At 41.9% G+C, this 72,089-nt stretch overlaps 2 protein-coding genes across 6 annotated transcripts; one reads left to right on the forward strand and one right to left on the reverse strand.

The window, feature by feature from the left end:
• Positions 1 to 15,660: 15,660 nt before the first annotated feature.
• LOC124009282 (TLC domain-containing protein 4-B-like) lies at positions 15,661 to 32,928 on the reverse strand. Of its 5 annotated transcripts, none has more exons than XM_046320917.1 (7): positions 32,798 to 32,928; positions 25,188 to 25,354; positions 24,860 to 24,949; positions 24,681 to 24,739; positions 24,482 to 24,576; positions 18,373 to 18,446; positions 15,661 to 17,389 (listed from the first exon to the last, which is right to left on the reverse strand). In XM_046320917.1, exons 2-7 carry the CDS (start codon positions 25,340 to 25,342, stop codon positions 17,074 to 17,076), a joined length of 789 nt encoding a protein of 262 aa, XP_046176873.1. In that variant the 5' UTR covers positions 25,343 to 25,354; positions 32,798 to 32,928; the 3' UTR covers positions 15,661 to 17,073. The 5 variants fall into 5 exon arrangements, with proteins under 5 accessions (XP_046176873.1, XP_046176874.1, XP_046176871.1 ...); XM_046320918.1 differs by lacking the exon at positions 32,798 to 32,928 and adding an exon at positions 32,517 to 32,573; XM_046320915.1 differs by lacking the exon at positions 32,798 to 32,928 and adding an exon at positions 31,427 to 31,554.
• Positions 32,929 to 41,287: 8,359 nt separating this feature from the next.
• On the forward strand, positions 41,288 to 59,324 carry LOC124009776 (calponin-3-like). The gene is made up of 7 exons (XM_046321931.1): positions 41,288 to 41,591; positions 55,182 to 55,303; positions 55,819 to 55,885; positions 56,024 to 56,161; positions 56,966 to 57,082; positions 57,349 to 57,495; positions 57,762 to 59,324. The coding sequence occupies exons 1-7, from the start codon at positions 41,535 to 41,537 to the stop codon at positions 58,149 to 58,151; spliced, it is 1,038 nt and encodes a 345-aa protein (XP_046177887.1). The 5' UTR covers positions 41,288 to 41,534; the 3' UTR covers positions 58,152 to 59,324.
• Positions 59,325 to 72,089: the final 12,765 nt, after the last annotated feature.

The following is a 72,089-nucleotide window of genomic DNA, read 5'->3' on the forward strand; positions in this document are numbered from 1 at the left end:
TCGATTCGAGGCAAGTATCACTGAAACATGCAATGAGAGCATCAGCTGTTCCGGACGACTGTGTGATCACGCTCTCTGCAGCCAATGTGAGTAAGACCTTTAAACAGGTTCATATTCACAAGGCCGCTGGGCCAGACAGATTACCAGGATGTGTACTCCGAGCATGCGCTGACCAACTGGCAAGTGTCTTCACTGACATTTTCAACCTCTCCCTGTCTGTCTGTAATACCAACATGTTTCAAGCAGACCACCATAGTCCCTGTTCCCAAGAACACTAAGATAACCTGCCTAAATTACTACCAAAACATAACACTCACATTTGTAGCCATGACGTGCTTTGAAAGGCTGGTCATGGCTCTCATCAACACCATTGTCCCAGAAACCCACCCAATTTGCATAGCGCACCAACAGATCCACAGATGATGCAAACTCTATTGCACTCCACACTGCCCTTTCCCACCTGGACAAAAGGAACACCTATGTGAGAATGCTATTCATTGACTACAGCTCAGCGTTCAACACCATAGTGCCCTCAAAGCGCATCACTAAGCTAAGGACTCTGGGACTAAACACCTCCCTCTGCAACTGGATCTTGGACTTCCTGACGGGCCGCTCCCAGGTGGTAAGGGTAGGTAACAATACATCCGCCACGCTGATCCTCAACACGAGGGCCCCTCAGGGGTGCGTTCTCAGTCCCCTCCTGTACACCCTGTTCACTCATGACTGCACAGCCAGGCACAACTCCAACACCATCATTAACTTTGCTGACAACACAACAGCGGTAGGCCTGATCACGACAACGATGAGACAGCCTATAGGGAGGTCGTCAGAGACCTGACCGTGTGGTGCAAGGTCAACAACCTCTCCCTCAACGTGATCAAGACAAAGGAGATGATTGTGGACTACAGGAAAAAGAGGACTGAGCACACCCCCATTCTCATCAACAAGGCTGTAGTGGAGCAGGTTTAGAGCTTCAAGTTCCTTGGCATCCACATCAACAAACTAACATGGTCCAAGCACACCAAGACAGTCGTGAAGAGAGCACGACAAAATCTATTCCCCCTCAAGAGAATCGACTGAAACAGGGAGGACTTATGAACACTAAACTCTTTTTTTTGTTTTGTTTGAACACAATCAATGTACTGAAAATATTTGGCATAGGTCCTCAGATCTTCAAAAGGTTTTACAGCTGCACCATCAAGAGCATCCTGACGGGTTGCATCACTGCCTGGTATGGCAACTGCTCGGCCTCCAATCGCAAGGCACTAAAGAGGGTAGTGCGTACTGCCCAATACATCACCGGGGCCAAACTTCCTGCCATCCAGGACCTCTATACCAGGCGGTGTCAGAGGAAGGCCCTAAAAATTGTCAAATACTCCAGCCACCCTAGTCATAGAGTGTTCTCTCTGCCACCACACGGCAAGCGGTACCGGAGCACCAAGTCTAGACTCAAGCGGCTTCTAAACAGCTTCTACCCCAAAGTCATAAGACTCCTGAACAGCAAATCAAATGGCTACCCGGACTATTTCCATTGACCCCCCTTCTACGCTGCTGCTACTCTGTTATTATCTATGCATAGTCACTTTAATAACTCTATCTACATGCACATAATTACCTCGACACCGGTGCACCCCACACATTGACACATTGACTCTGTACCGGTACCCACTTCAATAGCCCTTCTATTGTTGTTATTTACTGCTGCTCTTTAATAATTTGTTCATCTTATCTTAATTTTGGGGGGGGATTTCCTTAAAACTGCATTGTTGCACGCATTCTAGAAACTATATCTCACTGGACACCCCCAAAGCCAATTCCTCCTTTGGATGCCTTTCCTTCCAGTTCTCTGCTGCCAATGACTTGAACGAACTGCAAAAATCACTGAAGCTGGAGACTCATATCTCCCTCACTAGTTTTAAGCACCAGCTGTCAGAGCAGCTCACAGATCACTGCACCTGTACATAGCCCATCTGTAAACAGCCCATCTATCTACCTCATCCCCATAATGGATTTATTTATTTATCTTGCTCCTTTGCAACCCAGTATCTCTACTTGCACATTCATCTTCTGCACATCTACCATTCCAGTGTTTAATTGCTATCTTGTAATTACTTCGCCACCATGGCCTATTTATTGCCTTACCTACCTTATCTTACCTCATTTGCACTCACTGCATATAGACTTTTTTTTCCTACTGTATTATTGACTGTATGTTTGTTTATTCCATGTGTAACTCTGTGTTGTTAAATGTGTTGAACTGCCGTGCTTTATCTTGGCCAGGTCGCAGTTGCAAATGAGAACTTGTTCTCAACTAGCCTATCAGGTTAAATAAAGGTGAAATATATATATATATATATATATATATATATATATATATATATATATATATATATATATATATATATATATATATATATATATAAATGTAAGTACTTGTTACACTTCAAATGCTTAGCAGGACAAATGGTCCAATTCACACTTATCAAGTGAACATCCCTGGTCATCCCTACTGCCTCTGATCTTGCAGACTCAGTTAACACAAATGCTTTGTTTGTAAATAATGTCAGTGTTGGAGTGTGCCCCTGGCTATCCTTTGATTTAAAAAAAACAAGAAAATCATTCTTATGCAAGGAATGTGATTTTTGTATTTTTATGTTTTACTTTTGATACTTCACTTTAGTCATTTTCTATTAAGGTATCTTTACTTACAAGTATGACAATTGGGTACTTTTTCCACCACTAACCATAACAGGGATGGTCCATAGGGACAGTCCCTAGAAAGAAATCAATAAAATACATTTCACATATCATGACAAGTACTGGTCATTCAGAGGTTATTTGAAGTTTCAGTTAAAAGTACATTGATTGTGTTCAAACAAAACAAAAAAAGAGTTTAGTGTTCATAAGTCCTCCCTGTTTCAGTCCATTTTCAGTGCCAAACAAACACGAGCCTGGCTATACCCATTTACATGGTGCACTAAAACCCTTTCCTCCTCTAGCAGTGTTGTGATTGGTCCACTCACCCTTTCCTCACCATGTCATTCCAGAACTGTTCCGAGGGGTAGACCCAGTTCTGACCTGTACCGCCCAGGGGATCTGGGACCCTGACAGATCAAAGGGCTGACCTAGGACGTGTTGCTGGTTGTCCACCCCAAAGTGCTGCATGTCAAGAGTGTGACACAGAAATTAAGCATTGCTTTGAACGACATACACCTGATGTAACTGGAAACTCTGTAGGCTGTAGAATTTCCAGTTACATCAGGTGTATGTCATTCAAAGCAATGCTTAATTTCTGTGTCACGCTCATGACATGCAGCACTTTGGGGTGGACACCCCACCTGTCTTGACCAATGGACAAGAAACAGACAAAATGGCAGCCTATGCATTATTGGATTACTTCATGAAGCAAAAATGTATTTAATTTAATAACTGAATATTTTATAAATTCCAACGTTCCACCTGCAACATGAAAAGGGAGAGACACTGGTGCCTTCCAAGTTGAGAACTAAGGAAGTATTGACCATGTAAAGGTTTGTTGAAAATGAGCTGTCTGACTTTCCATTACCACCGCTGTAACGGTGTATGGAAGCATTGCATATCATGTAACAATTCTGTATTTATTGCTGTAGTAGCTCCTATCTTGTAACTGACTGGTTTTAAATACATTTTAGCCATTAGCCAACAACTTCCTGTATAAAAAAAGAGGAAGTACACCAAATGCCAATATTCAGCACCTCAGTTTTTTAAATGTGTTTTATGTCTATAACACGTTAGTGTTCTTATTACCGAGTTATTATACTTATAGGAGTAACAAGTACTGTATTATACAGTATTAAGAACAATACACAGTGCATCTAAAAAAAAACATTTATCTGCTTTGCATATTATGTTTGCCATTTCAATGTCAGACACACATTTTTCTGTCTTCATGGGGCACTCCACAAACTCATAGGCCCGGTTCTGATGTGTCGATCCTGCTGCTGGAGCTGCTGGGGGGTTGTGGTGGTCTCGACTTGGGACGGGGCGGACCCCTTGTGCACAGGGAATTCTGGTGGTGGTGCTATTGCACCTGAGATGACAGGCCAAAATACATTACAACAAACAAATGAAAGCACTGATGTCATACAGTGTGTCGATGGTGGAACCTATTTTGTACAATCAGAAGCATTCACCCCTGAAAGTGGAAACTGTTGAATCAGATGTTGAACAACTAATGGTGCTAGGGGGTAGGCCTATAAGTAGCTTTGTCTCGCATCGCAACATAAGGGATTCTAAGGGACAAAGACAGCCTATAAACAGACAACAGAGAACAGATAGACAAATGCAAACACCATCAACAATAGCCTTGTAAACTGACCCTCCGTGGCAGAGCTAAAGCTTGTGTCTGAGGTTGTGCATAAACTGCTGTTTAGCCGTAATCAGAAGAATTTCGACTGAACTTTACTTGGAGATACTTTCTTTGTTCTCGATTTGGAAGGCATTGTTGTCTTGTAAACTTTTGTTTTTTTTAAACACACAAAATCCATGTTTTGTACTGAGGGACAAATGTCATCTTGTGTGTGTGTGTGTGGAAAATATTTGTTTGTGTTGTTTGGTCGCACTGTGTCCTCTTCTTCATGTGACCGCGACCCTGGCGCTTAGAAATGACTAGTTCCTGCAAAGATGTTTGGAAATGCGAGAAATACGGCAGCTAAGATTACCTCGTACCGTGCAAAAAGTAGAATATTCTAAATATGTTTTGGGGAGTACCACTTGCAACTAGAACCACGTTTATAAAACGGTGTCTTCCGAAAATGTAAAATCGGTAAATAAAGGTTGGTCAAAAATGTTCTGATTAGCAGCGTCGTATCAATGGCAGTCCGCAAGCTGTAACACTTAACGTCGGACTAGTTGTATGATTTATTGGCTACACACAGTATCAACGTGATTCAGCTGTGTTTCCCCTATATATGTTGTATTCTTTAATGTCTGCTGAAACAAGCTTTTAAGATCAGAGTGACAAGTGGCAACAAATGACATATCTTTCTCAGATTCTTATCAAATCATCTGAGAAACCTCCAAGGTAACTAGCTAGCCATCTTGTAATCCTGGAAGCCAACCCTATTAATAAGATGTGTGTAATAATTGTTAGCTAAGATACAGTAATGTTACACTAGCTAAATTATTTTGGGGGTTAACATATAATTGGCTGGTGATGAAATTGAGATCAGGAGATAAAATTAAACTGTCCTCGATTCAAAGGAAGAGAACATAATTTAATGTTCATGCATTTTGGAGTAGATTGTCCTTTAAATAAATCAGCAGAAGTGACCTCACAGTAGTACAATAAATCCCTGGGCCATGCCAACAGACCCCCACAGGGAGACCCGAATAACAAAGCTTGATTTGCCCTCATGTTGGTAATAGCAAGCAGGATAGGTAGTGCTAGGTATCAACAACTAATCCAGTAGGGGCTGCAAACTAGTGAGCTTCAATTATTCAATAGCAACGCGATGTTGCAGAGTATGTGACAAAAGTAATCATTCTCTATGATTTGATATCGAAGTGGTGTGTCACTACATCAAAGACAGTAAACTCTGTGGTTACGTTTGTCTACTTTGGTTTGGTAGAGGTCTTTCAAATTATGTCATTAACGACCCCGACTGAAAATCCGAATTCCGGTTTCAAAATAAATGGGATCATACAGGGAATGTATTTATTTTTATTTAACTAGGAAAGTAAAATTCTTATTGACAATGACGGCCTATGAACAGTGGATTAACTGCCTTGTTCAGGGGCAGAACAACAGATGTTTACCTCTTCAGCTCAGGAATTCGTTGCTTTCAGTTACTGGCCCAACGCTCTAACCACTAAACTACCCGGCTCCAATGCTCGTCGGATGTGGCAGAGCTTGCAAACTATTACAGACTACAAAGGGAAGTACAGCTGAGAGCTGACCAGTGACACGAGCCTACCAGATGGGCAAAATAATGTATATGCTCGCTTCGAGGCAAGTATCACTGAAACATGCAATGAGAGCATCAGCTGTTCCGGACAACTGTGTGATCACGCTCTCTGCAGCCAATGTGAGTAAGACCTTTAAACAGGTTCATATTCACAAGGCCGCTGGGCCAGACAGATTACCAGGATGTGTACTCCGAGCATGCGCTGACCAACTGGCAAGTGTCTTCACTGACATTTTCAACCTCTCCCTGTCTGTCTGTAATACCAACATGTTTCAAACAGACCACCATAGTCCCTGTTCCCAAGAACACTAAGATAACCTGCCTAAATTACTACCAAAACATAACACTCACATTTGTAGCCATGACGTGCTTTGAAAGGCTGGTCATGGCTCTCATCAACACCATTGTCCCAGAAACCCACCCAATTTGCATAGCGCACCAACAGATCCACAGATGATGCAAACTCTATTGCACTCCACACTGCCCTTTCCCACCTGGACAAAAGGAACACCTATGTGAGAATGCTATTCATTGACTACAGCTCAGCGTTCAACACCATAGTGCCCTCAAAGCGCATCACTAAGCTAAGGACTCTGGGACTAAACACCTCCCTCTGCAACTGGATCTTGGACTTCCTGACGGGCCGCTCCCAGGTGGTAAGGGTAGGTAACAATACATCCGCCACGCTGATCCTCAACACGAGGGCCCCTCAGGGGTGCGTTCTCAGTCCCCTCCTGTACACCCTGTTCACTCATGACTGCACAGCCAGGCACAACTCCAACACCATCATTAACTTTGCTGACAACACAACAGCGGTAGGCCTGATCACGACAACGATGAGACAGCCTATAGGGAGGTCGTCAGAGACCTGACCGTGTGGTGCAAGGTCAACAACCTCTCCCTCAACGTGATCAAGACAAAGGAGATGATTGTGGACTACAGGAAAAAGAGGACTGAGCACACCCCCATTCTCATCAACAAGGCTGTAGTGGAGCAGGTTTAGAGCTTCAAGTTCCTTGGCATCCACATCAACAAACTAACATGGTCCAAGCACACCAAGACAGTCGTGAAGAGAGCACGACAAAATCTATTCCCCCCTCAAGAGAATCGACTGAAACAGGGAGGACTTATGAACACTAAACTCTTTTTTTTGTTTTGTTTGAACACAATCAATGTACTGAAAATATTTGGCATAGGTCCTCAGATCTTCAAAAGGTTTTACAGCTGCACCATCAAGAGCATCCTGACGGGTTGCATCACTGCCTGGTATGGCAACTGCTCGGCCTCCAATCGCAAGGCACTAAAGAGGGTAGTGCGTACTGCCCAATACATCACCGGGGCCAAACTTTCTGCCATCCAGGACCTCTATACCAGGCGGTGTCAGAGGAAGGCCCTAAAAATTGTCAAAGACTCCAGCCACCCTAGTCATAGAGTGTTCTCTCTGCCACTGTTATGCAGGTGAATGAGGACCCAAAAGCGACTTGGCGAAAACAGAGTCTTTATTCCAGTAAAGGAAAATAGGCAATACTCCTAGACAAATCGGAGCAGAAAACAAAACATAAAAAACTAATTCCACTCGTAGTGACGAGGACAGACTGGAGACTCGACCATAAACTGTAGGTTGCCTCGGGAAGGCACCGACCGTAGCAGACTCAGACACCTGCTCACACGCAGCATCTGAGGGAAACAAGACACAGCACGGCGAACAATATACAAGGATCCGACAGGACAGAAACGGAAGACAAGGGAAGAAATAGGGACTCTAATCAGAGGGCAAGATACGGAACAGGTGTGAAAAGATTAGATGATTGAGTAGGGGAATAGGAACAGCTGGGAGCAGGGACGGAACGATAGAGAGAAGAGAGAGAGGGAGGGAGAGAGAAAAAAGGGAACGAACCTAAAAGACCAGCAGGGGGAAACGAACAGAAGGGAAAGCATAATGACAAGACAATATAAGACAAAACATGACAGTACCCCCCCACTCACCGAGCGCCTCCTGGCGCTCTCGAGGAGGAACACTGGCGGCAACGGAGGAAATCATAGATCACAAACGGTCCAGCACGTCCCGAGAAAGAACCCAACTCCTCTCCTCAGGACCGTAACGGAAAACGATAAAAAGGGAAACTAGGGTACTACTCTAAAAAAAAAAAATGAGACACGGGTAGAGAACTGAAAGCTTTAGAGCAAACAGGACCAAACAGGCCAGGAGAGTAACAACTAGGGACAGACTGAGACACAGCAAGGGCAGGAACAAGACCAGGAGAGATGCGGTGGCAGGGAACAGACTGAGACCCAGCAAGACTAGGAGCAGAAGCAGAAAAAAATTACCAGACTTATTCTGCGCGCAGTCCGAACACGCAGCCACGAAACGGCGCGTGTCACGCTCCTGAGTAGGCCACCAAAAGCGCTGGCGAATAGAAGCAAGAGTACCTCGAACGCCGGGATGGCCAGCTAACTTGGCAGAGTGAGCCCACTGAAGAACAGCCAGACGAGTAGAAACAGGAACGAAAAGAAGGTTACTAGGACAAGCGCGCGGCGACGCAGTGTGCGTGAGTGCTTGCTTAACCTGTCTTTCAATTCCCCAGACTGTCAACCCGACAACACGCCCAACAGGAAGGATCCCCTCGGGATCGGTAGAAGCCACAGAAGAACTAAAGAGACGGGATAAAGCATGAGGCTTGGTGTTCTTAGTACCCGGGCAATAAGAAATAACGAACTCGAAACGAGCGAAAAACAACGCCCAACGAGCATGACGCGCATTCAGTCGTTTGGCAGAACGGATGTACTCAAGGTTCCTTTGGTCAGTCCAAACGACAAAAGGAACAGTCGCCCCCTCCAACCACTGTCGCCATTTGCCTAGGGCTAAACGGATGGCGAGCAGTTCGCGGTTAGCCACATCATAGTTACGTTCCGACAGTGACAGGCGATGAGAAAATACGCACAAGGGTGGACCCCATCGTCAGTATCGGAGCGCTGGGACAGAATGGCTCCCACGCCCACCCCCGACGCGTCAACCTCAACAATAAACTGTTTAGTGACGTCAGGTGCAACAAGGATAGGAGCGGATGCAAAACGCTTCTTGAGGAGATCAGAACAACAATCATACGACCGGTGAGGAGGAAGGGAGTTGGTTCTGGACCGACTGAAGACCGTGCGCAGACCATGATATTCCTCCGGCACTCCTGTCAAATCACCAGGTTCCTCCTGAGAAGAGGGGACAGAACAAACACGAGAAATAGCAGACATTAAACACTTCACATGACAAGAAACGTTCCAGGAAAGGATAGAATTACTAGACCAATCAAAAGAAGGATTATGACACACTAGCCAGGGATGACCCAAAACAACAGGTGTAAAAGGTGAACAAAAATCAAAAAGAAATGGTCTCACTATGGTTACCAGATACAGTGAGGGTTAAAGGTAGTGTTTCACATAATATACTGGGGAGAGGACTACCATCCAAGGCGAACATGACCGTGGGCACCCCTAACTGTCTGAGAGGAATGTCATGTTCCCGAGCCCAGGCTTCGTCCATAAAACAGCCCTCCGCCCCAGAGTCTATTAATGCACTGCAGGAAGCTGCCGATCCGGTCCAGCGTAGATGGACTGGTAAGGTAGTACAGGTACTTGACGGAGAGGACCGTCTAGTAGCGCTTATCAGTCGCCCTCCGCTTACTGATGAGCTCTGGCCTTTAACTGGACATGAAATGACAAAATGACCAGCGGAACCGCAATAGAGACAGAGGCGGTTGGTGATTCTCCGTTCCCTCTCCTTAGTCGAAATGTGAATACCCCCCAGCTGCATGGGCTCAACACCAGAGTCAGTGGGGAAAGATGGTAGTGTCGGAGAGAGGGGAGACACAGTTAACGCGAGCTCTCTTCTATGAGCTCGGTGACGAAGGTCTACCCGTCGTTCAATGCGAATAGCGAGTTCAATCAAAGAATCCACGCTGGATGGAACCTCCCGAGAGAGAATCTCATCCTTAACCTTAGCGTGGAGTCCCTCCAGAAAACGAGCGAGCAACGCCTGCTCGTTCCAGTTACTGGAGGCAGCAAGAGTGCGAAACTCTATAGAGTAATCCGTTATGGATCGATTACCTTGACATAGGGAAGACAGGGACCAGGAAGCTTCTTTCCCAAAAACTGAACGATCAAAAACCCTTATCATCTCCTCTTTAAAGTTCAGATAATCGTTAGTGCACTCAGCGCTTGCCTCCCAGATAGCTGTGCCCCACTGCCGAGCCCGACCAGTAAGGAGTGATATGACGTAGGCAATCGGAGCTCTCTCTCTTGAGTATGTGTTGGGTTGGAGAGAGAACACTATATCACACTGGGTGAGAAAGGAGCGGCACTCAGTGGGCTGCCCAGAATAACATGGTGGGTTATTAACCCTAGGTTCCGGAGGCTCGGAAGACCCGGAAGTAGCTGGTGGCACGAGACGAAGACTCTGATACTGTCCTGAGAGGTCGGAGACCTGAGCGGCCAGGGTCTCAACGGCATGCCGAGCAGCTGACAATTCCTGCTCGTGTCTGCCGAGCATCGCTCCCTGGAACTCGAGAGTAGAGTAGAGAGAATCCATAGTCGCTGGGTCCATTCTTGGTCGGATCCTTCTGTTATGCAGGTGAATGAGGACCCAAAAGCGACTTGGCGAAAACAGAGTCTTTATTCCAGTAAAGGAAAATAGGCAATACTCCTAGACAAATCGGAGCAGAAAACAAAACATAAAAACTAATTCCACTCGTAGTGACGAGGACAGACTGGAGACTCGACCATAAACTGTAGGTTGCCTCGGGAAGGCACCGACCGTAGCAGACTCAGACACCTGCTCACACGCAGCATCTGAGGGAAACAAGACACAGCACGGCGAACAATATACAAGGATCCGACAGGACAGAAACGGAAGACAAGGGAAGAAATAGGGACTCTAATCAGAGGGCAAGATACGGAACAGGTGTGAAAAGATTAGATGATTGAGTAGGGGAATAGGAACAGCTGGGAGCAGGGACGGAACGATAGAGAGAAGAGAGAGAGGGAGGGAGAAAAAAAGGGAACGAACCTAAAAAGACCAGCAGGGGGAAACGAACAGAAGGGAAAGCATAATGACAAGACAATATAAGACAAAACATGACAGCCACCACACGGCAAGCGGTACCGGAGCACCAAGTCTAGGCTCAAGCTGCTTCTAAACAGCTTCTACCCCAAAGTCATAAGACTCCTGAACAGCAAATCAAATGGCTACCCGGACTATTTCCATTGACCCCCCCCCCCTTCTACGCTGCTGCTACTCTGTTATTATCTATGCATAGTCACTTTAATAACTCTATCTACATGCACATAATTACCTCGACACCGGTGCACCCCACACATTGACACATTGACTCTGTACCGGTACCCACTTCAATAGCCCTTCTATTGTTGTTATTTACTGCTGCTCTTTAATAATTTGTTCATCTTATCTTAATTTTGGGGGGGGATTTCCTTAAAACTGCATTGTTGCACGCATTCTAGAAACTATATCTCACTGGACACCCCCAAAGCCAATTCCTCCTTTGGATGCCTTTCCTTCCAGTTCTCTGCTGCCAATGACTTGAACGAACTGCAAAAATCACTGAAGCTGGAGACTCATATCTCCCTCACTAGTTTTAAGCACCAGCTGTCAGAGCAGCTCACAGATCACTGCACCTGTACATAGCCCATCTGTAAACAGCCCATCTATCTACCTCATCCCCATAATGGATTTATTTATTTATCTTGCTCCTTTGCAACCCAGTATCTCTACTTGCACATTCATCTTCTGCACATCTACCATTCCAGTGTTTAATTGCTATCTTGTAATTACTTCGCCACCATGGCCTATTTATTGCCTTACCTACCTTATCTTACCTCATTTGCACTCACTGCATATAGACTTTTTTTTCCTACTGTATTATTGACTGTATGTTTGTTTATTCCATGTGTAACTCTGTGTTGTTAAATGTGTTGAACTGCCGTGCTTTATCTTGGCCAGGTCGCAGTTGCAAATGAGAACTTGTTCTCAACTAGCCTATCAGGTTAAATAAAGGTGAAAATATATATATATATATATATATATATATATAAAAATGTAAGTACTTGTTACACTTCAAATGCTTAGCAGGACAAATGGTCCAATTCACACTTATCAAGTGAACATCCCTGGTCATCCCTACTGCCTCTGATCTTGCAGACTCAGTTAACACAAATGCTTTGTTTGTAAATAATGTCAGTGTTGGAGTGTGCCCCTGGCTATCCTTTGATTTAAAAAAAAACAAGAAAATCATTCTTATGCAAGGAATGTGATTTTTGTATTTTTATGTTTTACTTTTGATACTTCACTTTAGTCATTTTCTATTAAGGTATCTTTACTTACAAGTATGACAATTGGGTACTTTTTCCACCACTAACCATAACAGGGATGGTCCATAGGGACAGTCCCTAGAAAGAAATCAATAAAATACATTTCACATATCATGACAAGTACTGGTCATTCAGAGGTTATTTGAAGTTTCAGTTAAAAGTACATTGATTGTGTTCAAACAAAACAAAAAAAGAGTTTAGTGTTCATAAGTCCTCCCTGTTTCAGTCCATTTTCAGTGCCAAACAAACACGAGCCTGGCTATACCCATTTACATGGTGCACTAAAACCCTTTTCCTCCTCTAGCAGTGTTGTGATTGGTCCACTCACCCTTTCCTCACCATGTCATTCCAGAACTGTTCCGAGGGGTAGACCCAGTTCTGACCTGTACCGCCCAGGGGATCTGGGACCCTGACAGATCAAAGGGCTGACCTAGGACGTGTTGCTGGTTGTCCACCCCAAAGTGCTGCATGTCAAGAGTGTGACACAGAAATTAAGCATTGCTTTGAACGACATACACCTGATGTAACTGGAAAATCTGTAGGCTGTAGAATTTCCAGTTACATCAGGTGTATGTCATTCAAAGCAATGCTTAATTTCTGTGTCACGCTCATGACATGCAGCACTTTGGGGTGGACACCCCACCTGTCTTGACCAATAGACAAGAAACAGACAAAATGGCAGCCTATGCATTATTGGATTACTTCATGAAGCAAAAATGTATTTAATTTAATAACTGAATATTTTATAAATTCCAACGTTCCACCTGCAACATGAAAAGGGAGAGACACTGGTGCCTTCCAAGTTGAGAACTAAGGAAGTATTGACCATGTAAAGGTTTGTTGAAAATGAGCTGTCTGACTTTCCATTACCACCGCTGTAACGGTGTATGGAAGCATTGCATATCATGTAACAATTCTGTATTTATTGCTGTAGTAGCTCCTATCTTGTAACTGACTGGTTTTAAATACATTTTAGCCATTAGCCAACAACTTCCTGTATAAAAAAGAGGAAGTACACCAAATGCCAATATTCAGCACCTCAGTTTTTTAAATGTGTTTTATGTCTATAACACGTTAGTGTTCTTATTACCGAGTTATTATACTTATAGGAGTAACAAGTACTGTATTATACAGTATTAAGAACAATACACAGTGCATCTAAAAAAAAACATTTATCTGCTTTGCATATTATGTTTGCCATTTCAATGTCAGACACACATTTTTCTGTCTTCATGGGGCACTCCACAAACTCATAGGCCCGGTTCTGATGTGTCGATCCTGCTGCTGGAGCTGCTGGGGGGTTGTGGTGGTCTCGACTTGGGACGGGGCGGACCCCTTGTGCACAGGGAATTCTGGTGGTGGTGCTATTGCACCTGAGATGACAGGCCAAAATACATTACAACAAACAAATGAAAGCACTGATGTCATACAGTGTGTCGATGGTGGAACCTATTTTGTACAATCAGAAGCATTCACCCCTGAAAGTGGAAACTGTTGAATCAGATGTTGAACAACTAATGGTGCTAGGGGGTAGGCCTATAAGTAGCTTTGTCTCGCATCGCAACATAAGGGATTCTAAGGGACAAAGACAGCCTATAAACAGACAACAGAGAACAGATAGACAAATGCAAACACCATCAACAATAGCCTTGTAAACTGACCCTCCGTGGCAGAGCTAAAGCTTGTGTCTGAGGTTGTGCATAAACTGCTGTTTATCCGTAATCAGAAGAATTTCGACTGAACTTTACTTGGAGATACTTTCTTTGTTCTCGATTTGGAAGGCATTGTTGTCTTGTAAACTTTTGTTTTTTTTAAACACACAAAATCCATGTTTTGTACTGAGGGACAAATGTCATCTTGTGTGTGTGTGTGTGGAAAATATTTGTTTGTGTTGTTTGGTCGCACTGTGTCCTCTTCTTCATGTGACCGCGACCCTGGCGCTTAGAAATGACTAGTTCCTGCAAAGATGTTTGGAAATGCGAGAAATACGGCAGCTAAGATTACCTCGTACCGTGCAAAAAGTAGAATATTCTAAATATGTTTTGGGGAGTACCACTTGCAACTAGAACCACGTTTATAAAACGGTGTCTTCCGAAAATGTAAAATCGGTAAATAAAGGTTGGTCAAAAATGTTCTGATTAGCAGCGTCGTATCAATGGCAGTCCGCAAGCTGTAACACTTAACGTCGGACTAGTTGTATGATTTATTGGCTACACACAGTATCAACGTGATTCAGCTGTGTTTCCCCTATATATGTTGTATTCTTTAATGTCTGCTGAAACAAGCTTTTAAGATCAGAGTGACAAGTGGCAACAAATGACATATCTTTCTCAGATTCTTATCAAATCATCTGAGAAACCTCCAAGGTAACTAGCTAGCCATCTTGTAATCCTGGAAGCCAACCCTATTAATAAGATGTGTGTAATAATTGTTAGCTAAGATACAGTAATGTTACACTAGCTAAATTATTTTGGGGGTTAACATATAATTGGCTGGTGATGAAATTGAGATCAGGAGATAAAATTAAACTGTCCTCGATTCAAAGGAAGAGAACATAATTTAATGTTCATGCATTTTGGAGTAGATTGTCCTTTAAATAAATCAGCAGAAGTGACCTCACAGTAGTACAATAAATCCCTGGGCCATGCCAACAGACCCCCACAGGGAGACCCGAATAACAAAGCTTGATTTGCCCTCATGTTGGTAATAGCAAGCAGGATAGGTAGTGCTAGGTATCAACAACTAATCCAGTAGGGGCTGCAAACTAGTGAGCTTCAATTATTCAATAGCAACGCGATGTTGCAGAGTATGTGACAAAAGTAATCATTCTCTATGATTTGATATCGAAGTGGTGTGTCACTACATCAAAGACAGTAAACTCTGTGGTTACGTTTGTCTACTTTGGTTTGGTAGAGGTCTTTCAAATTATGTCATTAACGACCCCGACTGAAAATCCGAATTCCGGTTTCAAAATAAATGGGATCATACAGGGAATGTATTTATTTTTATTTAACTAGGAAAGTAAAATTCTTATTGACAATGACGGCCTATGAACAGTGGATTAACTGCCTTGTTCAGGGGCAGAACAACAGATGTTTACCTCTTCAGCTCAGGAATTCGTTGCTTTCAGTTACTGGCCCAACGCTCTAACCACTAAACTACCCCCCTTGTCTCCTTCTCAAAACCCATTGGATGAGAAAGCCAGAGGTCCCACCCCTCTGACCTTCTAACTCAAATGGGTTTCGAGAAGGAGGGTACGCGACGAGTATGCAATTGAGATTCTCCCAGTGAGAAAAACGTGCCAACATCCCCTGCAGTAAATAAACATATGTTTTCTGGATAACTTTTTTAAATGATTGTGAGTGAATCAAAGTATTTAATGTCATTCAAATTCCCCCCAAAATACACGCATGCATAATAGCACGTTTTTATTTTTTACAACAGATGGAGGTAATAATGGTGGGCAAAGTAGCCATAAGTATAGACAAAACAATGTGATGCCCGAATTACACCAAACCAAGGTTAACATCAATCATTTGTTTATGAATATTGCTCAATGCGCCTTGCCCACTGTACTCTCTCTCCCTTCGAGTACATTCAGTCTTGACAAAATGGGAAATACAATGTTTGCAGTCCCGCATTGTCTCCACAAGAGAGCAGGACATCTCAACATCAGACACAAGCAAAGAGTATTGAAGTCTGAAGACTATTTAAAGCAGCTATGGACATTTAGTTATCACTTACTCAAAGAGTACATTACTAAAATGTGTTTTAAAAAAATGAAATATTAAAACTACCATGGCTGTAAATGTCACGATAAATAACATATTCTCATCCAGAAATCCAACAGGGATTTCACATTACAAAACTCTGTTTCAACAGTTAATAATGAAGTATGATCAATCATTTGTTAACTCTGCAAAGTTGCTTGTGTGAAGTTCTACTGTGTGTGTTGGTTAGACATAAGTGCACTTTCATGGCTGTTATCATAAATCACTCAGTAAGGTCACTTCTAGAGATAAAATGACACAATCTGGCATGTTTGCTATGGTTTGTCTTAATCTACCCTGATAATTTATGCACATGACTAATAATTCCTATGCCTACTGTATGTTACAAACATGAGCAGGCTCCTGAGCAGAGAGACTTCAGTAGGAGTCTGATTAATATACATCTTTTACATTCTAATGCTGGTGAAAACACAGATTTAATGAGTAATTAGGTAAGTAAATATGTTATTTTTGTTCACATATATATATATATCTCATGATATTTGTGCAAGAGCCATCTTTACAGCTTCATAAACATTAGAAAAATATGTGAGCTCCTCTTCCATTCTCGTCCATGTCCGTTCATATCATTTTGGCAATATGCACAAGACACCTTTGAGTGGACGTAAACAAATTTAGAAACAAAAGGGTCCAGCAGACAAGAGTATTTGTCTGTCTGTTTCCATCCATGATATCACACCGTCCATTCACTTACTCTCTAACTGTAATGACCAAGAGGAGACATAGTCCAATGGCTTTTACAATGTCCCCTCCCATCACGGTGGAGGAGTTTAGCGCTTGTTTAATTGTAAGTATTCTGGGCAGATAAGTGTAGTGGTAGGCAATTTACCTAGGGCTGGTCACGGGATAATAGGGACTCTCATGACATTTCCAGTCCATGAACCATTTGATCCAAAAACGTCCATGAACCATTTGAAGCAGACATACAATAAAATAACACCACCATTGCCTTTTTCTATCCCTCAGTGCACTTTCCCATTCTGCAGCTTTTCCACATTCACCTTTCCAGGAGAACGCAGGACACCAATGCAGCCACGGGCCATTTTATGCATCCACATCACGTTCATAATGTCTAGACAGAAACTGGGGCCCATCCAGGCACAGCGGCCACCAAAGGTCACCCGGTAGAAGGGTTCCGTCCCGTACACGGCATACATCCGGCTGTAATACAGCGGCATGACCGCTATCCTCACCAGGAAGAAGGATGCCGTCATGGCAATGCCGTTGACCATATTTGGTAATGATCTTTTTGGATAACCAAGCACTTCAAAGAACCAGCTGAAAGATAGATAGTTAGTACAGTTATGGATGGCGACAGAGTTAGATAAGAGTTGAAGATAAACTCACTTTGTAATGGAGTCATGGATATCAACTGGCATTGTTCCAGAAAGGTCACCTACATTACACATATATACAGTGCCTTCGGAAAGAGTCCCCAGTATTCAATGACCAGCACTATGTAAAATGTGTATCACTACACTACAATCCTCCACCATGATGGGAGGGGACATGGTAAAAGTAATTGTACTACTGTCTTGACTTATTCTACATTTTGTGGGTTACAGCCGGAATTCAACATGATTTCAAATAGATCCCAGGCCCCCCATCTACACACAATATCCTATAATGACAAAGTGAAAACATATTTAGACATTTTATGCAATACTTATGTAAATGAGATTTGTATTTAATTTTCAATACATTCGCAAACATTTCTAAAAATATATGTTTTGACATTGTTATTATGGGGTATTGTGTGTGTATATGGGTGATTCTTTTTTGTTTGAATTAAAAATGGATTAATTTTTTTTTATTTAACACAACAAAATGTGGAAAAAGTCAAGGGGTGTGAACACTTTCTGAAGGCACATATACCCAGCACTTGAAAGATTTTAAATACAATTCTTTAACATTGCATCTGTATTTTGTCTTTGTTGGATTCAAATCAGGATAATAGTGTACAATTAGAAATGTGACTCAAATGTGTTTAAGTATGAAACATGGGTCTCTAATAATGCTGTCAGATACAAGCTTTTGGCTGGGTGTGTCTGGACTGACTTATTATAAGTAGTTAAACATTAAGGGTCAATAGGGTTTCTGAAATGGTTAAAAATGCACTACTACCAACGGCAAAAGCCCTTCTGCAAATACATTCAGGGCACCAAATGGTTACTTTACAAGGTTCCCTCCACTTCCCAGGTAATGTTGTGCGTGCGAGTTTGCGCACGTGCATGAGTCTATTTGGCATTGAAGTTACCTACCGCTGATTCACACAAGGAGTGGAAAGCTCTGCGACCAGACGGAAGTTAGCAAAATAAGGCAACATTCCTATGCTCTAAAAGAGAAAGAACAAAGTGCAAAGAAAATAATGGCAAGAGAAGTACTCGCAATAATATTTGAGTTCAGGATAAATCATGATCGTAAACTTACTGTACGATCTCTAAGAAGGAAAAATTGAGGTGCACTTACTGGGGTTATGACACAGTTAATAAACTTGGGTCACAGACATTTTCAAAATGTGTACAAAAAGTGGTGGTGAACATTCCAGCAGTGCATGCTCATACCTCTAAGTACTGGTAAGTCCATACTGTTATTAGGCAACATGTGCTCAATGTACCACAACAGAATCCACTACAGACAAGATAGGAAGGGCCCCCTTTCTGTACCTAGCCAATTGACACAGGCCTGTTCTTTGTTTAGGCCCTTTTTTGCATGTACTGTATACTTAGCATGTTAGAGACACAAGACTAGGTTAATTGATCACACATTAGGGATGCACGATATGTCGGTGAACATATCGGAATCGGCCGATATTAGCTATTAAAAAAAATGCCAACATCAGTATCGGCCCAACGTCTAGTTTAACGCCGATGTGAAAAACTAACGTCAAGGCTGATGTGTATACCTATATAACGTAGGTACATGATGTAATGATGCCGAGTAATATTTTGTGCTACACGTGCAACACAGAATTCCTAACCTAGCCCACAATGTCTGCTGTGTGGATTGAGCAGTCAACAAGTCGAGCAGTCATTTGAAAGAGTAAGAAAATGAGTGAGACAACTCAAAGGCGAAATCCATTAATGCTAAGATAATGGAATTCATTGCCCTTGATAATCAACCGTTCTCTGTCTTGGGTGATGTTGGCTTTCGCGACTGGTCGAGCACCGGTACACACTAACGTTACCAAGTATGTTATTGTTCAGATGCTGCTCTACCGGAGTTAAACACTGCTATTAGCTTCACGACATACTATGGAATGCCGTTTGGGTCTTTGCGTGTCAAAAAATACACACGCCAAATAACACTATTTGACAATAACACTATTTGATGCGGTTAATAAGCTTAAAATCGACACGTCAAATAACACAGTTCTATTAGAGAATGTTGTGTGTTTTGAATATGCACATGCAAGCCATGTGCCACCAATACTATCAGTAGCACTGTCAAAGCTGTACAAAAAAGTCTGCAAACGAGCAAACACCGGCCACAAACGATGTGTTTACAATACCACGTTGGTAATAAAGCATTATTTGTTTGACCGCAACTTCTGGGGTAGCTAGCTAGCTTTAGGTTGGTACCTAGCTAGCACCAATACAACCAGCCTGAAAACAACGACCAATAGAAACTGCAGTCATTTTCACTATTCTTAGCAATTATTTAGGAATCCTTGTGAGTAAGTATTAGCTAGGTAGCCAGTTGTTGTTCGCCTACTGAAATTGAACTTCAGTTCATGAAAATAAATAGCTACTTAATAACTCTGTTGCCCAAAGCTAACGTTATAAGCAGCCAGCTAGCTTCATCTAACTAGTGAGGGTCGACCGGACTGGGTTATGTGTTGTGAAGCTAGCCACATTAAGGATTCGGCACAATCGTGGAATTTGCGGTTTGCCTTCAAAATAAAAGTGACCCTTTGAAAGTGATGCAGGTCACAATTGGTGGAATCATGCCATATTTAAACTAGGTAATGTTAAACAAGGTTGGATTGTGAAGCAATGGAATGGGGTATCAGTCTACTCGGTGACACCCACAGAACACAACTGTGAAGAGTTTATACAAATATTAGCATTGCAGCTCTTATCATGGGACTGTGACTGTGGGAAATCACCTCCCCAGTCAGCATATTGTGTATTGACATTCATATTGCACTGTACAGCTTTATCTAAGGATTGGGGATCAATGAAATGGGGTAACAGTCTACTCAATACCCAAGATATTTCTTCCCAACGTCCTCCTCAGAGTTATCAGACTCCAAAAACATCCACGCAGTATTGTTTTTCGTCTTGAATATTGTTCAATACACATAGGTTGACAATAAATGTGTCTCAATTCAGTTGTTTCAGAGTCCCGCAATAAGAGCCACGATGCTAATGTTCTCTGGGTGTCACTGAGTAGACTCATACCTCATGTCATTGATCCACAATCCATAGGTAAGGCTGTACAGTGAAATAAGTATGCCCCCAATGCAAATCTAAAAAATAATAATACATCCAGTGTGATTTCAACAGATTTTTGTCAAATTAACAAAAACAATCATCATATTACTCCCGTGCTAGCCTCTCTACACTGGCTTCCTGTTAAGAATAGGGCTGATTTCAAGGTTTTACTACTAATCTACAAAGCATTACAATGGCTTGCTCCTACCTTTCTTTCTGATTTGGTCCTGCCGTACATACCTACATGTACGCTACGGTCACAAGACACGCCTCCTTATTGTCCCTAGAACATATAAGTAAACAGCTGGAGGCAGGGCTTTCTCCTCTAGAGCTCAATTTTTAGAGAATGATCTGCCTATCCATGTGACTGACGTAGACTCGGTCTCGACCTTTAAGTCTTTATTGAAGACTCATCTCTTCAGTAAGTCCTATGATTGAGTGTAGTCTGGCCCAGGAGTGTGAAGGTGAACGAAAGGCACTGGAGCAACGAACCGCCCTTACTGTCTCTTCCTGGCCGGTTCCCCTCTCTCCACTGGAATTCTCTGCCTCTAACCCTATTACAGGGCCTGAGTCACTTGCTTATTGGTGCTCTTCCGTGCCGTCCCTAGGAGGGGTGGGTCACTTGAGTCACTGACGTGATCTTCCTGTCCGGGTTGGCGACCCCCCCACCCCATGGGTTCGTGCCGTGGGGGAGATCTTTGTGGGCTATACTCGGCCTTGTCTCAAGATAGTAAGTTGGTGGTTGAAGATATCCCTCTAGTGGTGTGGGGGCTGTGCTTTGGCAAAGTGGGTGGGGTTATATCCTGCCTATTTGGCCCGGTCCAGGGGTATCGTCGGACGGGGCCACAGTATCTCCCGACCCCTCCAGTCTCAGCCTCCAGTATTTATGCTGCAATAGTTTGTGTATCGGGGGGCTAGTGTCAGTCTTATATCTGGAGTATTTATCCTGTCTCATCCAGTATCCTGTGTGAATTTAAGCATTCACTCACTGAGTACCTGACCCCTAGGACCATGCCTCAGGACTATTTGGCCTGATGACTCTTTGCTGTCCCCAGTCCACCTGGTCATGCTGCTGCTCCAGTTTCAACTGGTCTGCCTGCTGCTATGGAACCCTGACCTGATCAACAGACTGATTACCTTGTCCCAGACTTGCTGTTTTCAACTCTCTAGAGACAGCAGGAGCGGTAGAGATACTCGGAATGATTGGCTATGAAAAGCCAACTGACATTTACTTCTGAGGTGCTGACCTGTTGCACCCTCTACAACCACTGTGATTATTATTATTATTAGACCCTGTTGGTCATCTATGAACATTTGAACATCTTGGCCATGTTCTGTTATAATCTCCATCCGGCACAGCCAGAAGAGGACTGGCCACCCCTCATAGCCTGGTTCCTCTCTAGGTTTCTTCCTTGGTTCCAGCCTTTCTAGGGAGTTTTTCCTGGCCACCGTGCTTCTACACCTGCATTGCTTGCTGTTTGGGGTTTCAGACTGGGTTTCTGTACAGCACTTTGTAACATCAGCTGATGTAAGAAGGACTTTATAAATACATTTTATTGATTGATTGATTGTCTTTTGTTGATTTTATATAACATTCCAACCTCGTTTAGCATTATCTATTCAATTATGGCATAATTCTACTATTTGTATTCATTTGCATCACTGACAATGACATAATCTTATTTTGAAGGCTAACTGCAAAGTCCACTATTGTGGCTAATCCTTATTGTGGCTAGCTTCACATAGATGGGTCCGACCACCATTAATTAATCAAATAAGAACTGTTTTATAAATTAGGGTCATTTTAGATGATGACACCTAGTTATATAGTTAGCTAGCTAACTATAGCTACTGAAACAGATTGCCGTTTTGCTATGTTTGCATCCATGAGCTATCTCGCTTCTTTTTTAATTTTAATTTTATGACCAGCACTGTAGGTGCGCGAGACAACTTTACCAGCATCATAGCATACGTATCGATGAATCGTTGTGACATATGAAATACGAGTGACTAAACTAAATACAAAATTCATGAACGCGTTAAACTATTATGTGACGTGCAGTCACATTCAGGTCTTGATTGGTCAACAAGCTTATTTGACACGTCAAATAGTGTTATTTGACGTGTATCTTTTTGACATGCAAAGACCCAAACAGAGTTCCATAGATATCCTGGTTGAGAAAGAAACGACTGAACAAATGAACAACCAAACAGAAAGTAAGTGAAAGAAAAAGGTTTTGATTATGTTTTACTGGTAATGAGGACATACGTAAATGCCAACAAAATAACTTTTTGGTCAGTGTGGTGCGTGTGTGTAACCTTTATTTAACTAGGCAAGTCAATTAAGAACAAATTCTTATTTACATGACGGCCTACCCTGGACGACGCTGGGCCAATTGTGCGCCGCCCTATGGGACTCCCAGTCACGGCTGGATGTGATAGCCTGGATTCAAACCAGAGACTGTAGTGATGCCTTTTGCACTGAGATGCAGTATATTAGACCTCTGCGTCCATGTGTTTGTGTTAACTATTTAACTGTACTAGAATGCTTAAAAGGTCGCAATTTTTGGGGGGCAAGGAAAAGATCGGATATCGGTATCGGCCAAAAATGTTATATCGGTGCATCACTAACAGAAACACACGTTAGTGGAGGAGAGACAGACAAAATACATACATAAACAAAACAGAAGTGCAACTAGTGAGAACTGGCACAATTAAAAGCCCCCATCCCAACATTGAAAAAGAGAACAAACACTCTAGAGAAAATAAAAGATGTATAGACGCCCTATGTGGATGACATAAATTAATGTCATGATCAATTTCATAACCTTTACTCTACAATCCATTCTAACATTACCTCAAAAAGGGACCAGTAATTAGCCAGTAGAGTTTACTAAAATAAATCAGTGGTAATTTGGAAATATATGAGAGGTCCCTTTTTTGTATAGTTGTATAGGTTGTAGGGTTGAAAGGTCAAAACAAGCAAAAAAGGTAGCATGCACCAATCACCATTACAGACTGAGTGAAGAGAATGCTTCATGCAGTATAGACAGAAAATCTACAGGATGGTTTACTGGGACACAGATTAGGCCCAGTCTGGGACTAAAAAGCACTTTCAATGGCGACTCTCCATTAAGCATGTTTTCTAGTCCAGGACTAGACTGAATGTGTCCTTGGAAACCCGCACTACAAGCCATCACATTCCATGCAAAAAATGGTCCCAATTGTCATCATCGTTAGTCTTAGTAGCCACTGAACCTGATGGCCCAGACCACCTACACAGGACAGGACCAAGAGTGAACCATCATCTATCTATCTATCTACCTATCTACCTAAACACACTGTTGTCTAGCTTTCGGTGGTACATCAAATAAAGATCTGCAATAAATGCAACAAAAACAAAGATTTTCAGTCCAACTAGCTTCCAGATATTTCTTCTGACTCATACATGCACAAAACACAGTGCAAAGTGTCCTTCCTCAATAAAACTCAAATTGTCAGCCAAATTCCTTGTTTAAACTCTATCCTTAGCGATTTTTATATCATACAGATACAATTGAACAAGCAACATATCAAAAGTGCTTGACAACTGTAGCTACTTACTTACACTGCACCTTCCAGAGAGGGGAGGGAAACAATTTACAGTGTTCCATTACTGGGTAATACTGCAGTAAAACACATTTTGCAATGATTAAAACTGAGTAATAACACTTGTAGCAATGTACCTGTAGGTCAATTACACAGTAACAACACTGTAAATCAAAGTGTTCCAAATACAATGCTGACTAAAGTGGAACTCTACTATTTCATCACTGACCAGACCTTTGTTATCCACTCTAACCCATCCCATCAAACTACATGGCTGTTCACCCTTGGCCCATGTCCCTTCCCCATCTTGCCTGCACATTCTGCTCTGGGTCAGTAAGGAACTCACCAGTACATAGTAGTTAGCATACAGTGCTGCCAGGTGGTGGATTACAAAAAACTTGTCCCCTATCGCCCGCCAATAGTAACATATGAGCAGCATATCTGCAAGACAGACAAGGGAGATAGCTCACTGTATGGGTCAACATAATCCATGGGAATATGCAAAGTAATACAACGGTTAGACATGTCTGAAGTGGTAGACCCACCTGATAGGAGGTAGCCACAGGTTATGGCCACATTTATTTTCACCAGTGACGGATCTCCCCTATAGGCAAGATAGCACAAAGCATATGTTGAAAATATGATAAGAAAGCATGGTATCAAATATACAAAATATGATTATTCTACCAAGGATTGCACACTTAGTAGTCAGGGAGATTCTTACCAGACAGGGTCTTCATTGACTGCATCATCATGAAATAATATGTAGAGACAAAAAAGCCCCACTATCAAGGCGTGCAATGTAGACACAGTTCTAGAAAACACAAAAAAACAGACACAAATACTCATAAAAGCATACTTCCTTAAACGTAACATTTGGCGGCAGTGGTGGGATTTCACACATATGGACAATTCTCTCGACAACGATATTTGAGAGTGTCTACGCTCAGAAATATGCTTCAATTGGGAAAATGATAATACAATAGGTTGTCTGATAGGAGCTTAGATTGAATAGTCAATAATATCATTTCTCAGAGGATCAGATGCTGTACCTGGAGTTCCACTCTATGGTGTGTCTGGGACTGAGACGGTGGTACCCAGGAAAGAACTGAGCAGAGATCCAGGGGCTGACAAAGTGGAACAGACACTGGAACGTCACAAAGCTGGTGGCGGCGATGGACAGGACCAGCGGAGAGAAGCTCTCCATGATCACTCGTTACTGAGAGAGAGAGAAAAAACAGACAGAATGTGAGTTCATAGAATGTCAAATAGGAGCGTGAGATTTGAAAACATAGAAGTCAAGACTACATCAACTGATATTTTATACTAATACACTCACTCAGAGAAAGAGATGCAATTAGTTTCTCTCTCAAAAGGACATGTGTCAATTATTGGCACCCCTAAAAATACTTATAAATAAAATCTGCATTAATTTCCAACTTTTTAAAATTTATTTCACCTTAAAAAAAAGGTCAAATGCAGCCATTTTTAATCTCTACATCAAAACATTTCTGGGTAACAATTAAGTACATTACAGTGATTGTTTTAAATTTAAAAAATTATCAAGCAAAAATGAAAATACTGGAGCTTCTTAGCAAAGAGCCATTTCTCAATGCAATACTTTTGCCTGGACTGTTTGGGAGTGGTCTAAGTGCGGAGGGGAACATTTTAAAATAGCTGTTATTGGCAGAGAGATTTGAAACTCTGTCTTACTGGTCTATTAACTAATTTACAACCTGTAACCAAGCAGCCCAAAACAAAATCCTGCCAAAAGAGGCTGACATTTGAGGCAGTCTTTTCAAACAGCTTACAATAAAAGCTCATTATCAGTTTTACAATATCACAGTATTATTCCAAACTCAGTGTGGAAATCAAAAGGTTGGAACTGGTTCAGGGAACAGAACTGAAAACAAGCAAACTTTTTGAGGACCTGAACCCGAAACAAAAGTGACCTACACTGTTCAGGAGCAGAACCGTTATTTTAAAAGCATTGGAACCGGTTAATAAAGTTTTTTACGTTCCAAGCATTTTTATTCCAGCCCCCCCCAAAAAAAAATTTTTTACCTAGCAAAGCCCTCACTCTGTTGTAGTAAAACGCCAAATGGATCTACCTCCTGGTCCTCTTCCCCTGTCTTACCCACCAAGGGTAGAGACAGAGATGACCTCGCCTACCGAAATACCGGATTGGGCAAAGCCACCAGAAGACAATTCAAGCCAACCAACTATTGAACCTGACTGGTGTCAGGAAGAATCACCCTCTGCCTCAAGTGACACCTCTGAATGGGAACAGCTGATAAGACTCATTGCTGATAGAGTAAGGGCACTGTCATAAACAGAGGCCCATATGCGCACTGTAAGAAAAGTGTTTCCTCATTTTTGCTAGAGTAATAGGCTCTGTCATAACCAGAGGCCCATATATGCACTGTAAAAAAAAAGTATTTCCTGTTGTAAGATATGTCATCACCCTCTCTGCTCTGAGGGAATGGGAGGAGCAGCGGATCGGGTGCAGAGAATCAAAAGGTATATAAAGAGACATTTGCCATTACTTTGGCGCTGACTTCTTGAATTCTGAATTCATTTAGACAACCATTTGACTTTGGGTAATTGCCACTTGACTCAAATTACTAAAAGATTCTAACTTGTTGGATCTGAGAAGGGACTCTCCGATATACCGCTTAACTATTGACCAGTTGTTTTGTCGCTTTGCGCCAGGCGCGTGGGTGTTGATGCAAATATATCCAGAAGTGTTCTCCGGAACCTCTCGATTGAGCTCAGCATCTCGACCTTGTTGCGGGCCACTGACACTGCGGTAGTTCAACGGGGTTGAGAGCCACTCTAGACCTTAAGGTTATCCCTTGCTTTCTCTTATGGATGTCTGAATTGACCCTGTGATTTTGCGCCAGGCGCGTAGGTGTTGATGCAAACATATCCAGAAGTGTTCTCCGGAACCTCTCGATTGAGCTCAGCATCTCGACCTCGTTGCGGGCACAGACTCTTCGATATTCCAGTGGGGCAGGGAATCACCAGCGGGTTCTCTCATCCAGTCCAAACTTGAATCTCTCAATTAGTAAACCGCCGACTTCAAGTCAACCTCTCATCCAGTAGAGGGGAGTCGCTACTAACTAAATTATAAAAGAACTCTGACCAATTGAAACTCTGCTCCTGATCTCATGGGTCTCCTCGTCATCTCTCAAAGGTAATTAAATAACTATTATAAGCATTTAATATAGAGATAAGTGTTATCATTGTACCAGGCATTTTATAGAGCATTAAGGCATTTGCATGTTTTTGATTAACGCTGTGTGTGACCGAGTAACAAATTGTGTATTTTGAAGTGTGTTTGATTGTAAAAGACAAAAAACAGAGTGTTTTCAAAAATAAACAGTAGTCTTATTTTGTCTCGAGTAAAAGGTTCTCTCAAAGACAGTTAACGGCACGGGAGATAACAACTCTGACACTCCCCGCTACCGGAACACTGGAAACGGGGATCAATGCTCTGACAGAATGAGTTACCATTAAAAGACAAGGAGGAAGGTGTGTCCAGTAGTGAGTCATTTAATTGTCTTATCGATCTAAGTTTTATTTTCCAAGCGATACATAGCCGACGGGCAGAGTAGTGAGACTAAGTTGACTAAAGTTCTTCACACTTTAAACTAGAAACATCACAGAGGGGAAATAATCAACCACAGGGAAATCATATAGAGACTGGTAGGACTAGTGCTTAATAACAACTCATGGACCAATTAGTGGTGAAGCAAAGAGTCTAGAGGATAAAGGTGGGGTACACACATCCCAGCTAGAGCTAGACCGTTGAGTGACAAGGCAAAAGACCTCTCTACGCGGACGCTTCGATATAGAAAGAGAGGCAGGGCTATGCGAGCGGTCCTGGTTATACCGAGATAACCTGAAGTATCTATAGTGCCCTGTCCAATCCAGGGAACGGGACGCTAACCACCTCTAGCACCCCGCTGCCAGCCAAGGGGCGGGGCTGAAGGTTTCGTATCGCGACACTCTCACTCAGAAATATATTCCAGCATCTGTGGTGAGTTTGCTAGCTGGAAATCTTTGCCAATGGCTTGCGTAGGGTACCTGCACCTCCTCGCTGAAGCATAGGTTACTGCAGCCTACTGAGGACGTTACAAATGTAGTCCTTCTGTAGCTCAGTTGGTAGAGCATGGTGCTTGTAACGCCAGGGTAGTGGGTTCGATCCCCGGGACCACCCATACGTAGAATGTATGCACACATGACTGTAAGTCGCTTTGGATAAAAGCGTCTGCTAAATGGCATATATATTACAAGCATTATAAAATCAAATAAAATCACATTGGATTCATTAATTACAAAAATATAAAATGTGTTAATTATAGTGCTGCTCTGCACACACACAGTTCTTCCATAAAAGCCACTCCTCTGTAGGTATAATTCAGATAATTAATGTCATAACAAGATGCCCAGTGATTCAAGGCAAGCTTTCTTCATCCTCCCTTGTGTGCAAAATATCAGTTGCACCACGCAGTGAGGGAGATGGTTCGAGGCAAAGAAAAATCCTGTGGCCAAAGTTGGAGAATTACCGAACTTGGTTACGTCTTCATGTCACCCAAATCTACAATATTCCATGCCAATAAGCTCTTTGGAAGGGTTGCCAGAAAAAAAGCCTTTATTGAGAGCGACCAACACATGTAAACACATGGAGTTTTCTAAACGGCATTGGTACTTGGATTGGCTCTGGTCAGATGACACGAAAATAGAGCTCTTTTGCCACGCACACCAGTGGTGAGTTCAAAAGAAGGATGCATATGCAGAAAATAATCTCACTTACTGCAAAATATGGTGGTGGATCTTTGATGTTATGGGACTGTTTTGCTTTCATTGGTCCTCAGGCCCATGATAAAAGGTCAACAGATTCATGAACTCCTCCAAGTACCAGGACATTTTAGCAAAAAATCTGGTTGCCTTTGCCAGGAAGCTGAAAAATCCACTTGCGGCCAGTTCCCAGAAAGACAATAACTACAAGCACTAATCGAAAACCACAAAGAAATGGTTAACTGACCACAAAATCTACATTTTGCAATGGCCAACTCAGTTTCTGGACTTGAACACCATTGAAAACCTGTGGTTTGAATTGAAGAAGGCAGTCCATAAACACAGACAAAAGGATATGGAAAGATTCTGTATGGAAGAATGGTCTAAGATCACTCCCAATGTGTTCTCCAATCTCATTAAACATTTTAGAAAAAGGCTCAGGGCCGTTATCCTCACAAGTTATTTTATACAGTCATTTTTGCTCATCTTTATCAAGGGTACCAATTATGTTGAACTGCATGTCATCACCTGCTTCTGCAGTGTCTGACCTCGGGACCAGGACCCATGCATTTACCACCGGCTGCCTTGAAACAGTGGAGTATTTGCCTATTCCTACATATTATTTGTTGATTTAGCCGCGATATCACGTTAAGGTCATAATCAGTCCATGGGTCAGCCAAAGCCACATCTCATGTACTCCCCCACTGCTTCACAATAGATCAGTCGCACTCTCACTCATGTGGTCATCAGATCCATTGGTGAAGGGGCGTAGTAGATGGCCCTGACCTTCTGTTCACCTGTCATTACTAAAGCTGGAGCGAACATATTTTACACAAGGATTTATTTGGCGAGAGGCATTTTAGGAGGAAGTGAAACTGTATGGCAGACTGCATTCCTAAAAGTTACTTGAAGCGTTTCTGTATTTCTTGTTTTTTTTAGGTTCTCAATCATAGAACAACTCAAATTCTGCTCGACTCCCTACTAAGAATAACATGTCCATGTAGAAGTGTGGATTCCTCAAAATGGTGAGAAAGATTCCTAGTGCCCTTAAGATAATCGGTGAATGAATCAAACCTCACCTTTAGCTAACAGGAGTGGGCCGACCAATCATACTTGTAATCAACACGTTGACCGCATCTGGCTCTGTGTCAAAATCGCTGATGGTCTGTAACTAAATACAGGGACACAAGCAGATCCCGCTACATGTCCCCACAGCCCTAAACACCAACCCTCCTCCAGAAATGAAAGGAAACATGGGGAACCTCGCCAAGCTCTCCTCGAGTGTCTGGGTCAGGCAGTTGTTGATCACAAGTGAACCTGTATCAACTAGCCAATGACTGAGGGAATATAAGAAATTGTGGAATAGCCTAAATTGTAGTCAGACAGATATCTGAACAGCTGACCTGTTTTAAGATAAAGTAGACATAGCATACTTTTTCAAACTAAAGCACGAATAACTACCGTACAATACAACATTAACTCTACGGTAGACACCCGAGTACCGTATACTGTAGTACTGGGTTATGAGGCTAGATACTGTATTGACAGCAGTCCATAAGACAATAGCATCACTTAAGTGTGATAATGATAGGTCAATACAGGCAGACAACTGATACAAGGCAAGCAATATCGCACACCATTGACAGAAGCATACTGTACTTACCCTCAAGTCACTGTCGTAGTTTCTAAGCAATGCTATTCCCCCGAGTAGAGGTGCTTACATGGAGTAACTTGCACTGGCAATGACACCCTATAACCGTCCCGTCGACGTGCGCTACAGGAGTGTGAGTAAGGACAAGTGCATTTCAAGGGGAATATCATTTCCGAATATATAAATATCCCCCGTGATGTCGAAACCCAGGTTGTGTACAAGAGAGTACCCGTAAAACTGGTTGCCCGACATATTTAGGAAAAATGACTCTACATCGCAACGCAGGCTGTGTAGATCTACAATAGGAGTTGGTCGCTATGCGGACAACCGCTTTACACCTCGGCTGAGATTTTTACATTGACTAAAAGGTAAACGCGTAAAACTGGTAGCGCGAAATATTTGGGCTGAAATGACTAGAATGACTTCAGCATTTTGTTCATGCAGGAGAAAATGTAAACAATCTTGTTTTATGACTAGTTTGCTTTATCTAGTGACGCTGTCAACTTACCTTGTTTTTCACATAGTCACGCAATGGCTTTGAAATAGCCTAATCATAACGCTGCCTTTCCATATTTTAAAGAAAACTGATGCTCAAGTTAATACAAGCTAGCTATATTTGGAATGACTAGGCCTATTCCTTTGTGGCTTTTTTTCCCCGAAAAGATTTAGCCTAAGCCTGTTTTGAAAGCCACTGTTAGGCGATGAATTCATCTGATGTTTGACAGTTGCACCCAGATGTGGGAGGTAAGCAACTTCTTGTTTTTTTTTTAAACAATAGTTTTTACAGTCTATTGTCTTCTAAAGTCAGATATCTATCTTCCTCCCTCCATTTCGCACCTCTCCCTGTTTGTCGCTTCTGCTTCTTCCTCTTCTTCTTCTTTGGTGGATTTCTTAAATGGCGGTTGGCAACCAACTTTAATGTGCATTACCGCCACCAACTGGACTGGAGTGTGGACCAGAAACAGGGAAGGCTCCGACTATAACTCTTTAACAAAAAAATGGAATCAGCCACAAACATATTCAGCCTGTTCCCACTTGACACGTGTCCAAACTGGTTACAATTCTGGCATTGCAGTGGATTGTACACAAACGCTCTCACGGCGTATTTTATATTCCCCAACTTTACATGCGTCGGTAGCTCTTCCTAAAACATCCGTAATGTCCGTGTGCATATTGTGTGACGAAACATATTGTTATAATCTCAGAGTTAAAATGTACATACATTATTTTTTGTAGAGTTTCCTATTGGTCGAATCCAGTTGCAGCCGGGGCCGTTTATGATGAGGCAGGACAATCATTTTTTTCATGAACATGGCCTTATTTCTATTACAGCATGATGGATGACTGTCATTCATATTCCATTCAGCTCAATGTAACACATCGATAGGTTTTCCCTATACCCATCATGAGTTTGCTACAAACTAGCCTATTAATTCAAGTTTACAATGTAGGTGCACACAGGTTGGGAGAAAAAATGTATATGACAGACTGTATCCTGATGACAGATCCTCAACACAAAACTTGCAGAACAATACGAATCTTTTGTGAAATTCACACAAGACCAGATCATGCGAAGATACGGCGCCAGGCCTGCTAGGTATGTCTCTTGAATTCCCCATCGATGAGGTACCAGCTTTTCTCACAAGATGGCTGCTCTTCTACTGCCCCTTCCTCCACTAGATTTGTGAATTTTGGACAGACAGTGGCACATTCAATACCGCCTTGCACACTCTTGCCTGCATCTAGCTTATCCAGTGTGTAATCATTAGTCCAACAGTTAGTCTAAAATTCAGATATTTTTTATCCCTGCTTCCGTTTAATAAACGTTTTGCAACAGATTCGGCGGAATGAATACTCTGATCACGCATAAACACAGTTCACTTTCATAGCACCCACATTGTATTCCTTCTCTCCTCAATGCACTCACCTCCTCTCACATTTTCCCTTCGTTTGTGGACTTCAATGAACAACACATCAGCTGTATGTCACCAACCGAAAAAAAACCTTTCCAAGCCAAACCATGCCATAACCACTACACACAGCCTACACCGTTGTCCCCATATTTGCTAAAGTAGCGTCCTAGTCAACATAGCTAATAGAACTAATGCGCAAGTAAATCCACTACAATCATTAACGTCACAGTGTATAGTCAGTAAGCAGTTACACCCGGGCCCCGGTGGCAATAAAATAATAAAACCAAAAGCTTACCTTGACTTGGAAGAGTTCCGGTGTTGTGTTGGATAGTCATAGCCAGCTAGCTAACATAGCATACCTCTGTTTAAGCCAGGTGTTCGAGTAACTAAACTAGCCAGCTGCATTTGCTAGCTAAGTAAGTGAAACTGAAACTGAAAAAATATGAAAATCTCTCTCTCTCTCTCTCTCTTTTGCTTCTTCATTTTTGAAGAAATGAATTGTTGAAAACAGTTCAACTATTGTCTTTCTCTCTCTTTTAGTCAACTAATCACCAAATTTTATACACTGCAGTGCTAGCTAGCTGTAGCTTATACTATCATTACTAAATTCATTCTCTGACCCTTTGATAGAGTGGACAACATGTCAGTTCATGCTGCAAGAACTCTGATAGTTTGGAGTACATCCTCCGGAAGTTGTCATAATTACTGTGTAAGTCTATGGAAGGGGGGTGAGAACCAAGAGCCTCCTAGGTTTTGTATTGAAGTCAATATAGCAAGAGGAGAATGGAAGCTAGTTGTTCTCCGACTACACCATGGTGCTACCAAACAGAATGCTGTTGAGGCTACTGTAGACCAATTTAAAACCGTGTGTTTTAATTCATTATTTGGTGACTATATTTAGTATAGGTTTATCTAAAAATGATAACTTTTTCAATGTTTTACATTAAAAAAAAAAAAAATTCACTGAGAAGGATGGTCCTCCCTTTCCTCCTCTGAGGAGCCTGCTCCACTGGTCGGTTTCGGAGTTTCCAAGTTTTTAGTTGTGTTGAACCTGGAAATAAGAACCGTGTGGAGTATCGTACTACTTTACTGTATGCCATTCACCCATAGCATGTCATTGAACTAGTCATATAAGTAAACAGTGTTGTGGGAACGCTAATGCCACAATATGACCAACATATTCAGTTGCTCTCTTGTCCTCTATCCAGTTGCAAGTCAACTTGATAAAGGACCAAACAACCCCCCAGTGAATCCTTGTGCTCTCTGGAGCAACTGTCTACTTCTGATGTGTTGCAACAGCTACTCATGATTGATGTAAAAATAATAAACTGGGGCTGATATGCTTGATCCCTTCTTATTACAGCTTTCTGCTCCATTGATTGCGGAAGCATTAACACATATTTTTAACTTGACAATTATATCAAGTACTATCCCTAGAGTTTGGAAGGCGGCCCATGTACTTCCTCTACATAAAGGTGGCGACCAGAGTGATTCGAATAATTATCGTCCCATTTCCAAACTCTCTTGCTGTCACGCCCTGACCTTAGAGATCCTTTTATGTCTCTATTTTGGGTTTGGTCAGGGCGTGAGTTGGGGTGGGCATTCTATGTTGTGGGTTCTATGTTTTCTTTTCTGTGTGTTTGGCCAGGTATGGTTCTCAATCAGAGGTAGCTGTCTATCGTTGTCTCTGATTGAGAACCATACTTAAGTAGCCTTTTTCCACCTGTGTGGTGTGGGTAGTTATTTTCTGTTTAGTCTGTTTCGCACCTGACGGAGCTGTTTCGGTTGTTCTTTTGTTGTTTTGCTTATTCAGTGTTCAGTTAAATAAAGATGATGAACATGTACCACGCTGTACCTTGGTCCTCACCTTCTTCCACCAATGGCCATTACACTTGCCTGGCAAAAATCCTGGAATCATTGATTAATACTCAGCTTAGATCCCTTTTAACTGCTACATTTTTTCTGAATGTAAAACAGTCAGAGTTCAGACTAGGTCATAGTACCATCTCTGCTACCTCTATGGTTTTAAATTATGTCATAAATTGTTTAGATACGAAGAAATACCATGCTTCCCTCTTCATTGACCTGTCCAAGGCATTCACATTGTGGATCACACCTTAATTATTCACAAACTCTCTGCGATTGGCATAGATTGGGCTGCTTGTAGCTGGTTTGAGAATTATTTAAAAGACAGATCAGTGTGTACTTACTGATGGCGTTAAATCAGGATTTCTAAACATAACAAAAGGTGTCCCACAGGGTTCGATTCTTCGTCCAGTTCTTTTCACTATTTATATTAAATATATATAATATATTTATAAATATATTATATATTATAATATAATATAAATATAATATATATTTAATATATATATTAAATGTAAATGTATATTAACAGCATTGGTCTATTTGTACAAAACTGTAACTTTCATCAAGAATGCAGATGACACTGTTGTATATGCTACTACACCTATGGAGGCTCAGGCTCTGACTCTTCAATCTGCTTTTACTACCTTGCAGAAAGCCTTGGTTGACCTGTAGTTGGTACTAAATGCTGGTAAAACCAAGTACATGTTTTTTTGCCAAATCATGTAACTGATTTGTGTATAACTACGTTAAATGGTGGCCACATTGATTGTGTCCCCGCCTATAAATATCTGGGCATCTGGATTGATGAAAATCTTTTAAAAAGCATTTTGACGAGTTAGTCAAGAAATTAAGAATTAAATTGGGATTATTCTATAGGAATATTGCTTGCCTTTCATTAAATAGTAGAAAACAGATAATTCAGTCTACATTTATTCCTGTTCTAGATTATGGCGATATTATATACATGAATCCAGCTACAGTAACAGTGTTTTGAAGCCCTTGGACATAATTTATCACAGCGCACTTTGTATTATCACATCTGACAGTTTTGACACTCACAACTGCATCGTTTATCATAAAGTTGGTTGGATCTCACTAAAAACGCATAGGTCACATCATTATTCTGTTTTTGTTTATAAAGCCTTACTCAATAAACTTCCAATTTACTTAACATCATTGTTGAAATATAGAAACTCAGAACACTACACTAGATTTCAAGATTGGTTATTTAAGGAGACTCCACGTGTATCCACAGAGTTGGGTAAATCTGCCTTTTCCTACCAGGCCCCAATCATGTGGAATAATCTCCAAGCAACGTTTCATTTGGATATGTTGTTGTCTCTGGGTCAGTTATGAAGAAAGACTAGGAATTTTTATATTGATACGTGTGTTTGTTTGATTGTTTCTATAATATTTGTGATTTAATTTAATACATGTTGTGTTTTAAATTGTGAATAATTGTATTTTCTGTATTGTTCCCAGGGCACATTTGCCAATGAGACCTGGGGGCTCAAAGTGTTTACCCTGGTTAAATAAAAGTTCATACAAAATATAGCTGTTTACAATCACCACTAGATGGTGGGATTCCCTTTCTGTTTTTCACCTGCTTTATTTCACCAACACAAGTGTTTCCCACTGATGGATATAGTATTTACACTTTCTTGAGTAGTCTCAAGGCAAGCTGAGGAATTCTTACATGACATACCTAGCTTATGTGATATTATATCCAATTAAAGTACAACAACACTCATAATGTGTTGCTTCATGTGTGAGGCTACTGTATGCATGATTTCCTTCATCAATTAGGCTACCTGAGGTTCCTCTACGTAAGTGAATATGATTTGAACATGGTTTAATATCCAATGTTATGCCATGAGCTGAAGTATATGACTACTCATTAATCTAGCCGATGGTTTATACTCACAAAATAAATACGTTCCGTTACAAAACAAATCAGCATTCCAAGAGGCTAATTACTAATAGCATCAACTGGCTTACAGTATTAATTCAGAAACCTTGATTTGTTCTGGATAATATTTAACCAAACTAATTCCAAAAAATCTCTCTCTGCATGTTCCGTGATAACAATATTACAAAAACTGAACTAGATGACCATCACTTCTGTCATCATGAAGTGCATTGAGATGCTAGTCAATGATCATATCACCTCCACCTTACCTGTCACCCTAGATCCACTTCAATTTGCTTACTGCCCCAATAGGTCCACAGATGATGCAATCGCCATAACACTGCACACTGCCCTATCTCATCTGGACAAGAGGAATACCTATGTAAGAATGCTGTTCATTGACTACAGCTCAGCATTCAATGCCATAGTACCCACCATAGTACCCGTCTGGCTGCATAACCGCCTGGCACGGCAACTGCATCGCCCACAACCACAAGGCTCTCCAGAGGGTGGTGCGGTCTGCACAGCGCATCACCAGGGACAAACTACGTGCCCGCCAGGACACCTACAGCACCTGATGTCACAGGAAGGCCAAAAGATCATCAAGGACAACAACCACCCGAGCCATTGTCTGTTCACCCCGCGACCATCCAGAAGGCGATGTCTTTACAGGTGCATCAAAGCTGGGACCCGAGAGACTGAAAAACAGCTTCTATCTCAAGACCATCAGACTGTTAAACAGCCATCACTAACACCCAGAGGCTGCAGCATACATACAGACATGAAATCATTGGCCATTTTAATAAATGGATCACTAGTCACTTTAATAATGCGACTTTAATATGTTTACGTATCTTGCATTACTCATCTCACATGTATATACTGTATTTTATACCATCTATTGAATCTTGCCTACACCACTCTGTCATTCCTCATCCTTATATTTATATGTATATATTATTATTCCATTCCTTTACTTAGATGTGTGTGTATTGGGTAGTTGTCGAATTGTTAGATTACATGTTAGATATTGCTGTACTGTCGGACCTAGAAGCACAAGCACTTTGCTACACTCACAATAACATCTTGCTAACCATATGTATGTCACAAATACAATTTGATTTGAACCTGTTATTACTGTAAATGGGGCCACACATCTGATGAAAACATCGGATGGAGTGTTACCTTAATTATGAGAGCTAATTACTCAAATTACTTAACAAATACCTCTGAATGCCTCAGCTAAGATTTGCAAAGAGGTTTAGAAAGTGTAGAACAATCACAATACTTTTTAATGGTTGTCAAACCTTTTAAATGTTTAAATGTTTAATGGTCATGGTACAGAGGGCTGAATGAAAAGTGTATTGTGAAAGTCAAGGAAATTACCCCATTGAAATGACATAACTTTTATGACTTATCTTGCCTATTTAAAGGTTATTGTCTCCATGTATAGATATACTGTAAACAGTGAGATGTTAACATTGAATTAGACTTGACTGGGCCTTTTAATCCTTGTGATTCATTAAGAAGCATTCCTCTCTCTCTCTCTCTCTCTCTCTCTCTCTCTCTCTCTCTCTCTCTCTCTCTCTCTCTCTCTCTCTCTCTCTCTCTCTCTCTCTCTCTCTCTCTCTCTCTCTGTCTTTTGCTCTCTCTGTCTCTGTCTCTTGCTCTCTATCTTTCTTTCTTTCTTTTTCTTTGTCTCTCTCAGATGTCTAGGCTAAGGGGAAAGTATTTGTCTGAGCTTTACTGCATGTCTACTCTACATAGGTCAGGGTCAACAAAGGGGTTCTCATTAGCAGTGTGTAGCACCACATCTCAGTGTAATCTGCTGATACAGGACCTCAGTCACCATTCTATAGAGTGTTTTTGAGTCAGATTCTCCATATCTAATAGGGCTCCAACTCCATGTTTGTTTGGAAGGAAACCATACATGACAGAGGGGGCCAAGAGTTACAGATGGGGAGTGTGTACAATATAGTTGGGAGGAGTGGGATGGTTGGGTCACCACGACGGAGGGGGAAAGTTGGTGGGGAGGGAAAATTCACATCTATTCTTTCCTCTAGTCGACTTGAAACTTTTGAAAAGTGTGGGGAAAATGGCCACATAGGCAATTTAAAAAATGCCTTTTAAACACATTGAATACATCTAGTCCTGAATCTTGGCGGATTTCTTGTTCGGTTTCTAGTAAATCATGCATGACAGTAGGAGCCAATGTCCATAGCTGGGGAGAATTCCGAGTTGGGGTGAGTGGGATGACGGGCTCACCGCATAGGAGAGGGAAACTTGGCACTCCCAGATATGTGATGACCATACAAGGGCATTTGAATGAGATCATGAGATAAGTACTTCAAGTACCGGTACATTAATCCCAAGAGGCCCAGACATGGTGAGTACTATCTTTGTTGCCTGACGACTGAAACTGAATTCTTTGGCTACTCTATGTTCGCTACATACTTCAGTCTAAGACTGCCATCGCTGAAGTTTTTTGTAGTGACATCAAAATAATGGGTGTTGTACAAAACAAAGTCATCAGTGATTGGATCATCTCTAACCAATCAGAATATCAAAGCCAATGGCAAATTTTAGAATGCCGCTTTACCCACTTGTGTTCTGGCTCTGGCCCAACCCATCGGTTTCTGGGACAAATCAGAACGGTTAGAATGTGTTTGCATTCTAGAAATCATCGGGAAATATTCAGATCCAGTATTCAGATCCAGACTCGCGGAGAGAGTTCTATTAATCTGAACTGTGGTGCACTGGTCTGTGGCCTGTGACGTGAACGGGCAAAAGCGGTGAGGGTGGAGCACCCTTCTCAAATGGAGCAGTAATCTGCACTGCTCGGCCATGTTGTCAACAAGGCAGCATGGTGCATCATCCAGAAACATACAACATATATCCATAATACTAGTTTTCATTGGTAGGCAGAAAAAGCATTTTTATCAAAAGCAATCACTTTCGCAATTGAAAATACAGATTCCTTCACACTACTCCACGTGGTTAATCTAGCCTAGGCTAGAGTCGACTTCACTGTGGGCTTTGAATGGGGCACCTGGCTTACACCCAGGAGGCAGCCCGGTTCCCCCCAAAATAATTATAATCCTAAATAAATCCAATCACTTTTCCCTGGTGCAAACTCCTCCCATGAGTGTAATATAGTCCAGATAATCAAATCCCCTCATTGTGGAGCAGAAACTAATATCTATGGGCATGGCATAGCATTTGGCCTGAGCAAGGAGTTTGGGTCGCCAGGCAACTATCTTTTCCTACAGTGGCAGCTATTCTCACGCTGGGAAAAATGGGAAAATGTGTTTTATTTTACTGGGTAGTATTTGATGGGCAATGACTGGTTGCCAGTACTCTGCTCTACTCATTTTTGAGTTTGAGCACTATAGGCTCACAAACACACGCACACACACGCACACACACGCACACACGCACACAAAACATGAAAACAGACATATCTGTTTCCGCTCATTTTTAACACGCAGGAATACAGTTCCATGTCATGTAGCCTATTTCCCGGCAGGACCTGATGTAGAGAGAGAAAAGAATGACTGATGGACTTATCAGTAAATGTCTTGGCATTGCAATGTGCTGAAATAATCCCACTGTCAGTTTCCATGAGAAATGTCTTCTGCACTACGCAATTGTCTTACCTTGTACAATAGTTTTCGGTAAATTGAAAGTCTTAGCTATCTCCCTTCCTAAGCAAAATCATAATGGCTAACAGTCATTGCTTCAGGGAACTGTGGATCAAGCATGCAGTAAGTAGTACACTACCTACAGTAATTGTGCAGTTGGCATTTATTCGTTGTTGGTGAACAAGAAATGATGCACTGTAATAATTACGTAACAGGTTAAACTGGAACAAGAGCTGAATCAGATCAGTGGAGTCTGTGTAGTCACTGCTTGTGCAAGTTGGAAAAAGGTCATTGAATTTCCATTCACAGTTTGTTTTTCATTTTTGTGGCAACTGTTACCTACCTAGGTGAATACCAATTCCCTCCCTTACTTTTTTTTCTCATCACCTAAGTAACATCCAAAACACCAGAATCATACTCATGAATATGTTTCATGTACAGAATGAAAATGTTTGACATAGACAGCCTACACTCAATCCAACAGTAATAATAACATGCACTTGACTCTTTCCATGAGGCATATACAGTAATAGTATGACTGTCATCATGAAAAAAAATTCCAATGACTTTTTCTCAGACATTTAACCCAGAACTATTTCAGGAGTGGAGACAGACTAGTAGACTAGGCCTAGACCACCCTGAGTGTTTCAGAGGAAAAGGCAGAGACTGAGACCCAGCTAGGCCTCACGGTGGGAATCGCATGGGGAGTTCTTCAGAGGGTAGCTCTGCTTGTGTTATTTTCAGGATGAGCAGTTCTGGCAGCAAGTTTCCATTGTGGACAGTCTTCCTGTTTATGGACACTTGGAGTCCCTTGATGGCACTGCTCAGGGGACAGGAAACACATGGAGGGAGGGGGAGGGATGCAGGGAGGGGGGGATGATTTGTTTGCATTCAGCTAACTTTAGTAGAGATAGTATAGACAGATACTTACTAGAGGCTGTTTTTTTAGAGCTGATCTCAGTCTAGTGTAAAACGTGTCATTTCTCAATGCATTGTGGAAGGAGGCATTATTTATGTCACTCTTGCATTACTACCCTAAACCATCCTGTGGTGGAGGACTCTTGGAAGAGAGGCATATGCTGCATGATAGCCTACTATAATGCAATTAGATATCTTCATAAATGATTTGTATTGTTTGTCATTCACTTTATATTCTATTGATATTTTATGGGAAAAAAGGATTGAATGGTAGCCTAATGATAACAATAATAGTCATATAGCCTAATCAGGGGATACTTGACCAACCAAATTGTGAATCTGTTATTGTGAATAACGTGTGTTTAACATCCTTGTTTCTTTATCTTCCTTGCGATCCATGAGCGAGTGCAGGGGAAATCAAGGCTTCTGATTGGCTTACCGCAGGTCTCTCTTTTTTTTCGGTCGAAAGACAAGCTATCTACTGCGAACCAGAACTTTCTGTGCAAGGTCAATTCCGTTCTCTTTCCATCTACTCGCCGAAGAATCGGGACATTAAAGAGGTTTACGGATTTATTTTCATAATTGTAACTCTTGTACGGAACTTGCTACTTTGTAACAGAGGAAACGTGGAAGAAGGCGCAACTTTTTTTTGTTGCAAGTTATTGACACTGTTTTACATTTGCAAAACAAAGAAAATGACTCAATTCAACAAGGGTCCAGTGTACGGTTTGACTGCAGAATTGAGAAGCAAGGTAAGCGTGCGTGAATATTAGGATTATACCATTTTACCTATCAAAGTGATTAAATGAGAGGTGTTTGGGAGAAAAGTTATTATTTACATGAAATGGATCACCGTGAAACTGCTTCGCATCAAGTCGGTGCATACATTTCCTCTCGATACGACCTGAAACTTTTTTTCTAATTGTGGAAAGTGTGTGTTGGCAAATGGCCACGTAAATCAGTATGAATTCTGCTCAATTTCTTAATCAATGTGCCCTTTGTCTTGTTGCACAATTTGGCCCAAAAGGGATAGTCTATCAGGTTACAGGGTGCAGAACCCCCACCCACCCCCACACACATTTCCTGTGATTTAATGTCTTTAACATAAATGTGTAATTTTCTCAGCAAGAACACTGCGTTGGAAAAAAAAATAGGCTGTATGTCAAGTATTGCCATTCATGATCCACTTTTCCAAGACCTTTCACAAGTGCAACTTATTTTGGGCTACAGTGATGCTGGATGAAAACAATTCTACATTGTGTGTGTGTGTGTACAATATTCCCTTATGATCTTTTTTTGCTACAGGAAAGGATGAAAGCGTCATGAATGATTGGCAAGGCCAACAACTCATTGTTGCTCCAACATAGTGGGTGGAGCCCTATACGGGTTGTGTAAGGGTCCCTATACTGCTGAGTGAAGTCTGCAGTACTAGACTACATCCGCCTCAACAATGCTTTCTCCTTGTCTGACCTCAATGTAGTTTATTTTTATTTTTATACACAGTGTAAAACTGCAGTGTCGCCTTCATTGTCAGACTCATGTGGAATCAATTTGCTACTATTGTTTTACAGGGTCCCCTAGATGTCTTTCTATCTACCGTTCAGCAATATAGCATGCAAATTAAATATGAATCTTTTTAGCTGTTGAATGATGGGCTGGGCCCCTTGCCAAATCCTCTGTGGGTTTTTTTTTGTTGGCTTCTGCTCAATTGAGCACATTGCTCCTGGGGAGAATCCCAGATGGCCCAGAGGTCTATGATCCACACGTACTGTATGTCCCACACAATAAATAACTAAAGAGGTGGATCACCCCCCCCCCTTTACTAGGGCCAGGAGTTACCGATATCCACAGCTCCTCTCCAGTGGGTTTTTGTCCTTTCACTCCCTTTCTAAATGGAGTCCGAAGTGGGTCATTCCATCCATGCGAAGCAATGGTTCCATCCCGATCCCCGCCTCCTTCCAGTGTGAGCTGAGACATTTTCCATGTGGTCTGCCAGATGATACGCTTTATTAGAAGTCTGACAGAGATATGCCAGCCCTTCAGTGGTCTGCTGCGACGGCTTGTGGAAAAGAAATGCGAGATTGTGTTCCATAGGAAGTGCCATGAATGTCTCTGAACTGTCAAGCGGAGTACAAAAACCTCGTAGCCCCCCCCCCCTTACATCATGCCATTTTAATATTCCTTTCTAGTGAAGATCTGCATACGGCACTTTTAGGCAAATCCTTTGGGCCTCTTTGGACTAGTTTCCCAGACCCAGATTAAGCTTACTCCTGGACTTAAGCATGCTCAATGGGTATTCTCCATTGAAAGTGCTTTTTAATCCAGGAATATGCTAAATCTGAGTCCAGGAAGCTACTGTAATAGTAGAGTTAAAGCCCTAGTAGAGCCCTCCACATGGGTTCTTGGTCATAGTTTTCGTGGTAACTCCTGGCAGGCTGGCACTCAGATGTGTTCCAGGAAGTAAACAGCTGATCACAATGGGAGGCTCCCATCATGTCAAGACCACAGTGGGAGCTTTGGTGTGTGTAACTGCCTGTCACCAGGTTGTCAACATCACCTTACACAGCCTTTGATACTTTAATTGTTAAAAACCACCACACAACATCTTCACAAGTATGGCTGTATGCCAGACAGCAACAATGTAGGACATTGTGCTGGTGTAGCAGGCTTGGGTGATTGTGGCCGATTCCTTTTCAACTCAGTGGATTCAGGAAATGTATTTATTGACTTTCTTGAAATGGTATTGACCACGTCCTATGTTTATTTTACTTACAGAGATGGGAAATGCTTGTATGTGCTATTTATTAATACTTACAATGCACTGAGGAGTACAATGGAGCGCTACACCACAAAGGAAGTTGCTTTGTCCAGTAATTGCAAAAGTAATTAAAGTGAATTAGCCTACTTTGTAAAATACCCTTGCCCTGGTCTTCAGTCATACCTCAAGTTCTGGCTTCCTGCGTTGTGTTATCTGACACCATCCAAAACGTTATGAATCTGATACAGGGCTGAAACTGTTGTGGTTATCGCTTTTTCTTTAGTAGTACAGATACTTGGAGGACTTTGTAATCTGTGACATCTGTAAGACCACTGTAAGGCGTGCCTATTTTTTTGCCATAACCCTTAACAGTAAGGACTGTAATAAAATGGTGCTGTGATGGTCTGACCATCTGTGCTGGCTCGAGGACAGGACACTTAAACCTCCAGTCCGCTAGGAAGTGCTAGCAAGAGAAAATACCATTTTTTTTTTAAACTATGAAAACCAGGCTGAAAGTGTTGGCACATGGACATCTCATCTAATGTTACATATACCCCTGTAACCTTCAACCCTACAGTAGAGACGCAGTAGAAGTGGGCTATACCGGTATAGACATGTTCGTGTCATGAATACCCCAACGTGAAACCAAACACTTTCTTTCTCATCAACTTTCAACGCATACTGGTTAATCCCACAAAGAGGACACCACTTGCATCATTTGCAATAAGGATGAGTTCATGCCACCTTTCCCATGACTCTGGCTGACCTCCTTCAGTAATCAGACAACGTTTACACACCGCCCTTGTATTGTACCTGCAGCTTACGTGTCCACAGCTACTTTTCGCTCCTGTGCACAAGAGATAAGGCTGTGGTGAACATCATGTGCACAGTGCACCTCATCCATAGGACTTAAAATAGCTCCCCTGACTACAGTATTTAGGGTTAACCCATGTCCAGCCGCACAGAACAAAGACATGTTTGTGGTGTCGGCTTGGCAGTTAGTTGTTTGAAAGAGGGCTGAATAGATTACGCTCAAGTGTATCAGTCCAGAAATATTTGCATTTAACTCCCAGGAATACTCCCCACTTGTTCTGTTTTGCATAATAGAATGTAAATGCAAAATATGTTCATATAGTTCAGAAAACTGGGGCCAGTGTGTGCGTGTGTGTGTGTCATTTAATTAGTTCTACCACCACAACACATGGCTGTTGGGAGGGAATGTCATGATTTTGTTGACACTCCTCTAAAGTGCTAACTTGGCCATCCTCCATCCGTTGAGGATGTCCCAGAGTGGCCTTTTAAACCCCACGCTGACATCTCAAGGAGAACAGGAAGGAGTCTTCCTGAGTGCTGTTACGTAAACACTCACTATAATTACCCTTCAAACCCAGGAAGAACACAGGATGGAGCAGCAGCACTTTCTGTTTTTGACATATCGGGAGTTATTTCCTTTTTGGTTATTTTTATATTATCAGGTCAGGAGGAGGTGTCCTAAGGATAACAGTGACATTTTGAGTCATGGCTCACAGGTGAGGACGGATAGAGCCAGATTTGAATTGGAAATGGGGGAAAATGTCCACACAATGTGGAAAATGGCCGCCTTCCAGCTTTACTTGTGTCTCTGTTAACACGTTCTTACTGTATGTCAACAAACAGCACTATGACAATGGGCCTAGGGCAACGTAAACAGATGGTGTAATTGTTTCTACCTCACCTCACACTCGTCACAGAAAAAAATTGCTGCATCATTCCACTCCATTGAACATTTCTCAGAGGCACGTAAGGTTAATAATTTATTAAAACACAACCAGCTGTCTCTATTGTCAAGGCTCCATTCAATGCCATTTCCTCTACAATAAATGGATAACCAATATTTAAACAGGTTTGGGATTTTGTAGGAGCATACATTAAGGTTTTGGAGGGCAAAGCCTGTCATTTTTGCACTAACGTAGGCTAACTTTCACAGTACCGTAATGTCGTATCCTGAAGGAGCGGCCCATTTACAATACAACGCTCTCATTCTTTTTTCAGGCCAGATGTTCTCTCCATTCCCCAGACTCATCAGAAAATACTTCCAGTTGTGTGGGCAGCAGTGGTAGTATAAGAAGAGGGGGTTTCTTTCTCTGCATGTCTAAGAAAGAGAAAGATGAATCAAGGTCTTTTTGGCTAGTCCTGTGTTTCTCCCCCTCTTTCGTCTATGAATGCCTAGCTAGTTCTGCTCTATCAAGAACACTGAAGCTATTGTTTGGACATGAGTGATTTTCTAGACTCTAACAGGGACTGTTAACGCTCCCCTCTCAGCTCTCCATGGGACGTTTTTTAAAGGGACTCGCTGTGTGGGACTTGTGTCTTCTGGGTCTCATAGCAACGGCTAGCCTAATGTAGCTTGTTTGGTGTGACACGAGGTTACGAGCAAACTTTTTCCTTTATCTACCTCTCACATTGACCTCTGACCCTCCCAGTGTGGGATACGAGTCAAATGAATGCATTTCTGGGACATCGCATCAACTTTCCCCCTCCATTTAATCCCATTAAAGACTCTTTGCACTTTTTGAAGACTGCTGGTCTTTGTAGGAAGGGCTGCCATCTTTCCTACACAGAGCCTTTGAGCGATAATGAAAGTGGTTAGCTCTTTTTAATCTTGACAGATTTCTCATTTGACATTATGGCGGGTGATGAACTGTTAGACACGATGTTTTGTGTGAAGGGGGAGGGAGAGGTTGGTGGGGTTTGAGTCCTCTCTTGCTGAAGGAGGACTACTGATTGCTTTCAGCAGAGGTTAGTGTGTGTGTGTGTGTGTGTGTGTGTGTGTGTGTGTGTGTGTGTGTGTGTAGGATTAAGCCTATCACAGATGGCTCTGAACCTTTGGAAAACCTGTTGTTTGCTTGTTTTCACCATAGGCAGAGAGAGCTGCAGGCATTGATAACCTTGTGTGTAACCCAAGTGCAGACTGGGGGGGTTTAATAAATTACAGATGTGGGATCTCTCTTGAACCTCTAACTCCGCTGTTCCCTGATAAACACAGACAGACACAGAACTTGACGAGGCTCTGTTCTGACATTGTGGTATCTTCAGTCTGACAAGCAGCAGTGGTAGAATAAAACAGACTGATTCAAATCCAATTTAATTTGTCACAGGCACCGAATACAACCGGTGTAGACCTTACTGTGAAATGCTTACTTAACCAACAGTGCAGTTTCTTTTTTTGTCTGAAAAATTAGCAAAATAAACGAAAGGAGAAAGAAAAAAATAACACAATAAAATAACAAAAACAAGGCTATATACAAGGGTACCGGTCAATGTGCTGGGGTAAGGGGTTAGTCAAGGTAATTGAGGTAATATGTATACTACCGTTCAAAAGTTTGTCACTTAGAAATGTCCTTGTTTTTGAAAGAAAAGCACAAGAAAATTGTCCATTTAAAATAACATCAAATTGATCAGAAATACAGCGTAGACATTGTTAATGTTGTAAATGACTATTGTAACCTTTTTTTAATGGAATATCCACATCGGCCTACACAAGGCCCATTATCAGCAACCATCACTCCTGTGTTACAAGTTTATAATTTTAAAATGCTAATTGATCATTAGAAAACCCTTTTGCAATTATGTTAGCACAGCTGAAAACTGTTGTGCTAATTAAAGAAGCAATAAAACTGGCCTTTAGACTAGTTGAGTATCTGGAGCATCAGCATTTATGGGTTTGATTACCGGCTCAAAATGGCCAGAAACAAAGACCTTTCTTCTGAAACTCGTCAGTCTATTCCTGTTCTGAGAAATGTAGGCTGTTCCATGTGAGAAATTGCCAAGAAACTGAAGATCTTGTACAACGCTGTGTACTACTCTCTTCACAGAACAGCGTTGTCTCTAACCAGATTAGAAAGAGGAGTGGGAGGCCCCAGTGTACAACTGAGCAAGGGGACAAGTACATTAGTGTCTAGTTTGAGAAACAGACGCCTCACAAGTCCTCAACTGGCAGCTTCATTAAATAGTACCTGCAAAACACCCGTCTCAACAGTGAAGAGGCGACTCCGGGATGCTAGCCTAGGCAGAGTTCCTCTGTCCAGTATCTGTTTTTTTTTGTTGCCCATCTTAAAAATAAAAGATTATTGGCCAGTCTGAGATATGGCTTTTTCTTTGCAACTCTGCCAGAAGGCCAGCATCCCAGAGTTGCCTCTTCACTGTTGAAAATATTGCATGGAAATGGCCCATACATGGCTCACAATCTCTGTTCATGAAATCTTTAGTGAATAAGGGTTTGTGAGTCAGATTTTCTCCTTGATATCCAGATACAATGACTATACCGTACAGTCTGAAACTCTGGTTTCCCCATATGAGACAGTCAGATCTGTCCTTGCGTGCCAGACTGATCTTTTAGAGCAGTGTTTTCCACAAGTACTTAGACTAGCCAGCCAAATAGAAAAAGTAGCCAGCCAGGCGCCGCCAGGGTTCAACATCTTTGTCCATTTTTGGCTCTATTTTGGCAGCCTCTGTTACATCCTAATACCTTGATTCTATCTGCAATTATTGAATACTTTATAGAGTTTACCTCACAGATTGGAAAAAGGGTTGTGGTATTGTGTAAAAATACATTTTAATTACTAAGAAAATATTAATTCAGTTTGTTATGGATATTGTCTAGGTGTCAGGCACTGCATCTCAGTGCTGGAGGTGTCACTACAGACCCTGGTTCGATTCTGTCTTATAACCGGCCACCATAGGGCGGCGCACAATTGGCCCAGCGTCGTCCGGGTTAGGGTTTGGCTGGGGTTGGTCATCATTATAAGTAATAATTTGTTCTTAACTGACTTGCCTAGTTAAATAAGGGTTAATAGATATATCTAAATGAGTGAATGATCAGGACTGTTTTCTAAGTAAGATAACATTATACCTTTTTTTTAAACATTTAACCGGTCTTCTCTTTAAATTAGTCTTATTTACTGCAAAATACGAATTGCCACAACTATGTTTGTTCTTCAAATTATGTATTACTTTTCCCTTTTTTCCCCCCTTAGTTTTTCATAGAACATCCAATTTTGTTGTTTTTCTAAGTCCACAACCATGCTTAAACCACATCAGTGGACTACATTTGAGGTCTGGGAAAATCGGAGAAATGTAAAAGTTTGTGTGTAGTTACCCTTTAATTCAATTGCACACCTAGCAAGAGGCTGTTTAGCAGTGCGAAGCAAATACCCACTTGATGAAAATAATCATGATATCATTCTGCCAGGTAAGAGTAGGTTACTTTGTAGTTCACATTTAATTGAGATGGTTTCTGGGCAAGCCTTTCCATCTACCAGAGGAGTGTTTTCATTACCAATATAATATAATATAAATCACTGATGCATTCTGTCCATGTCTTATGATAAACTTGGGCAAATATAATACATTTTTTTAAAAATATTTAGTTGATTCCCTACTAAGGTCAATAGATATATTTTTTATATTGTTATTCTGTTTTAATGCAGAATGAGGCTCTCCACTACCAATTATTCCTGCAGTGATGATTCACCAGTTTCATCGAGTCTTTTAATCAGTTATCTGCAGATAATCGCAACAGAAAGACTAGGCCTACCAGTAGCCTATGAAAATTAGGGAGCCAAATGAATGGCTCTCACCGATGCGATTTGGTAGGCTGATGAGACGAGAGTCATTCACTTTAGCGTCACTAACTGGCAGGTCCCGACTTCCTTGGAAAGAAAAACCTATGCGATACCATGGACAACCACTTTGCATGATTTATGAATGGGAAAGGGATATAGGAGATCGACTTTATTCAGTCAGTTCAACATCTTTTCATCAGTTGTCAATCAACACACAGTAAGTAGTCTAGGCCCACCATGCACCATGTGACTGGCTATATGAGACACTCGAAAGAAAATCATAAATGAAGTGTGTCAAACTCCTGCAACCAGAGATCTGTATATATTGACGGGATGCCAATTTCTCCACCCTAACAATGGGAGTCCTCTCAAAGGCACGAAGGCAGGTGACAATCTTGGGTCCAAAATAATCCCATAGAAACGCATTGGGTTTATTTTGGCAGGAGTGAAACCTCTCTCTTCGCATTTTATACTGTGCAGCATTTCCCTGTCATTGCTCACTTTGTGACGACTGACAGGCGCTTAGCCTATCAGTAGATCGCTAGAAGATGCACATCGTTCATTCTAGTGGGAGAGGGCTCGACGGAGTAGCGAATAATTTATTTTTAATTTTTAAGTAGCCTAGTTAATATGAAGTGGAAAATGTACCTGGCTGAAATTGAACCTGTAACCACGCTAATGGAAAAGGATGCACTACAGCCCTCAAACTCAAGTCTGGACCATTGTTTTCATTGTTCCCCTGTAATCAGGGACCGATTTAGACCTGGGACACCAATTAATTATCAGGTACAACAGAAAACCAACAGGCTCTGGACCTCGTAGGATAAGAGTTACTGTACCATAACCTGCGGGAGTTGTTCCTGTATCCCGGAGAGTAAAAACAATACCTCATTAGGGCGATTACAATTTTGGTATCTCTGATTTGTTCTGGCAATTCTCTCACAGAAAGTTAATAGGGAGGAAGGATGTTGGTGTGCTTTTTACATTTGTAAAACACCCCCAAAAATTATAACTTGAAAGTGGCCATTTTAGGCCCTTTTTATTTATGTAGATATTGGTTAAAAATAATATATCTATCTATCTATCTAGCCAGCCCCTGTTAGACCCAATGATACATGATACAGACAACACCTTGGTGTCATTATACTCACATTATATTCCTAGTGTGCTCTTCAATATGTGGTATATCTACTGAGTGTACAAAACACCTTCCTAATATTGTGTTGCACCCACTTTTGCCCTCAGAAGAGCCTCAATTCGTTGGGACATGGACTCAACAAGGTGTTGAAAGCATTCCACAAGGATGCTGGCCCATGTTGACTCCAATTCCTCCCACAGTTGAGTTAAGTTGGCTGGATGTCCTTTGGGTGGTGGACCACTCTTGTTACATGGGAAATTGTTGAGTGTGATAAACCCAGCAGCGTTGCAGTTCTTGACACTCAAACCGGTGCGCCTGGCACCTGCTACCATACCCCGTTCAAAGGCACTGAAATATTTTGTCTTGCCCTTTCACCCACTGAGTGGCACATATACACAATCCATGTCTCGAGGCTTAAAAATCTTTCTTTAACCTGTCTCCTCCCCTTCATCTACACTGATTGAAGTGGATTTAACAAGTGACATCAATAAGGGATCACAGCTTTCACCTGTACACACCTGGTGAGTCTGTCATGGAAAGAGCAGGTGTTCCTAATGTTTTCTACACCCAGTATATATTCTGAAAAACAATTTTACACATTAATTTATTAAACCTTAACTATAAATATGAATATCTCAAAAGTGCCCTTTTGGATTTAGTTCGTTTTTTTAGGCATTGTTTTAAACAATATACTGTACAAATACATCACATGTCCAGAGTGGACTCTCTGCTGCTTTCGAAGTTGTGATACATTTTAATGAGCACCGCCAACACAGTTAATGGGAAAACTAGATTCAAAGGAACCTCTCTGCTGGTGACCTGCTGACTGTACGACCTTGCAGGAGGGCTGTGATTGGTTAAGGACCTATAATGTCAATTTCTATATACACCACTGTTCAAAAGTTTGGGGTCACTTAGAAATTTCCTTGTTTTTGAAAGAAAAGCAAAAATGTTGTCCAGTTTTAAAATAACATCAAATTGGTCAGAAATACAGTGTAGACATTGCTAATGTTATAAATGACTATTGTAGCTGTAAACATTTTATTTTTTAAATGGAATATCTACATAGGCGTACAGAGGCCCATCATCAGCAACCATCACTCGTGTTCCAATGGTATGTTGCGTTAGCCTTTATGAACAAATTATGAACTTGGATTAGCTAATTGATCATTAGAAAAACATTTTGCAATTATGTTAGCACAGCTGAAAACTGTTATGCTGATGAAAGAAGCAATAAAACGGTCCTTCTTTAGACTCGTTGAGAATCTGGAGCATCGGCATTTTGTGGGTTCGATTACAGGCTCAAAATGGCCAGAAACAAAGACCTTTCTTCTGAAACTCGTCATTCTATTCTTGTTCTGGGAAATGAAGTCTATTCCATGCGAGAAATTGCCAAGAAACTGAAGATCTCGTAAAACACTGTGTACTACTCCCTTCACAGAACAGTGCAAACTGCCTCTAACCAGAATAGAAAGAGGAGTGGGAGGCCCGGTGCACAATTGAGCAAGAGGACAAGTAAATTAGTGTCAAGTTTAAGAAACAGATGCCTCACAAGTCCTCAACTTGCAGCTTCATTAAATAGTACCTGCAAAACACCAGTCTCAACGTCAACAGTGAAGAGGTGACTCCGGGATGCTGGCCTTCTAGGCAGAGTTGCAAAGAAAAAGCCATATCTCAGACTGGCCAATAAAAGGAAAAGATTAAGATGGGCAAAAGAACACACACTGGACAGAGGAAGATTGGAAAAAAAGTGTTATGGACAGACAAATCTAAGTGTTCAGATCACAAAGAAGAACATTCGTGAGAAGCAGAAAAAGTGAAAGATGCTGGAGGAGTGCTTGACGCCACCTCAAATCAAAGTTTGTCACGTGCGCCGAATACAACAGGTTGTATTCAGTGAAATGCTTACTTACAGGCTCTAACCAATAGTGCAAAAAAAGGTATTCGGTGAACAATAGGTAGGTAAAGAAATACAAACAACAGTAAAAAGACAGGCTATATACAGTAGCAAGGCTACATACAGACACCGGTTAGTCAGGCTGATTGAAGTAGTATGTACATGTAGGTATCGTTAAAGTGACTATGCATATATGATGAACCGAGAGTAGCCGTAGCGTAAAAGAGGGGTTGGTGGGTGGGACACAATGCAGATAGCCCGGTTAGCCAATGTGCGGGAGCATTTGTTGGTCGGACCAATTGAGGTAGTATGTACATGAATGTATAGTTAAAGTGACTATGCATATATGATAAACAGAGAGTAGCAGCAGTGTAAACAGAGGGGGGGGGACACAATGCAAATAGTCTGGATTACCTGTTCAGGAGTCTTATGGCTTGGGGGTAAAAACTGTTGAGAAGCCTTTTTGTTTTAGACTTGGCACTCCGGTACCGCTTGCCATGCGGTAGTAGAGAGAACATTCTGTGGCTGGGGTCTTTGACAATTTTTAGAGGTCCTGGGAGGCAGGCAGGTTAGCCCCAGTGATGTACTGGGCCATACGCACTACCCTCTGTAGTACCTTGCGGTCAGGGGCTGAGCATTTGCCGCACCAGGCAGTGATGCAACCCGTCAGGATGCTCTCGATGGTGCAGCTGTAGAACCTTTTGAGGGTCTCAGGACCCATGCCAAATCTTTTTAGTTTCCTGAGGGGGAATGGGCTTTGTTGTGCCCTCTTCACGACTGTCTTGCTGTTTGGACCATTCTAGTTTGTTGTTGATGTGGACACCAAGGAACTTGAAGCTCTCAACCTGCTCCACTACAGCCCTGTCAGTGAGAATGGGGGTGTGCTCGGTCCTCCTATTGCAGGCCTGTTGTAAGGCAGGTCCTCACCAGACATCACAACGCTACCTATAGGCACAAACCCACCACATTATTCCATTTCTGTTAGTCACATGTCTGTGGAACTTGTTCAGTTTATGTCTCAGTTGTTGAATCTTGTTATGTTCATCCAAATATTTACACATGTTAAGTTTGCTGAAAATTAACAATGTTAACAGTGAGAGGACTTCTTTATTTGCTGAATTTATAACCTTGTCGACGTCTTGACTATATTTCCTGTTAATTTTGCAAATAATTTCATGTGTGTTTTCATGGAAAACAAGGACATTTCTAAGTGACCCCAAACTTTTTGAACAGTAGTGTATATAAAACTGATAATTTCTTCAAAAGTAGCAGAGAGCCCACGCTGGAAATGTTATGTTTGAAGAGTATATTGTTCCAAACAAAAAGGTCCTTTTAGAGATGTGAAGACTTTGTATTTCAGAATACAGATCATCTTCATATTTAAGAGCACGCTATAGGTAAACATGTTGTATAGGTTTAAAATGGCCACTTTCATCATGATTTCCTCAAATGGTTTGTGATACAAATGTCTAACATCCTTCATCCCAGTCAAGTTTTTATGTGAAAATTGCCAGAAAAATCTGAGAATAAAAAATAAAAATAAAAATATTTTGGCCATGCTGTCATGTAGTTTCCCCTTAGTCATGTAATTAGCCCTGGAGCCGTCTCCTAGGGGGAGTGCTGATCTAGGATCAGTTTTGTCATTTAGATCACGATGAATAATATTATGGCCATGGGGGACCATATGCATTAAACGTCTCAGAGTAGGAGTTCTGATCTACGTTCAGTTTAGCCTTTTCGATAATAATGAATACATGGGGTCTGATTCTAGATCAGCACTTCAGCTCTGAGATGGTTGATACATGTACGTGCAGGCCCTGAATGCAGTTGGAAGCCCTGGGCTTCAAACAAGCAGCCAAGGATAGCTATTTAAGATGAATGACCGCAGTATCCCTCTAATCTCTCCGTCTGCTACGCCAGATAAAGTTGTCGCTCTGATATTTTCACTTTCTGTGTGTGTCTCTCTCTGTCTGTCTGTCTCTCTCCTTCCCCTTCTATCTCTCCTTCAATCAAGCCATTGGGTAAAGAAACCGTTTCCGTCTGGTCTTAGGAACCTGTGGAGCAATCCCCCTGAAGCCAGGGTTCAGGCGCGGGGCAGCGATCCATGTAATTTCCTGTGTCTTACTTCTCCTAGCAGCGGGCCTCGGGGAAAACCCAGCCAAGACGTGGGCGAGGAGAGTGTTTTCCCGAAAAGCTGACCTTGCGGCATTGTCGGCACCACCTTTTTTAAATTTATTTTTTAGGACAATTGTGTGACTGCTTCACTTGAAAAGCTTTGGCCTTCTACTGTGAGGACTGAAGTGCTACCTCAAGTGTCTTCACAAAATATGTGATTTCTCTCTATGTTTTATTGCTCAGATGTTCTGTATTTACAGTAGATTGGGCTAAAAGCCCTCTGAATTATTGTTCAAGCCTCCCCTTTAACAGACTATCTTTCCCAGGGAGTGGAGGGCCTGGGCCCAATGACCATGAGTTCTAACTATTGAGTGGGCGTGCTACTCGCTAAGAAATCTGTTGCGGCATTGCACTGAACATAAACATGGTTTGAATCTCATAACAGCAAACTGCCTCTGCCTGGCTATTATAACTTTCCCTCTGCCTCACTCCCTGTGGCCAACACATACATAAATATACAAAGATGTTACTGAGTTTGCAATGCAAAGTAGTCTGGGTGTAGGCTTGCATTGTGGTTATAATTGTTTCAAATTACAAGATACCTTAAGTGTGTGGCTCGGTTGGTTAGTGTTTTGGATTGTGTTTGCTTGCAGGATCGGATGTTTCTGGTAATTGCTCAACCTTGCCCTTTTCTAAGCTAAGTGGTATTTGATGTTTTATAGCCTACCTATCCAAACAAGTCATATCCCAACCAGTGGTTAGGGGGACAGGGTTTGATTTTGAACAACTGTTGAAGACTAGGTGGAGTTAACAGTATTTTTGTCTTCTCAGATCGCAGGGAAGTATGACCTGCAGAAGGAGGAGGAGCTCCGGTTCTGGATCGAGGAGGTGACGGGCATGCCCATTGGAGAGAACTTCCAGAAGGGCCTCAAGGACGGAGTCATCCTCTGCGAGTAAGTTTTCTGTCTATAGAAAAAAAGTGTGTTTAGATTTACCCACTCACCAACAGGGTTTGTATGCTGCTGTTTTAGGTATTTTACACATTGGTACAATATGCACAAATACCATTCTCCATTCTTCCAATCAGTAGTCTTCGTTTGTATTATTACCCCCCCCCCCCCCCCCCAACATGTTTTGGAAGGGTGTTTTTCCCCTCTTCAGGCTACTAAACCATTTAGACTTCACCGGTCTTTAGCTCAGTCAGCTCTGAGAATGTAGGGGAATACTTAGTCACATTCCTCGATAGATGATCACTCAAGTAGACTTAATACAGTATGTTATATTGTTGCCATAACAGTGATCAGGTGTTGAACAGGCCTACGGAGGATTAGCTGTGGTCTTAATCGCTCCATCATTCTTTTCACTACCACTCGGAATTGTGTATTGTTATTTTCCATTGCTCTTAGTTGACCATTTTGTTTATGTTCATATCAAATTGTAAGAGATGGACTGTTTTCTTCCGCTTCAGGCTGATTAACAAACTGCAGCCTGGTTCCATTAAGAAAACCAACCACTCCAAACTCAACTGGCACAAGGTACGTGAGACAAAATACAATTTGATATTTTGCTGTATACTGTAAAGCTGCTACAGTATTTCAGAGAAATATGCTTTTAATTATACGAGACTACATATCTAGAATGAACCGGAGTCTGATTTTTTTGTTCTGTTCTAGCTGGAAAATCTGGGGAATTTCATCCGAGCCATTCTGAAGTTTGGCCTTTGTCCCAATGACATCTTTGAAGCCAATGACCTGTTTGAGAATGGGAACATGACCCAGGTCCAGAGCACACTGCTGTCCCTGGCTGGTATGGTAGGTTCTCAATTAGACCGGGGTGAGTGTAGAACCCTGAGTTGTTCCTGACGTCGTTATTACCCAGTGCCAAACACACAGAGTGTGTCATAGGAGTGGATTACGATTAATGAAGATAGTTTTTATTGGTACTGAAACCCTGGATCGGAAAAACACTGTCTTGTCGGTGATCAGGCCTACCACTGTTGCGTCATCGGCAAACTTAATGATGGCGGTGGAGTCGTGCCTAGCCGTGCAGTCATGAGTGAATAGGGAGTACAGGAGGGGACTGACCACACACCCCTGAGGGGCCCTTGTGTTGAGGATTAGCGTGGCAATTTGTTGTTACCTACCCTCACCACCTGGGGGTGTCCAGTCAGGGTCCAGGATCCAGTTGCAGAGGGAGGTGTTTAGTCCCAGGGTCCTTAGCTTATTGACGAGCTTTGAGGGCACTATGGTGTTGAATGCTGAGCTGTAGTCAATGAATAACATTCTCACATAGGTGTTCCTTTTGTCCAGGTGGGAAAGGGCAGTGTGGAGTGCAATAGAGATTGCATCATCTGTGGATCTGTTAGGGCGATATGTTGGTTACGAATTGGTTGGGCTTGTAAGTAAGCATTTCATGGTAAGGTAACATAGTTTGATACATGGTAACATTCCTGTTGTATTGGCGCATGTGACATAAAATGTTATTTGGTTGACATACCCATGCAGCAATATGTAGGCTTACATTACAGTACAGTTGGAAATAGTGAGTAGAAACATGGTCATGTAAAACTGAAAGCATCACTGACTTTTGTTCCTTTGTCTCATAACATGCAACAGGCGAAAACCAAAGGCTCAAACTCCAACTGTGACATCGGTGTGAAGTTCGCAGACAAGAGGACGCGCCATTTCGACGAGGACAAAATTAAGGCTGGACAATGTGTGATTGGACTGCAGGTGAGTCGTGCACACACAATAGCAATGACGAGAGATAATGCTTTAAATGGATCTCATCTGTTTTCACTAAATAATGATATTATAGCAGTAGACATGTTTGTATTTTCCCACTTTAAAAAAAAATGTTATACTAATAATGGATCCCAGTCATAATCGGAAATGAATTTGTCGTCAATAAAAATGGCCAGATATAGAAGAGATTTGATTAGAGGACATTATGACTTATGGATGGAGCCTTGTCTGAAAGCTGTTTCTGTCCTGGGTAGATGGGAACAAATAAATGTGCCAGCCAGTCTGGTATGACAGCGTATGGGACCAGGAGACACTTATATGACCCAAAGTCACAGACAGACAAGCCTTACGACCAGACTACCATCAGCCTGCAGATGGGAACCAACAAGGGCGCCAGCCAGGTAAGAATGTCGTCTTTGATGTGTGTGCTGTGTTTCTTATGCTTCAATGGTTTCTGCTGCAATGGATTCCTATCCACTGTAATCCCTGGAAGCAATTAGCAGTAATCTTGTAACAGGGCGAGACCTCTACCGACTAAAGGTTACTGTGGTCAGGTGTACGCACACGCGTTCTTTTTCTTTCTCCCTCTCACACACACACACTATCGGTCACATACACACACATACTACCAACCGCTCCACCGCCAACCTGACCTCCTCTCCCCCAGGCTGGCATGTCGGCTCCAGGTACCCGCCGCGACATCTACGACCAGAAGTCGGCGGGACAGCATGCAGACAGCTCCACCATCTCCCTGCAGATGGGCACCAACAAGGTGGCGTCCCAGAAGGGCATGAGCAGCTATGGCCTGGGCAGGCAGATTTACGACCCCAAGTACTGCGCCTCCCCCACAGAGCCCACAGAGCCCGTCACCCTCGGCAACCACGCCGGTAGCCACGGCAACGGGAGCCTGGGAACAGGCACCAATGGATCGGAGATTAGTGACAGCGACTACCAGGTGGAGTACCAGTATCAGCATGACGACGAGGAAGAGTACAGGGGTGGGTACCAACAGCAGTACAGTGGGCACTATGACGAGGACCAGGGCATCAACTATTAGACTGACTGTGTCTCATGTGTAATTGCTCTATATGGGGTAATAGGGTGCCATGTTCCCCTCTGGGCCCCATTTTTGCTTCGCAAAAAAGTAACGCTTGTTTGGACAACTGCATTGCTTTTTTGCGTAGTCAAAATGTCACCCTGTGTAGCAGTAGTTCCAAGTGTAACACGGTGTGTCTGGGAATATGTAACGTTTATAGTGGCCTTCTACCGGAATCCAGAGGGTAGTTGCATGTCCAAGTACCTTGACGGATCATAAGAACCGTAGGCCTATATGTAGTTTGATACAATTTTTGTGGTACCACTTATGATGAAGTTGCTTAAACTGATGCAAATGTGTTACTCTGGTATAAAGCCACTGTAATGTAAAGTAAGTGTGAGGGAACGATTTTGTTAACAGAGCAAGACTTTTACCATCCTTGCTATGTTTTTTTTAAACGTGTTTTTTTTTCCCCTAAAAGGGAAATGTTGGTTTATCAATCTAGCATTCCTTTTAAACTCGTTAGAATGTCAATATTTTCCGGCCAATCGTAATAATTTATAGAATGCGGCAAGTTCTTTCTATGTTTTATGGGTTTTGTAGTTCTCACGGTTCAGAAACTCAACTAGGGAGTTCTGTGAGAAACATTCCATCACTGGAATTCACTACACATCATGTTTACCTGCTCCCTCCTTTCCTCTTTGTTTTCAATATACTATATCGTCTGTTCTCTTTCATCTCCTTCAAATCTGATCCACAAGTCTACTGCTCTGTGGTAAGTTTTGGTAAGAGACTTATGTTCTATCCATTCTGAATATACAGCAATCATATTTTAGAGAAGGTTGGCAGGAGAAAAAGATGGATGGTTTTAGTTAAGATGCTCATGGCCGTCATGTCCCAGTTTGACTTGAAAGCACTGCAATGTTTTTGTAGTTCTCTGTTTTTGTACTTTCGCTGCCTATCTTGAGACTCTCTCAGAAGATCATCTCAAATGTTAGTTTCTGTCACGTGACCAAACTTCTTAGGTATTTTTTAAAATGTTCTTCATATCTCAATGATTCGTTGTGCCATAATGCTCCTGTCTGTATGTAGACCCCATCCAATGTTGTATTTATTGCCATTTGTCCCAATATAGACATTTCTTCTATTGTTTTGGTTATTTTGTATCAATAAACTTTGTTTCATGAAGTCTTCCATACAGGATGTCTCTAGTTCTATCTAAGCGGAGACCACCGAGAACCCACTGCTGGGTGTTCTTTTACCTCATAATTACCAATCATCTCCGAAGGTCAAGTCATACTGACACTAGCCTGAGTCCCTTATCTGTTTGTGCTGTTTTGGCAGGACAATGACATAGGAGATGGAATTGCCATGCTAACCGATTTTTTGGGGGGGGGACTCGGGCTAGTGTCAGAATGACTTGACCTTCGGAGATGATTTTGTATATCTGAGATTGCCACCCTAAAACCCAGACATCAGACAGTGACCTAACTACGAGTGTAATAGACAAGAGCACAGCCAGGAATTATGTGTGTTGTGAAAAGCCTCTGTGGCAGAATGACTGGCATAGACCCCAACTGACCGGAGTGCAACAGACCAGACTTCCTAGCAACCAACGGGGATCATTAGAACAGCACACAGTCAAAAATCCAACCTCGCCCCCCCCCCGCCCCCTTGTTATCTCTCTCTCCTCCCTTCTCTTTATTCACCCCCCCTTTTTTTTTTCTCTCCCTCAATTTCTCCCTCCCCATCTACCCCCTTTCTCTCTCTTCCCGTCAACAACCTCTTCAGTGAGTCTATGGCCAGGGGGAATAATCCCCTCTTTGTATGCTTGTGGAATTCACCCTCCATAATACAAGACTCAATTAGGGAAGAGTACATGGGAGAGGGACAACTGTTACCTTGGCAACGCCTCCTTTCAGAGTGAGCTGAATGTCCAACCTTGTGGCACAACTCAGACTTTTGGCACGTCGGCCTAATAGATCGACCTCGTGTCATCCCACTGGCACAGTCCAGCGTCTAGTTTTGATTTACATGTGGTTGAGTTTCCATCTAACATGAAATCAACGAAATGCCATTGGATTTTGGTTCAAAGTTGGGTGAGAGAAATGACGAAATTCCCTTAGGATGATGACTTCTTTTCAAATCCAATTAGTTTTCCACGTTCATTCAACGTCATCACATAAAAAAATAGGTTGAAATGACGTGGAAACCATGTTGATTCAACCCGTTTTTGCCCAGTGGGGTGGTTCTTAACCCCCATAAGGAGTCTCTGGCTCTGCCGTTTAACTTATCCCAAACTCTGAACTGAACTCTCAGTTCCCATTGCAAGACTTACAGAATAAGATGGTCTTATTGACCAATTTACTAACTCATTGATGTAGCTTTCATATGCGTAGAGTAACCTTTGTCACAGACTATTGTATTCTTTAAGAGCAGGGATGGGCAATTCCAGTCCTCAAGGGCCTGATTTGGTGTCACATTTGCCCCAGCTAACACACCTGACTCCAATAATTATCTAATCACGATCTTCAGTTTAGAATGCAATTTGATTCATCGGCTGTGTTTGCTAGGGACGGAGAAAAGGTGTGACACCAATCAGGCCCTCGGGGACTGGAGTTGCCCACCCTTGCTTTAGAGCCTTGTGCCTTCACCTTTGTCAGTGGTAGCCTAATCACATGGTTACAAGTGGTTTAAATAGAGCTGAGTGGAAGGGAGACGAGATTTAAAGAAGAGTAATACATTAGATAGTATAGTAATGAGTTTTGGTTATGAGTTTTTTTTTGTGCGTGCTAAGATTCTACAGGTGAAGTCTAAAAACGATGCTATCGTTAGAATCCCTGTTCTTATAAAACCATCTACATGAAAGCCACATGAAAGTGTTAAAACACACTTGTAAACATGTATGGTATGAAAAAAACAAAGCTTCATAGCGTCAGCAGCCATTCTTCCAGTAAATAACCCAGACTAGTTTTTTGCAACTGTGCCAGGTTTCCTACTTGAAAGTGAGAGTCCCATAGGGAAGCTTGATTTACAGTAAATCTCCCAGAGCAGAGCTGGGGTAGGACTGGGTGGTCTTCCCACACACAGGAACAACTCCCTATTCCACCAACACACCCACTTCCTGCCTAAATAGATCATTTTGCATATGATCTTCTGACCTGTCTGGGTCAGCAATGGTCTGGGTCCTGTTCAGCATGCACTTAACGTGAGAAAATGTTTTGATACGGAGGCGGTTGAGGGCGGTTGCACCTGAACTTCTCCAGTTTGTGGCTACAAAACGAGTCAGACCCTGGTCTTACACTGTTCACATGATCGGTTGAAGTTCACCAGCATCTGTTTTATGTGGATCCTAGTGACCTGCTTTGGACCATTTCTGTGTAACACGAACACAAACTTGAGACTCAGAAATGGTGTGATTTGAACCAGTACATTTAAAACAGGCTAGTGTAGATTTACTGAGTTGGACTGAGTTTTAATACTGAGGAGTATTATCCTACAGGCCTCTCTCTAGCTGAACACATTCCTCTGCCCAGTCGGATGCACTAGCTGTGGAAGGACGACGACTGGAAATGTTTCGCAAATCGTTCCACAAGGACAAGGTCTCACACCAGCGCTTGGGGTCGGATTTCGGGACAAAGTTATAAAGAAAGTCATCTTAAAAGTAAGAATTGGGGACAGAAATTGTCTGAGTTGCATGTGCTAGGTACTATATTGCTACAAATTTGGGGATATTGTTTGTAAGAAGAATCAAACTCCGAACCCTCTAGCCACCAAGGTGAAAATGCTCCATAGTCCCCAAATCGACTAAGTGAGCATAGAATTCATCATAGCCAGGTTTGTTACAACATATCGCAAACCCTCACTGCACTGTTTCTCAGTCATGTCTTTCTTTCAAAGCCCATACCATCTAAGAGGAGAGGAGATGCGTTAGCATGTATTTTGACATCTGGTGCCTATGAGGTGTATTCTGTACACACCAAGGTAGAACACATGCATAAGCAAACACAAAGCACATTTTTGTTGTTCAGTTATTCACTCAATGCTTGTTTTGATTTTGTCGTGTTAATTATTAATCCAAGAATAATGTCTAGGGCCACAAGTCTCAGATTCATTTCCAGTTCAGGAAGTATTATCATATGATGAAATAAGGTTGATGCCGGTGATAGTTGTCTTTTATTAGCACTTTGTTTTCTGGAAACAGAGGATACTCTGAGGAGAAGAGAGGGTTGGGTGGATGGGAGGAGAGGGTTCCTGGAAAGACAGTGGTGATGTTTTATGTAAATGCCTGGACAGCATCACTGAATGGTTTCACGCAAGCCAATTAACCAGCAGGAAGCAAAATCAAAACAAGCATTGAGTGAATAACTGAACAACAAAAATGTGCTTTGTGTTTGCTTATGCATGTGTTCTACCTTAGAATACACCTCATAGGCACCAGATGTCAAAAAAAAGCCATTTAAAAAAATATATATCAATAATCATATTTTTTATATAAAAAATGGAATTATCAATATCAATAATTAGAATTGATATTGATAATATACTTTTTTATATCAATAATCCCCCATAGGTTCAATGGAGAAATATGGAAAGCCATTTTAACATATATTCATATAATTTTTTTATATCAATAATTACATTTTCGATATCAATAATACATTTTTTTTTATATTAGAAAATATTTATTGATATTAAAAATGAAATGATCTATAAAAAACATTTTATTAAACAAAAATAATAATTGAATGATCAACAAATTAGATGTTTATATATCAACAATTCAAATGGATATCAATATTCCTCAAGATTAAATGGAGAATTTAAATATTGATATAAATCATTTTAAAAAATGGATAGGATTTTTTTTGTAATTGATATTAAAATGTTGAATTATTGATATCGATAATTCAATTTTTTTTATATCTATAATTGTCCAGTTCTGCATATATTAGCCTACACTGAGTGTACAAAATATTAGGAACACCTGCTTTTTCCATGACATAGACTGACCAGGTGAATCCAGGTGAAAGCTATGATCCCTTATTGATGTCACATGTTAAATTCACTTCAATCAGTGTAGATGAAGGGGAGGAGAAAGGTTAAAGAATGATTTTTAAGCCTTGAGCCAATTGAGACACGGATGTGTGCCATTCAGAGGGTGAATGTGCAAGACAAAATATTTAAGGACCTTTGAACGGGGTATGGTAGTAGGTGCCAGGCACACCGGTTTGAGTGTGTCAAGAGCTGAGTGTGTCAAGAACAGTTTCCCATATGTGTCAAAAGTCAACCATCCAAAGGACATCCAGCCAACGGCAGGCCAGTGGTCGATAACAGGTCATTGATGAAAGAGGACAAAGGAGGTTAACACCAATTGTGCAGAGCAACAGATGGGCTAAAGTTAGTCAACTGACAGTCCAGTACGACATTGGTGCCCAAAGACTTAATAAAATAATGCACAACTCGTCGTACCTTGACACGAATGGTGTATGGCAGCTGACGATCTTACAGAGTTCCACTTCCTTCAGCAAAAAAACAAGAAACTGGGCTAAGGAACAAAAGCGCTGGACACTGGAGAATTGGAAAAAACGTTGCCTGGTCTGATGACTCAGAGTTCCTGCTGTTTCACGCTGATGGGAGGACTAAGGTATGTAGAAAACCACATGAGTACATGCATCCATCATGGTGGTGTGATAGTGTGGAGTGTGTTTCCATGGCACACATTGGGCATAAAAGTGGAGCAATGTTTGAATGCCACAGGATATCTGAACATCTCTCTAATTCTCTCTTTCTTTCTCTCTCTCGGAGGACCTGAGCCCTAGGACCGTGCCCCAGGACTACCTGACATGATGGCTCCTTGCTGTCCCCAGTCCATCTGACTGTGCTGCTGCTCCAGTTTCAACTGTTCTGCCTTATTATTATTTGACCATGCTGGTCATTTATGAACATTTGAACATCTTGGTCATGTTCTGTTATAATCTCTACCCGGCACAGCCAGAAGAGGACTGGCCACCCCACATAGCCCGGTTCCTCTCTAGGTTTCTTCCTAGGTTTTGGCCTTTCTAGGGAGTTTTTTCCTAGCCACCGTGCTTTTACACCTGCATTGTTTGCTGTTTGGGGTTTTAGGCTGGGTTTCTGTACAGCACTTTGAGATATCAGCTGATGTACGAAGGGCTATATAAATAAATTTGATTTGATTTGATTTGATCATTGTCAATCCGGTGCATCCCATCATGCCAGCAGTGTATCCATCTCCAAAATATTTTTTTCAGTAGGATAATGCCCCATGGAGTCAACATGGGCCAGCATTCCTTTGGAACGCTTTGGCACCTTCTAGAGTCCATGCCCCAAAGAATTGAGGCTGTTTTGAGGGCAAAAGGGGGTGCAACTCAAATTAGGATTTTTGTTGTTGTAAACTGTGTATATTTAGAATTATTAAGATTTAAACCAACCAGCTTCTAGTGTTTAGAATGTAAACGAAGAGGAGGGTGGAGAGCACACTGGGAGATGGTCTTCACATTTTGTTGCCTTAAAATGTAATTAAAAATATGAAATTCAAAAAAAATTTAGTGACAAAATGTATTTAAATATTTTATTAATAAAACATGCCACAAACAGGCAAATAACGGAGCAGTACAACAGTGTTGTGCAGAACAGCATCTCGGAATGCACAACTTGTCGATCGTTGTCAAGGATGGGCCATTGCAGCAGACAACCACACTGTGTTCAAATCCTATCTGCTAAAAACAAGAAGAAGTGGCTCCAGTGGCTCACCAACACTGGAAAATTCAGGAGTGGAAAAATGTTTGCCTTGTCCGACGAATCCCGGTTCCTGTTGCGTCATCCTGATGGCACAGTCAGGATTTGGCAGCATGAGTTCATGGCCCCATCCAGACTGGTGGCGTAATGGTGTGGGGAATGTTTTCCTGGCACATGTTAGGTTCCTTAATACCAATTGAGCAACGTTTCAATGCCCTGACGAATTCGGGCTGTTCCGGAGACAAAAGGGGGTCCATCCCAGTACTAGATGGGTGTACCTATGTTAAAGTAGGACTGGAGGGGGGGGGGGGGGGTTCTTATGCACAGACACAGAAAGCAACATGATTGGACAATGAAACAAGGCTGAGCTTGCTTTATGCAGGTTTGCAGCTTGTAGTCCTGGCCTATAGAACTGTAGGCCTAATTAACTCCGTCTATGTCAGCTATTGTGTTTATTGATTCATTCCAGTTAATCATTTTGGATAGAAAAAGTCTAGGTACCCTATTCAGCCCAAGTTTGAATATAAACCATATTTGATCTCATTCACATTTTCTCACAAAGAAAATGACTGCTTCTTTTAATCTGGCCAGAGGGACAGGGCGCATAGTAGGCTAGACTAACAGCGCCTCTTCAACCTCAGGAGGCTGAAGAAATTCGGCTTGTCACTCACAAACTTTTACAGATGCACAATCGAAATGCATCCTGTCGGGCTGTATCACCGCCTGGTACGGCAACTGTTCCGCCCACAACCATAAGGGTCTCCAGAGGGTAGTGAGGTCTGCACAACGCATCACCGGGGGCAAACTACCTGCTCTCCAGGACACCGACACCACCCGGTGTCACAGGAAGGCCAAAAAGATAATCAAGGACAACAACCACCCGAGCCACTGCCTTTTCACCCCACTATCATCCAGAAGGCGAGGTCAGTACAGGTGCATCAAAGCAGGGACCGAGAGACTGAAAAACAGCCATCAGACTGTTAAACAGCCATCACTAACATTGAGTGGCTGCTACCAACATACTGACTCAATCTCTAGCCACTTTAATAATTACAAATGGGATGTAATAAATGTATCACTAGTCACTTTAAACTGTGCCACTTTATATAATGTTTACATACCCTACATTACTAATCTCATATGTATATACTGTACTCTATATCATCTACTGCATCTTGCCTATGCCGTTCGGCCATCGCTCATCCATATATATTTATATGTACATATTCTTACTCATTCCTTTACACTTGTGTGTATAATGTGGTAGTTGTGAAATTGTTCGATTTCTTGTTAGATATTACTAGAAGCACAAGCATTTTGCTACATTAACATCTGCTAACCATATGTATGTGACAAATAATTTTGATTTGAAAATGTTATGCATGTCAGCAATCAAGTTTTCAAGATCTTTAACTTTGAAAATACATAAATACAGCAGGTATGAGGCATTTTGCATCATATCGGCTGTTTTTCTGGTTCACTTTCATTTACTTAGCTAGCGAATGCAGCTAGCTAGTTCAGCCTACTCAAACACCCAGCTCAAACAGAGAAGGATGCTATGTTACCTAGATGGCTCTGACTATCCAACACTGGAACTCTTCCAAGCCAAGGTAAGCTTTTGGTGTTAATTTATTGCTACTGGGGCACACCGGTGTAACTGTTAAACTGCTTGCTAACTATACACTGTACTGCATGATTGAAGCGGGTTTACTAACACATTAGTTCTAGTAGTTATGTTGACTTGCCGTTAGCTAATATGGTGACACCAATGTAGGCTGTGTGTAGCGGTTACTGGTTATGATATGAAGGTTTGGCTTGGAAATGTTTTTTTTTTGCCTGGTCACAGAGTGATGATATGTCGTGCACTGAATTCCACAAGTGAATGGAACAGGTGAGAGGAGGAGAGCGTGTAGGTGTGAAAAGGAATTACAACAAGCAAAGTGATCATGTGGCTGCTATGAAAGTGAACTGGTTTTGTTTGTGATCGGGGGTGTATTCATTCTACAGATTCTGTTAAATTGTTTCTTAAACGGAAGCAAACAGAATGAAGCCGGGGATAAACATACTTGAATTTGTCCAATAGAAACTGTTGTTTGCAACTGTTGGACTAATGATTACACCCTACCGTAGATCTGAATGTGTCAATGTCTGTCACCCTGATTACTCAAACTTTTCTCAACCTGTGCAGCAGGAACGGATCACTCATCAAGACATTGAAGGTCTTTTTAATGGTGCACAGCAAACTATGGAGCTTTACTACATTGCTTTCAGTACCATAGGCAAACTTTCACTCATAGGCATCATTAATTCATAGGAATATGAATGACAGTCATCCAATATGCTGTAATAGGAATATGGCCATGCTCATAAAAAAATATGTATCCTCCCTCATCTTAAAGTGCTCCAACCGCCACTGTGTGGGACTGCCCTATAGTTAAATGCTTCTGGGACAAAGTTAGATGGATACATTGGATGGAGACATGTTGGATGGGTGGGGTTGTGGGATGGGATGGGATGGGATGGGAGGTTGGGTGTGGAATAAAAAATGTGGTCAAAATGATTATTTGTAATAACGTGTAGAAATAATTTGTGGCCAAACACTGTAATTCTTGGGAGAGAAACTAAGGGTTCTGTCATGTAGCTACTGTGGTTGTGGTGAATAGGCCTGCAGTATTATCAAAAAGGTATTATCGCGACTTTGGCACAGGTCTACTACTGGTGGTATAGTCCTATTTAGGCCAACTGGGTCGTACCCTCTGTCCTCTCTGAGGGGGTAAGTGTGTGAAGGCTCAAACCTGCTGCTTCACATGATGCTTTCTGAGGAAAATGTTCCGCAAAACATGACCTTCCTCTTCTTTGACCAGGACACACATCCCTACCTCCACACATGTGTCTGTATGTGCTCGCGTGTGTCAGTTGTTTTAGTCTGCCCGACTCAATAAAAGTGTCTCTTTTTTGTGAGAGATAACATTGTGTTCACTTGTCTATGAAGTTTGGGTTCTCCGTTGTTTGAGTTGACCGTGTATGGACCATCTTGAGTGGTTAATGTGTGGTCTATCTGTGGTTAGAGGGACCTGGGGTGCAGACGTTAGTGGAGGTGTTTAAAGTGCTACTTCCTACCTGACGGGTTAGAGGACTTTGCTTCTACTTATTCAACCAATCAATCAAATTTATATGGCCTTTTTTCCACCGGCAGGTATCACATAGTACTTTTACAATAACCCTGCCTGCACCATTTATTTCTCCCTGTGTGATGTCATATCCTCTTCCTGTTAAGGCACCTGGCCAACTGGATGTAGCTGAGCGCTCCTGCTGCTCCTGCCTCAAATACACACAGGTACATACAGATACACACAGACACACACACACACACTATTAGGAGTGTTCCACTATTTCAATGCGTGTGTGTATGTGTGTTGTGTGTCAGAGGTGATGGATGATATGCCTGTGTTTGAGAAAAGGCGTCTGGTGTGGGAGGAAGACCTGCAGATGCACTCCACGTTCCTGAGGGTGACATACAGTGCCTTCAAAAAGTATTCACACCCCTTGTTGTATTAGTTTAATTTTTAATTTAGCCTTTATTTAATTCGGCAAGTAATTTAAGAACAAAATCTTATTTACAATGACGGCCTACCCCGGCCAAACCCGGACGACGCTGGGCCAATAGTGCGCCGCCCTATGGGAATCCTAATCACGGCTGGATGTAATACAGCCTGGATTCCTGTATCTTTCCATTCACCACTGTTTGGAGACTAGAAATATAGTCCTTTGAAGTCATTGTTTGACAATCCAAAGAAAACATCATGACCTGTTGTGGTTATGCCACAATAAAAGGTGATACATTTTAAAAGTTAAATGACAAATCTTTTACAACTAGGCCCACAGAGATCCTATTGATTCAATAGGGATTCTATATGTAATTCTATTATTAGGCCCATAACAAATGTCGGTGCACACACTTGCAGGAGGTCCCATTCCCAGGAAGAAATGAATTATATGTTCACCTGATTACAGCCTGAGTTGTTTTTTACTGACCTACACACAATACCCTATAATATCAAAGTGGAATTATGTTTTTAGACATTTTTACAAATTCATTAAAAAAACGGAAATGTCTTGAGTCAATAAGTATTCATACAATTATCTGTAATATCCCACAGTTGAGCAGTGAATTTCAAACACAGATTCAACCACAAAGACCAGAGAGGTTTTCGCTGCTATAACAGCCTCCACTCTTCTGGGAAGGCTTTCCACTAGATGTTGGAACATTGCGGCGGAGACTTGCTTCCATTCAGCCACAAGAGCATTGGTGAGGTCGGGCACTGATGTTGGGTGATTAGGCCTGGCTCGCAGTCTGCGTTCCAATTCATCCCAAAGCGTTCCAATTCATCCCAAAGGTGTTCAACGGGGTTGAGGTCGGGGCTCTGTGTAGACCAGTAAAGTTCTTCCACACCGATCTTTACAAACCATTTCTGTATGGACCTCGCTTTGTGCACGTGGCATTGTCATGCTGAAACAGGAAAGGGCCTTCCCCAAACTGTTGCCACAAAATTGGAAGCAAAGAATCAGTTGACTGGGACAGCTCTAGCAGGGCAGAAATTTTACAAACTGATTTGTTGGAAAGGTGGGATCCTATGACGGTGCCACGTTGAAAGTCAATGAGCTCTTCAGTACGACCATTCTAATGCCAATGTTTGTCTATGGGGATTGCATGGCTGTGTGCTCAATCCACCAATTTGAAGGTGTGTCCACATACTTTTGTATATATAGTGTATTAATCAATACACCCAGTCACTACAAAGCTACAGCCATCCTACCTAACTCAGTTGACGGAGAGGAAAAAAACGCTCAGGGATTTCACCATGAGGCTAATGGTGACTTTAAAACAGTTACAGAGTTTAATGGCTGTGATAGGAGAAAACTGAGGATGGATCAACAACATTGTAGTTACTCCACAATACTAGCTTAATTGACAGAGTAATAAACAAGCATCCTGTTTGCAACAAGGCACTAAAGTAATACTGCAAAAAATGTGGCAAAGCAATTCACTTTTTATCCTGAATATAGTGTTATGTTTGGGGCAAATCCAATAAAACACATTACTGAGTACCTTTCCATATTTTCTTGCATAGCGGTGGCTGCATCATGTTATGGGTATGCTTGTAACCGTTAAGGACTGGGGAGTTAAGGATACAAATAAATGGAATTGAGCTAAGCGCAGGAAATATTCTAGAGGAAAACCTGGTTCAGTCTGCTTTCCACCATACACTGGGAGATGAACTCACCTTTCAGCAGGACAATAACCTAGAACACAAGGCCAAATTTACACTGGAGTTGCTTAAAAAGATGACAGTGAAATTTTGGCCAAGCTACAGTTTTGACTTAAATCTGTTTTGTAAATCTATGGCAAGACCAGAAAATGGTTGTCTCAAAATGATCAACATCCAATTTGAAATAGCTTGAAGAATTTTGAAAAGAATAATAGGCAAATGTTGCACAGTCCAGGTGTGGAAAGTTCTTAGAGACGTACCCAGAACGATAATCGCTGCCAACGGGGATTCTAACATGTATTGACTCAGGGGTGTGAGCACCAGGGACGTAACTTTCATGGGGGATGGAGGGGACATTCTGAAATTGCATCTTTGTCCCCCCCCCCCCCACATTTTTTTTATTAGAATGTGATACCAAACAAGGCACTGGTGTGCTTTAAGACCATGCGACGCCTCCAAAGAGGTCGGGTAGACTATTTGGAGTGTTTAAAAATGTGACCGACCGCCTTGATTCAGTCTTATGTAGCAGAATTTGAATTTGTGTTTTTTACATTGGATAAAATCAGAAACACAGAGCTACAAAAGTGTATATCATACACTGCATTTGAAGAACAATGGGAAAGAAATTCTGCTTTGAACGTTGATAAACTTGTCACCTCACTTTTGATAAAATGGCCTTTGAATATTTTGGTACCTACTGGAGAGCTCTTCTTTGTCTACAACCATTCACAATCGTTCACACTCTCTTAAGCTTTAGCACCACCCATCTGATTAAGGGTTGATCTGAGCGTTCTGGCATAACTGCAGTCAAGCACCCAAGCTAACTTGCTAGTGTTGGCTAGCTTGCTAGCTACTTCCAGACACAAATAAGGGAACATCTCACTGACCATTTTACTAACACTAGCAGAGCTGGTTAGGTGTTTTTATGTTATCCAGAGCATTGGTGACTGGAACTGTGCTGCTGGCAACAATTTACACTTTTTTGCCAACGTTTAGTGACACCGACCATATTCAATGGGTATTGAGTGTTTGTAAATTCGTCAGTTATTCTGCTCTGGCACACTCAGACGAGAGTGCTCTGAAATTGGAGAAGATCGCCAGAGAGAATTGACCAGCTACATCTATCAATAGTTGTGACATTCTATTGAAAGGGTTACTTGCATAGTGGAGTCTTTTGTTAAGACATGTAGCTAGCTAACTAGGTAAACAATGAACCATAATCTCAACTAATGACATTACTACCCTACATGAATCTGCAGGTTGCTAGCAACTAGGTTCAAGGCTATAACTAGCCAAGCAAAAGGCTCTGAGATATGAATAATAAGATCATACACGTAACATTAGCTAGTGAGTCAGCCAGCTTACGTTAGCTAGCTAGCTAACAGTGCACTTTAACTTGAAATGAAAACGACTTTCTGCCGAAATTAGAAACATATATCTGACAATGTAGCTAGCTAGACTATTTTACTCATATACATCATGGATGTACACTTCTCCCTGTCATGGACACCATGGTTGACCTTAGTTTGAAGATGTAATGTGGAGACAGGTGCTTTCTCCATCTCCTTAGGTATCATACTCTAATACCACTGATTTCAATACTCAGTCCTCCAGAAGGTGGAGAGCAACGCTTAAGCAGTTCTACAATGCGATATATTTAAAAAATAATCTTCGTTAGACAGAATTACCTACACATACTGACCAGATCAAATAGACAGAAGCGTGCTATATGTCAGACCAATCCAAACTCAACTCTCGGCATATCCAGCCCATTCATTGTCTCAGCCAATCATGGCTAGCGGGAAGGTTGTTGGCTTTTTCTGTGGCTAAACCAACTAGGATCGTAATTTAACAATTGTATTCGTATTTACAGATGGCACACAAGTTTGTTATAAATGCACATTAAAGTTCAAATGTTCCAGAAGGCATT

This window comes from Oncorhynchus gorbuscha, linkage group LG22 (assembly GCF_021184085.1).
Source record: "Oncorhynchus gorbuscha isolate QuinsamMale2020 ecotype Even-year linkage group LG22, OgorEven_v1.0, whole genome shotgun sequence".
Classification (NCBI taxonomy): domain Eukaryota; kingdom Metazoa; phylum Chordata; class Actinopteri; order Salmoniformes; family Salmonidae; genus Oncorhynchus; species Oncorhynchus gorbuscha.

Bases quoted from the DNA above. Each gene is read 5' to 3' on its own strand.
- LOC124009282 (XM_046320917.1), bottom strand. From the start codon at position 25,342: ATGGAGAGCTTCTCTCCGCTGGTCCTGTCCATCGCCGCCACCAGCTTT. The intron at 24,950-25,187 runs GTACAGCATCTG...TGTGTTTTCTAG, and splicing joins ACCATAGAGTGGAACTCCAG to AACTGTGTCTACATTGCACG. The intron at 24,577-24,680 runs GTGGGTCTACCA...TCTGTCTTGCAG, and splicing joins CTGTGGCTACCTCCTATCAG to ATATGCTGCTCATATGTTAC.
- LOC124009776 (XM_046321931.1), top strand. From the start codon at position 41,535: ATGACTCAATTCAACAAGGGTCCAGTGTACGGTTTGACTGCAGAATTG. The intron at 55,304-55,818 runs GTAAGTTTTCTG...CTTCCGCTTCAG, and splicing joins GACGGAGTCATCCTCTGCGA to GCTGATTAACAAACTGCAGC. The intron at 55,886-56,023 runs GTACGTGAGACA...GTTCTGTTCTAG, and splicing joins CCAAACTCAACTGGCACAAG to CTGGAAAATCTGGGGAATTT.